The 72,089-nt window shown below is 38.5% G+C and overlaps 1 long non-coding RNA gene across 3 annotated transcripts; it reads right to left on the bottom strand.

The window, feature by feature from the left end:
- Window positions 1-28,337: 28,337 nt before the first annotated feature.
- Window positions 28,338-64,758, bottom strand: LOC112446617 (uncharacterized). 3 transcript variants are annotated; one of them, XR_009494612.1, is made up of 8 exons: window positions 64,431-64,758; window positions 60,429-60,467; window positions 48,938-49,085; window positions 39,744-39,799; window positions 34,026-34,166; window positions 30,396-30,527; window positions 28,872-28,971; window positions 28,338-28,477 (listed from the first exon to the last, which is right to left on the bottom strand). It is a non-coding gene; the product is annotated as an uncharacterized lncRNA (long non-coding RNA). The 3 variants fall into 3 exon arrangements; XR_009494611.1 differs by lacking the exon at window positions 28,872-28,971 and having other exon boundaries at window positions 64,431-64,745; XR_009494613.1 differs by lacking the exons at window positions 28,872-28,971; window positions 48,938-49,085 and having other exon boundaries at window positions 64,431-64,735.
- Window positions 64,759-72,089: the final 7,331 nt, after the last annotated feature.

Below are 72,089 nucleotides of genomic sequence, written 5' to 3'. Positions count from 1 at the left end.
ACTCTTTGGAAAAGACCCTGATGCTGAGAAAAATTCAGGACAAAAGGAGAAAAGAGTGACAGAGGATGAGAAGGTAGGATGGCATCACTGACTCAATGGACATGAGTTTGAGCAAACTCCAGGAGATGGCGAAGGACAGGGATGCCTGTTGTGCTGCAGTCCATGGGGTCACAAAGAGTCGGACACGACTGAGCAGTTGAACAACAACAACAACCCTTCAGATTTTGCAATGGTCTCTGGACTCTGCTCTCTCTCTCTGCCCAGAAGAACCAGTGTCTGCTTGGATTCCAGCTTTCTACATTCCTCTCATAAAATTATATATAGCCACAGGCTGGTATATTCACGGTTCTTGCCTGGTGGTTTTTCTCTCTCTTAAGGCCTTCTGACTTGCACTGTCTATTGTTCAAGGTATGGGCACAGTTGTCTCATATTGAGGACTCATATGTCCATCCTATGGCTGTTTGCAGAGGAAGGTGAGTCGGGGATCAGTTACTCCATCATAACCAGAAGCAGAGGATATTGCTTATTTTTGTATCAAAATTGAATCCCTTTTCTAATCAGCCATTTGCAACTTTTGTATTTATTGGATATGGTGGACTTAATGTTGCTCACAAAATATGTAAGAACATGCACAGAAACAGAACAATATGCCAGAAATGAAGGCTGAAATAGCTCACAGTTTCTATCATCTCTTACTGACAAACACATTGTTAATGCTAGGCTATGCTGTGTAGCTTTGCTTATATTAGCAAAAATTTACTAAAAATAAGTTTTTAAATAGAGAAATTCCTGGATTCAAATTGCTAATTCCTATTTCTGCCAATTAGTGACTTAGTTTAGTAAGCATTGCAATGTGACATCAGAGGGTGTATTGATATTCATAATAACATATGCTCACCTTGAATCACTCACTTTCAATCTTACCTAAATTGGGTAAGAATAACTTCAGTTATAGAACTTCTTTCAGAAGGAAATAAATAATGAGTGAAGGTTTGGAAAGGGGAGGAAGACTCAAGTGAGGAATCTGGAGGCCCAGAACTAAGGCCAAGCGTTACTGGGTAATAACTCTGTCAAATTGCTGAGAAGATTCCGAGGCAGAAGGTTGCAATCAGTCCTAGCCTGTGGTGCACTTTTGTAAAGTGTAGCTTCTGGAAAGTCGAAGGATGGTTTGAGGTTCTGTATTTGTTTTTTTTGGCATGTCCTTTCCTGGCTTTTGTAAGTGCAAGTCTTCTCAGCACTGAGAACTGACTGGATTTTCTAGCCCCTTGAGGAAGCCCTGAGCACTGTTCCTCCTTCTTTAGAAACAGATAAAGTTAGTTGTCAACTCCAATCGGGCAGTGCTGTCCCTCTGTGTGGAGATGATCATTGTGACAATAGTTGACTGTGCTATGGGCTATTTGAAGTCCTTTATGTGTATCAACACATGTAATTATCCCAAGAACCATATGATGTAGGTATTGTTTTTGTCCCAGGTTTGTAGATAAGAAACTGAAAATAAAGCTTAAGTACAATATTCATTGGAAGGACTGATGCTGAAGCTGAAGCTCCAATACTCTGGTCACCTGATGCGAACAGCCAACTCATTGGAAAGGACTCTGATGCTGGGAAAGATTGAAGACAGAGGAGAAGGGGCCAACATATGGTTGAATGGTATCACTGATTCAATGGACATGAGTTTGAACAAAATCCAGGAGAGAGTGAAAGACAGTGAAGCCTGGCATGCTGGACACAAGTGAGTGACTGAACAACAAAATTTTCCCAAGGGCACACAGCTAGGAAATGAAGACTTGGGAGTCAAAGCCAGGCTGATACCAAAGTCTGAGCCATTCCCCACTCTGCTTTCTTGCCTCCTGGTATACTGAAGTGCTTACTAAGTGCTGCAGATTCCTGGAGAGCTAGGAATTTTTGCCCTACAAAGAATTTTCCAGAATATTAAGCTTGTGTTGTAGGTAAAAATATGCTTTCTCCTCTGCCCTGGCTATCACTTTTCAATGGACACCACCTATTTCCTTTTCTCTTCAATGAACATCTGTTTCACAGCATCTAGGTGACCTGGTTATAATATTGCAACTGGAGAGAGGTGGGTGGTGTTGCAGTGAATTCCAGCCAAGGCAAACCTTCAAACCCAGCAGCCTTAATGCTCTCCCACACAGTGCACAATTTTGTTTGGTGCACAAGTTTCAATTTAGCATCCAAGTAACTTGTCACTGCCTGGTTTACTCGTGAGGGTGTACTGTGTGCGAGCATGTGTATGCATAAAACTGAGTTTCTTTCCACCTTTATATCTCAGGCCAAATGGCTCCAGGGATAAAACTTGAAAGCATTGTAAGTGGAAACAATTCTATTTACTTTCCTACCACGCATTTTCTATGAAGAAAGGGATTCTTTTTATTTAAAAAAAATGCTGGAGGACATTATTTTTATTTTATATATTGAATAAAATTTACTTTTCAGCTTGAAAGCAGTCAACTGATGTGAATTGATTTTCACAGCCCTCTCATCTGTAATGTTAGTGTGCCCTGCCCGGCAGATATACAGTAAATGATTTTGTATTGTAAGTCAGGTTGACATTTAACCAGTAAGTACAAAAACTGCTCCCTTCCTTCAAAATGAAACTTCACTTTCATTCCTGTCTCTGGACACACAAGCTTTTGTGTTCTGTCTGTGAAATCCACAATAATGAATGTGTATGTCTTGATTTTTACTTATTCCTCCATTCATTATTCACTCGTATGTTCAAATAAGCATCTGAGAGTTTATGTGAAGGCACTGTGTCAGGCAGGTGCTGTGATGCATTTAGGACACCGCTCTGGAGAAACTTCTTGTCTCGGGGCTGAAACCTACCTGTGTGCAACGGCTACCATGTGTCATCAGCACCATGGTAGAATATGCATCCCTGAGGATCCTTGAAGAGCAGATGATTGACTGGGAAGAGGAGGAAAAAGTGCTTCACAGAGGTGATATATCAACTGCTTCAGAGATGGAAACAAAATTGCCACATGGAGAAAACAGGAAGATATTCTGATCAGAGCATATATTAATAGCATTAGTAGCAAAAGGACCACATGATGCAGGTACCATGGCCTGTTGTGAAAGGTGGCTGGTGTGCCGACAGGATAAAACTAGGGTGTGTGGGACCAGCATGAAGAGAGAAGGTAAGAAAAACAGTCTCCAGCTGGATTGTGATGAATCTTGCAATCTTTGTTGAAGAATTTAGATTTTCTTCTGTGATTTCTAAGGAGCTCTATGTGTGCAAAGAAGAATGAGAGGACAAGAGAAAGCAGAGACTGAATGAGTAGTTTTGGGGGCTTGCTATTTAATAGACTAGAAAGTAGCAGGTAAATTAGAAAATACAGTAGAAATTATTTTTTCTTTCAGCCTGAATTTAATGTTTTTAATTAATGAGCTTTTCCATGAAGCAACATCATTTTCATGCTTGTGTAGACTCAGAAAATGAGGAACCCTTTAATTTCTAAAGAATATTTGCTCTGAACTCTACACTGGGGAATTAGGCAACCTCTTGTGACATCATCACTAGTGTCATTATTTCTTTGTTTAAACTATTTTTTTCCCATGAAAAAATAAGAAGCTAAAGGCAAAGGAGAAAAGGAAAGATATACCCATCTGAATGCAGAATTCTAAAGAATAGCAAGGAAAGATAAGAAAGCTTTCCTCAGTGATCAATACAAAGAAATAAAGGAAAACAATAGAATGGGAAAGACTAGAGATCTCTTCAAGAAAATTAGAGATATCAAGGGAACATTTCATGCAAAGATGGACACAATAAAGAAGAGAAATGGTATGGACCTAACAGAAGTAAGGATATTAAGAAGAGGTGGCAAGAATACACAAAAGAACTGTACTAAAAATATCTTCATAATAGGCTCCAGTTTCATCCACCTCATTAGAACTGATGAAACCAGAGCCTATTATACAGAGCAAAGTAAGCCAGAAAGAAAAACACCAATACAGTATATTAGCCCATATATATGGAATTTAGAAGGATGGTAACGATGACCCTATATATGAGACAGCGAAAGACATAGATGTAAAGAACAGACTTTTGGACTCTGTGGGAGAAGGCAAGGGTGGGATGATTTGAGAGAATAGCACTGAAACATGTATATTATCATATGTGAAATAGATCACCAGTCCAGGTTCGAAGCATGAGACAGGGTGCTCAGGGCTGGTGCACTGGAATGACCCTGAGGGATGGGATGGGGAGGGAGGTGGGAGGGAGGGTCAGGATGAGGAACACATGTACACCCATGGCTGATTCATATGAATGTATGGCAAAAACCACAACAATATTGTAAAGTAATTAGCCTCCAATTAAAATTTTTTAAATGGCAAAAAACAAAGATCTTCATGATCCAGATAACCAAGATGGTGTGATCAAGTCACCTAGAACCAGATATCCTGGAATGTAAAGTCAAGTGGGCCTTAGGAAGCATCAGTATGAACAAATCTAGTGGAGGTGATGGAATTCCAGCTGAGCTATTTCAAATCCTAAAAGATGATGCTGTGAAAGTGCTATACTCAATATGCCAGCAAATTTGGAAAACTCAGCAGTGGCCACAGGACTGGAAAATGTCAGTTTTCATTCCAATCCCAAAGAAAGGCAATGCCAAAGAATGCTCAATCTACTGCACAATTGCACTCATCTCATGCTAGTAAAGTAATGCTCAAAACTCTCCAAGCCAGGATTCAACAGTACATGAAACAATAACTTCCAGAATGTTCAAGCTGGATTTATAAAAAGCAGAGGAACCAGAGATCAAATTGCCAACATCCGTTGGATCATCAAAAAAGCACAAGAGTTCTAGAAGAACATCTACTTCTGCTTTATTGAATACATCAAAGCCTTTGACTGTGTGGATCACAATAAACTGTGGAAAATTCTTCAAGAGATGGAAATACCAGGCCATCTTATGTGCCTCCTGAAAAATCTGTATAAAGGTCAAGAAGCAACTGTTAGAACTGGATATGGAACAACAGACTGGTTCCAAATCAGGAAAGGAGTAGGTCAAGGCTGTATATTGTCACCCTGCTTACGTAATTTATATGCAGAGTACATCATGCGAAATGCCAGGCTGGATCAAGAACAAGCTGAAATCAAGATGGTTGGGAGAAATATCAATAACCTCAGATATGCAGATAACACCACCCTTATGGCAGAAAACAAAGAATTAAAGAGCCTCTGGATGAAAGTGAAAGAGGAGAGTGAAAAATCTGGCTTAAAACTCAACTTTCAAAAAATGAAGGTCATGGCATCCAGTCCCATCACTTCATGGCAAATAGATGGGGAAACAATGGAAACAGTGACAGACTTTATTTTCTTGGGCTACAAAGTCACTGGAGATGGTGACTGTAGCCATGAAATTAAAAGACGCTTACTCCTTGGAAGAAAAGCTATGACCAACCTAGACAGCATATTAAAAAGCAGACTTCACCTTGCCAATAAAGGTCCATCTAGTCAAAGCCATGGTTTTTCCAGTAGTCCTGTATGAATTTGAGAGTTGGACTATAAAGAAAGCTGAGTGCAGAATTGATGCTTTTGAACTGTGGTGTTGGAAAAGACTCTTGAGAGTCCCTTGGACTACAAGGAAATCCAACCAGACCATCCTAAAGGAAATCAGTCCTGAAGGACTGATGCTGAAGCTGAAGCTCCAGTACTTTGGTCACCTGATGCAAAGAACTGATTCATTGGAAAAGACCCTGATACTAGAAAAGATTGAATGCAGAAGGAGAAGGGGACGACAGAGAATGAGATGGTTGGAGAGCATCACTGACTCAATGGACTTGAGTTTGAATAAGCTCCAGGTGTTGGTGATGGACAGGGAAGCCTGGTGTGCTGCAGTCCATGGGGTCACAAAATGTCGGACATGACTGAGCGACTGAACTGTACTGTGCTGTATTTTTTCCCATTGTCCAAAAAACTAGCCAGGGCAAGACAGCTTCTTTATGGAACTAAAATGTAACTAGGCTTCTCTGTTCTAAGGCATTACTGTTAAACAAAATAAAACAGCATCTATGTTCCTTAGGTAATGTGCTTATCACTTGTGTTTGCAACTAAAGTGTTGCTTAAAGTCAAATATAGGCATTGTCAGTATTTTAGACAGGAGAATTGGGGGTAGGCAGCATGGAAAGTTGGAAACAAAAATGGGCTAAAAACCCAGGACTTTCTGAGGGAAAGAACTAAGAATTCTTTTTTTAATTCCTAAAAAGTATTTTACGGTGGTAAAATATACACAATATAAAATTACTCTTATTAAGTGAATGATTCCATGGCATTGAGTGTATTCACATTGTTGTGTGACCAACATCATCTGTCTCCAGAACTTTTTCATCTTCCCCATCTGAAACTCTATGGCCATTAAGCAATAACTCCCCAGTCCTGACTCCCCCAGTAAGTATCATTCTACTTTTGTGTCTATGAATGGCATCTCATATAAATGGAATCATACAATTTTTGTTCTTTTATGCCTGGCTTATTTCCTTGCATCATGTCTTTGAAGTTCATCTGACCTTAGAGCCAATGCCAGAATTTCCTTCTTTCTAAGGCTAGATGATATCCCATTAAATGTATAAGCTTCATTTTGTTTATCTGTTCATCTTTCAGTGGACTTTGGGGTTGCTTCATCTTTTAGATTTTATGAACAACGTTGATATGAATATGAGTGTAAAGTTATCTGAGTGTAAAGATAAAGAACCTAAGAAGTCTTTATGCACATTGTAATGAGAAAGTTGTAATGACAAGCTAGTTAAGGAAAATTTCAGTTCAGTTCAGTTCATTTCAGTCGCTTAGTCGTATCTGACTCTTTGCAACCCCATGAACCGCAGCACGCCAGGCCCCCCTGTCCATCACCAACTCCCAGAGTTCACCAAACCCATGTCCATTGAGTCGGTGATGCCATCCAACCATCTCATCCTCTGTCGTCCCCTTCTCCTCCTGCCTTCAATCTTTCCCAGCGTCAAGGTCTTTTCAAATGAGTCAGCTCTTCGCATCAGGTGGCCAAAGTATTGGAGTGTCAGCTTCAGCATCAATGCTTCCAGTGAATATTCAGGACTGATTTCCTTTAGGATGGACTGGTTGGATCTCCTTGCAGTCCAAGGGAATCTCAACTGTCTCGGGCAACATTAAACAAAATATAATAATATGATGCTATTGCCATCCTTGAAACACCTCAGTTTTTATCAAAAAGGCAAATGAAAATGGTTTAACCAAAATGGTTAAAGGGGGACAATATCATTTATTTGAATATGTAGGTAAAAACGGATATGAACAAAGCATATTGAATTAAAGTAGAAGAAAAAAGTAATTATGCATTGGATAATCAGGAAATGCTTCATCAACATAGAGGTTTTTAACAACACTTGGCCTTTCCCTGCCAAGACTGCCCTTGTATAGAAATGGTTTTAGTACAATGGCTTTCAGAAGGTCAGAAGTAGATGCTTCCCAGTGTGTGTGTTCAGTAAACTCAGCTTGTTTCATGAAATTTAACCTCTAGAGAGCATCAGTATTTCACATATGGCAATATACATGTTTCAAAGCTATTCTCTCAAATCATTCTACCCTTGTCTTCTCCCACAGAGTCCAAAAGTCTGTTTTTTATATCTGTGTCTCTTTCGCTGTCTTGCATATAGGGTCATTGTTACCATCTTTCTAAATTCCATATATATGCATTAATATACTGTACTGGTGCTTTTCCTTCTGACTTACTTCACTCTGTATAATATTTCATTATGCAACTTTGGCTACACATGACGAGATGGCTCAGAGACCTGATCTCCATTTTCTCCTGCCCACCCGCTCAGCTTTCTGAATTTCTAGTAAATGTATGATTCCGTGGAACAGTTCTTCTAGAGAATACCAGACACAGGTGTGAGTGCAAAAACTTCTACCCCAACATCCTATGCCCACTTGCCAGTAAAATAAACTTTAAGACACAACTTTTCCTCCATTTAAAGATGGTAAGTGAGAACTGTCAAATGCCTATAAAGGGCACAGGGGACTTTTTGGTAATTAAAAGTTCTAAATGCGTAATTTAAATAGGCTCCATGAAGAAATGGAACCTCCCAGTAGTGTTTGAAATGGCAACTCTCTCATGCAATAGCAGCAGGCAGTAATGGAAAATCCTGGTTTGGCGGAAAAAAAAAAAAAGAAATGGGTTTCATAGTTAAAGGTGTGGCCAAAAGGTTTTGTAAATTAACGCATAAATCAGTCCACTTTTATTTTCATTGACTTAGCCAAAAACACTATGAGAAAAAAAAAAAAAAACTTTGTTGGAATTTAGAATGAACTATAAATCACTTGGTAATTTAATGATGTATAGTGCACATGCAGAAATCTTAAGTGTACAGATCAATGAATATTCACTGGTGAACACACCCAGTAACTTCTGTCCAAATCCAGAAAGTAAACATTATTAGCACTCCAGAAGGCCCTGTCTTGATGCTCCCTCCTAATTACTACCTGCCCCATCCCCAGAGGAGACCATTTTCTGACTTCTAACCACATTGGTTAATTTTGCCTGTTTATGAACTTTACATGAATGGAATAAACATAGATGGACTAACATAGTACTTTCTTATGTCTGGCTCCCTTTGCTCACCATGACTTTTGTGGGATAGATACATATTGTGTGAGGTTCTAGATTTTTCCTTCCCATTCCTATTTGCTATTCCACTGTGTAAATATACCACAATTTCATTATTCATTCTTTTATTGATGGGCATTTGGATATTTTCCAGATTTGGGCTATTACTAATAGAGCAGCTATAAGAATTCTAGCATATTTTAGTTTTTAGTGTATGTACATTACTCCTGGGTACATGCCTAAGAGTAGAATTGCCGAGTCATTGATTACGCATGCATTCCACTTTAGCAGATACTGCAGTTTCCCAAATAATATGCCAATTAAAATTTCTATCTGCAGTGCACAAAAATTTGAATTGCTCCACATCCTTGCCAACACATGATATTTCTCATGTTTTTAATTTTAGCCATGCTAGTGCTGATTTATGTTTCTGCCATGATTAATAAATTTGGCCAGTTGGATATCCTTTCTTGTGAAGTACTTGTTTAAATCTTTTGCCTGTTTTTTATTGGGTTATCTGTCTTACTGATTTGTGACAGTCTTTACACGTTCATATATATCTTCTTAAAATGTGTATGTGTTTAAGTGTCCTTCATCAGATAGAGGTATTGAAATTATCTTCACCCACTCTATAGGCTACCTTTTTACTGTCTTAATGATGTATTTTGGTGAATTAAAATTTTCAACTTTAAAGCAATAATATACTTTATAATTTTTCTTTATGATGGGCACATGTGGAATCGTGTTTATATCTTTTTCTAAAGGCTGTTTTGCCCTATTTTTATCTTTAGGTCTGGAGTCCATTTGGAATTAATTTATGTTTTCATGTAAGCGGTTAAGATATAAACATTCATATGTGTGTGAGAGTGTATCTTTTGCTTGCTATCGTTTATTGATTAAAAATTTTTCCTTTCTCCATCACACTATATTGTCACCTTTGCCATTAATTTAGTATATGGATCTGTTTCTAGACTGTCGATCCTTTGGTCATATATTTGGGCTTCCCTGATGGCTCAGATGGTAAAGAATCTACCTGCAACCCTGGAGACCTGGATTTGATCATATATTTATCCTTAAGTTAATCCCACACTGTCTTAGTTACTCTGGCTCTCAAATAGGTCTAGATAGCTAGTAGTGTACCTCCTCTAAAAGACCCACACAATTATAATAATCTTGGTGGCTTAGGTGATAAATATCTGCCTGCAATGAGGGAAAGTTGGGTTTGATCCTTGGGTCAGGAAGATCCCTTGGAGAAGGGAATGGCAACCCATTCCAGTATTCTTGCCTGAAGAATCCCATGGACATTGGAGCCTGGTGGGCTACGGTCCATGGGGTCACAAAAAGCCGGACATGGCTGAGCAACTAAGCATGAATAGCATGCATTTTAGTAACAGTGTTTTTTGTAAAAGCAAAAATTCTCTTCTTTTGGTTAGTGAAAACAAATAATATTGCAGGTCTTTTCTAAAAATGAAATGGTATAAAATTAACTTTCAAAAACTGGGGGATACTCTTCACTTTATGTCATTTCAGTTTATAAAAAACTTCATAGGAAGCTCTACTTTCTGATAACAGGGAAACCTATTTTAATATCTATCAAAACGTTGAATCTTGCAATTTCTTAACACTATATAGCTCTCCATTTACTTTGGTCTTCTCTAATTTTTCTCAATATTGTTTCTATTTTTTTTTCAATATAAAGGTCTCACATTTGTCTTCTACATATTACTGGTCTATGTTGAAGTCCAATTGATTTTTGTAAATGTACTTGTATCCAAAAACTTTGCCTGTTTTGAATTTTCTATATACATAATTGTCATCTCTGAATAAGTTTATTTCTTCTTTTCCTATTCATATATATTTTAACATTTTGCCCTTACCTACTGAACTTTCTAGGACTTATATTAAGTGCAATGCTAGTGGACGTTCATATTTCATTCCCAATCTCATGGCCAGTTTTCCTATTTCACCATAAATATGTGTTTGCTATATGTATATGATCTTCTAACTTCCCTTTATTAGAGTAGAAAGTTTCTGTTTATTTCTCTGACCTACTGTTGAATAATATACCAAATGTACTTTCTGCATTTGTGAGTTTACATGATTTTTCTCTTTTATTCTCTTAGGGCATTAAAATATATTGACTGGCTTTCAATGTTAAACAACTTTGTGCCTCTGGATTAAATATTGCCAGGTTATAACGTATTATCCTTTCTATATTTCACTGCTCACAGTTTGTTTAGAATTTTTGTATTTTTGTTTCTGAGAGATTGAACTACAATGTTTCTTTCTTGTCAAGTCTTTGTCATGTTTTGGACTAAGCTTATGTGAATCTCATAAAAGGAAACAGGAAGTGATCCTACATTTTTAATTCTCTGGAAATATTGGTGTTTGTTCTGTCTTAAATATTTGGTCAAATTCACTAAAGGGGCCATCTGAGTGATTCTGAGATTACGTTTTGGAGTGGTTTTTAATTACGCACTCAATTTAATAGTTATACAGCTAGTCAGATTTTCTGTTACTCCTTTTTATTTTTGTAACAGAGTTTTGCTAAGACTATGTGCCATGTTTGTACCTTGTCACAGTATTTGGCATGAATTCATAGTAATGTCTTATTATTGTCTTTGTAATGTGTATTGGATTTGCTTTAATGACTACTTTTTCCATTCCTGATTATTAGTAAATTTTCTCCCTCACCTCACTGTTTCTCCTTACCCCTTGTCAATCTTACTGGTCTTTTTAAAAAATCAAATTTTGTGGTTTTTTACATTGTTTATATTTATATTTTAATTTATATCTATTTATTTCTTCATTATTTTTTGCTGCTGTCTTTATTGTTCGTGTCTACATCACTGTATTTAGTTCTTTCTTTAGAAAGGATACATCGATTTTAGTCTTCCTTCTTTTTTAATGTATACACTGCAGGCTATACACTTCCTTGTAATCACTGCCTATCCCACAAGATTTGATGTGTTACATTTTTATTATCACTCAGCATAAAATGCTTTCTACTTTCCACATATGAACTCCATATGTGAGTTCATATATTTTCAGTTTCCAAAAGCATGAGAATTTTCTTATTATCTTCTGTTTTCCATTTTTAGCTTTATTGTCTTGTAGTACCATGCTGAAAAGAAATAGTACCGTGTGTGTGTTTGTGTGTGTATGTGTTAGTCACTCAGTCGTGTCCCACTCTTGGAGACCCCATGGACTGTAGCCCGCCAGGCTCCTCTTTCCATGGCATTTTCCAGACAAGAAAACTGGAGTGGGTTGTCATTTCCTTCTCCAGGGGATCTTCCAGACTCAGGGATCGAGCCCAGTTCTCCTGCATTGCAGAAGTAAAAGTCACTCAGTCACGTCCAACTCTTTGTGATCCTATGGACTACACAGTCCAGAATATTCTCCAGGCCAGAATACTGGAGTAGGTAGCCTAGCCCTTCTACAGTGTATCTTCCCGACCCAGGAATTGAACTGGGGTTTCCTGCATTGCAGGCAGATTCTTAACCAATTGAGCTATCAGAGAAGCTGTAAATAGCACCTTATCTCTTTCTATACTGTGAATAACCTTTCAGTATTCCTCCATTAAGTAAGATATTTGTTATAAGATTTTTGTAGATATGCATTATCATGCTAAAGAAACATAACATGTAGTCTTAGACAATGTAATATATGTCTCATTAACTAATTAATATTCAGAATATTTTCCTTTACCCTACTTGTTCCCTAAACTTGCCCTGAGTTAAGAAAGACCTGTATGGTTATTGTCCATCATTGCTCTTTTTGGAGGCAGGGCTTGAAAATAAATGTCCCAACATTTTAATTTTCTGCACCTCAAATGGATTTCTCAATAAAATAATTCAGTAGAAAAACAGTAACTTCTTTTGCAGCTGCCAGACTCACAGAAGCAGGTTTCTGGGACAGTTTAGATACAAAAGATTACAACTGATCAAAGAGTAAATTTCAGGGCATTGTAGTCTGCATCTCTCTTACCCTGTAACTGGGCATCTAGTGCTTTGACCCCTCTTCACTCCTCTCTCCTTCTCCATATATACACTCCCACTATCAATAAAAGAAGTTCTGATTTCAATCACCACCTCCATACATGGAACATGAGCTTTTTCCTTATTCCAAGACATTTTCACTGCAACTTCTTTTGTGTTTATAGGCTAAAGAGACCTAGTCAATCCCCTTCCACTTCCTCAAATGATTTTCCATTCTTAGCAAGCAGTTAATGAAATATTTATGAATAACACCTGTTATAGGTGCCTCAAGAACCATATTATTTCATCCAAAGACAGTAAACATAACATTTGTGCTACCCCATCATCCTCAAGCACTGCAGTAGATTTTATTCATCTTCCACAGAATATAAAACTTACTATCCTTGCCAACACTGCACCCTGGGCTTCTTCTAAGAGCATTTATTTTTCATGCCTGGGACAGATATTTACTCTTGTCCTCTGTAAAACATTTTACTTCACTGTGGATTCTGAAGTTGGGCAGCCCTTTGGTGGAGGATGTGATCTCTAAGTTGCTGCTTACAAGCAAGTATGGGTGCCCTTTCAGCCCCTTGAAGAGTGGAAGACAACACTGCCCTGAATATATCATCTTTAAGTGGATTTCACTTTTTATGCATTGAGAAAATCAGTGCTTTTGGAAATGAAACTAGTTGCTAAAAAAGTCATTAAAAAAAAAAAAAATGAGACAAAGGTTGAAATTCACTTATATCCTGATGTTTTTAAATGGAAAAAAGAATCAAAGTCAGATGACTCTGATTCTTATTTAAATTATTTAAATTTATTATTCTTATTTAAATTATTATTGTGATAATTTTCCATTTAATTTCATCCTCTTCAGTTTCCAATATTCATCTATTCTCTTTAATCTCATATCTTGGAAGTTATTAAAAGTCTCTTTCCTTTTCCATCTCCTTTCCTTATACATTAAACCCCCAGGACTTCTCTTATTAGGTAAGTGATGAGCCTTCTCATGACTAGTGCAGCTAAGTGGAGATTCTTTCTCCAGGTTCCCACACATACTTCCAGAGCAGAGCAAAACCTGGTCAGTCTTGGTTACTCCAGAAGAGGAAAAGGAACCACATGACAGCTTCAAGTTTGTTCCCTCTTATACCAATTTCCTGCTTCTGACTTTCTCTTAAAGAAGCAGTCCCTTAGGTACATTGTTCTCTTCTGAGGAATTATTGACAGCTTCCTGAGTTGTGAAATGCTTTAAATATACAGAATGGGTTGAGTGACCCATTAAATAGGAATTCTGTGTAGAAGTGAGTGCCAACCTCTTTCAACAAATGTGATAACAAATCATCTTTTTGTTCTCCTTGACCTCTGTGGATACATTAGTGAAAAGGCAATTCCCAAACACATTAAGGTCCACATTGGTGTTCTAAAGATATTTTTCACTGTAAACACAGAAAAGAATTGGTGTTATACTATAGCAACTATTTTCCATGAAATACAGTGCCATATATCTATTGTTCTGACCTCCCATGACCTTGAACATGAACTACTGTGTTGCCAGGGGAGAGGTCGTAGTTACTAAGATAATTACAGTTGCTTTACCATGTCTCGATCTGCAAGTGCTCTCTCTGCCCCTCAGGTCTCCCTCTCTTCCCTCTTGCCATCTTTCTTTGCTGGCATTTGAGAGCAGCCACATAACGAATAGACACATGAGAGATCCCCCCTGCCCCTGCCCCCCACACACATATTTAAGAAAACATGAAGACTTTGGAATGGAGTGGGGAGGCCAGTGTGTAAGAGCCAGCTTCTGTTCTATTTACTTCATGTGTATTTCTCAAGAGAAAGATGTTCCTTTTCACGAGCCTGGGACCACCCAGGACAGCGAAACAACCTTCAGACAGATGGCCTCATCAAGTGGGCCTCTTCAGGCACAAGTCGTCTTACTTCTCAAGAGATTGGCTGAAAAATTCAGTCACGTTGCATAACAGATCCTGGGGCTTCAAACTGTAATATATGCAAATTTTGGAGGGAGGAAGAGTGGGTTTACAGCAGTCCCTAGCATAGCTTACTTTCCAAGCTTCACACCCCCCACTGCTCTGCGTGATTCCCCCCTTCTTATTTATTCCTTGATTCCCCCACTCCCAGCAAATCCCTGTAACAGTGCACTGACCTACTTGAAAGTCTGCTTGCAGATCTGAGAATCCAAGTTCTTTCCAAGTCTCTGTGGTTGCCACATTCATTACTCATAAAAGAGACAGGGAGCCCCAACTCTCCACGGAGCCTCTGGTCTTTACTTTACTTTATTTATTTGTTTATTGATTTTGCCACAGCTCACACTGGAGTCCAGGGAGGGCCAGTCTACTCCACCAAGTCTGTGAGCACTCAAACTTTGCTAGAAAGAGCCATCAGATTTAGCGTCTCAATCAGGTGAGAGGGTGGTGTTTTTTTAAAATTAGCTCAACCAAAGTGTTATGCTTTCATGATTGTTCCCTACATGTGTAATTTGAAAAAAGTGACTGTTCATGGAGGCAAAGAAAAAATGTCTTCCTGCATGTGCAATACTTAAAAATAACAATACCAAATGTAAATAAAAAAGGAAGGCACTTCCTGTAAGTTTGCGAAGGATTCTGAAAATAGCTTCCAGTCTCTGCCAATGCTAATATAGTTACACAGCCAGCATTTCCATGAAAGCATTGGTACCTTGGGTGTTTGCACTAGTAAAATTGTGCAAATATCTGCAGCCTGGATGCTCTGCTCGCCACAGCCTGACTGTCTTGCATACAGTGTCTTGAGGTTCCTTGGTTCTTCTGCCCACTTTTTAACCCCCAATTAGAAAGATGGCAGTTATGTACCCTCTGATGTCCAAAGAGTTTCAAGCCTGTGCTGTATTTTGTAAAACAGCATGAAACCCGGCTGTGTCATTAAATCAACACACTGAAGGGATTTTCGTCCTTCTGAGAGTATGCATGTGTGCGGCTGCGTGAGAGCGGCCCGGGAACTTTCCTTTCATTCGCCACAAAAATGAAAAGGCTTTCTCGGGGTTGATGAAAACAATCATGGTTTTTCAAAATATTTTCACTTAATTAGCCCATTTAATCTTCACAAAAATTCAGTGCAGTTCAGAGGACAGAAAGGACGATTTTCACCTAAGAGATGAGGAAACAGAGTCAGAAAAGCCACAAAATTGAATAATTTCTGGCTTTTCCATTTTACGATCTGTTTAAAAATTTAAAACTAACTCTGTAGGCCATTTAGCATGATTAGAATTTTGACAAATAAGGACATTAGAAAACATTTTCATCAATCACAGAAGATCAATGCCACAGCCCTTACCGTGAGCTGTGGAATCGTGGGCGGTAAAGTCCCTGTTCCCCTATTGGTGCGTCACTTTCCTCACCTTTAAGATAAAATAATAGCAGTTATCTCATGAGCTTGTTGTTAGCATTATGTAAGTTAACACTGGCAAATACTCAGAGCCATGTCTGGCTCAGGAAGCACTATAGGTATTAAATGAACAAATAATCTCATTTACTGCAGTACTGTGGCCACGTGATGCAAAGAGCAGACTCTGGAAAAAAACCCCAAAGCTGGGAGAGATTGAAGGCAAAAGGAGAAGAGAGTGATACAGGATGAGATGGTTGTATGGCATGAATGACTCTATGGACATGAGTTTGAACAAATTCTGGGAGATACTGAAGGACAGAGAAGCCTGGCATGCTGCAGTCCATGAGGTCACAAAGAATTGGACATGTTTAGTGACTGAATGAAAAACAATCTCATTTAATCCTCACAACAGCCCAAAAAACGAGTAGCAAGGTTAACTAGGTTGCCAAAGGCCACACAGCTCACAGGTGGTAAAAAATAATGCTCTACCTGAAAACGTGAGTCCAGAAGTCACTCACTGAAGGGACCATGCAATACTGAGCATTAGCCTTTAGACTGTATTTTTTAAGGGGACATTTTAACCCAAAGTTAAGTAAAATTTAGTGTTAGAAGAAAGGACAATTCTCCGCAGAAAACATAAATTTTACAAAGTCATAAATGTATATTTATATATTTTGATTTATTTAATATATGTATTGTTGCTATTGTTTAGTCTTTAGGTCACATCCAACTCTTTGCAATCCCATGGACTATAGCCTGCCAGGCTCCTCTTCCATAGCATTTCCCATGCAAGAATACTGGAGTGGCTTGCCATTTCCTTCTCCAGGGGCTCTTCCTGATCCAAGGGTTGAACCCATGCTCCTGCATTGACAGGAGGATTCTTTAGCACTGAATCACCAGGGAAGCCCCAGTATATGTATACATATAATTGTATATGCTTGTATGTACTGTATTGTGCTGCTTCTAACATTTGTATTATTTAACAGTAAAAACTTGGCAGTGGGTGGCACTGACACTTGGGATGCATTGGAACGGTTGATTTGCCATTCTGTTCCAGGAGATTCTTGGCCAAATTCTCTTGTATATGTCTGAAACCCATCCCGTTGCCACCTGGCAAGCAAGGCCTCTGTGTGCTGTTTTCCCAGAAAGAAGATTCCAGATGTTGTAATAAATAAAAGCTAGAATGCTTCTTCCATTTTTTTAATGTTGTTGTCAGAGAAGAAAGAAGAAAGTCAGAGAAGAAAGGCATGGAACTTGCCTTGCATAATAATAGAATCATGGGTGGATGTTACCACAGCCGTCCGTTGCCTTCAAGGTAGGTATGAAGAATTCAGGACACGCTCAAACTCCTAGCACCACTTTGAAGAGGTCATCTGGACATCTCTGTCTGCCACCCACTGGCAAAAAAGGAGTGAAGTCTAGAACTATTCAGACTTTAGATGAAAGAATTCTTAACAGCAGAAGGATGAAACTGTGTGAATAATATCTGAATGGGGTTTAATGATGGATTGGGTAGACAATAAAAGGTCAAAGAAATACCTTTGATTATCTTTTATTAAGTTTATTATTGAATTTTTAAATCAAAATATCATTGATGTACAATATTATGTTAGTTTCAGGTGTACAATGTAATAATTTTACATATGCAGACATTACAAAATACTTACCACAGGTCTAATACAAACCGTCCATCCTCATGCAAAATGATTATAATATTATTTACCATACTCATTTTGCTGTATATTACATCCCCATGATTTAATTTATTGACTAGTGTCTTGGTACCCTGAAACTTCTGTCTCATAGCTTGTTAAAGTGACTCCCGATTTGGGTAAAGTCCTGAACGATTCCTTAAGATTTCATGGCTAATATACTCAAAAAAATTTCCTGAGCCTTGAATCCTAGTCTAGGGAGATTATCACCTCAAAATACTAGATCTTGGTGATGTTGACTATCAGGACTTTGACACCCAGTTTGGTGTTCTGTCAAGTTTATTGAAGGTCTTTGTTCAACCTGATCTGACCCAGTAAAAGTAATCATTACTATGTTCCCCATGGATATCAGAAAGGATCTAGTTTCAGAAGTGTTTCATCTAATCATATTGTAATTGTGTGTGTTGGGGGAGGTTAAAATAATCACAATGTAAAATTTACCATCTTACGCAGTTTAAACATCTTACGCAGTTCAGTGGTATTAAATACATTCATAAAGTTGTGTAACCACCACCACTATTCATCTCCATTAACTCTTTTCATCTTGTTTTAATAAAACTGAAATTCTATACCTATTAAACAATGACCTTCCCTGGCCACCTCCCAAGTCCCAGGCAGCCACCTTTCTACTTTCTGTCACTATGATTTTGCCTATTCTAAGTACCTCATATAAGTGGAATCATACAGTATCTATCTTTCTGTGACTGGCTTAATTTGCTTAACATAATATCCTCAACAGAGAAGGCAATGGTACCCCACTCCAGTACTCTTGCCTGGAAAATCCCATGGACGGAGGAGCCTGGTAGGCTGCAGTCCATGGGGTCGTGAAGAGTCGGACACGACTGAGCGACTTCACTTTCACTTTTCACTTTCCTGCATTGGAGAAGGAAATGGCAACACACTCCAGTGTTCTTGCCTGGAGAATCCCAGGGACGGCGGAGCCTGCTGGGCTGCCGTCTATGGGGTCGCACAGAGTTGGACACGACTGAAGCGACTTAGCAGCAGCAATATCCTCAAGGTTAATCCATGTGGTAGCATATGTCAGAATTTACACACTGAAATCCTCTTAGGAATCCGCCTGCCAAAACAGGGAACACAGGTTTGATACTTGGTCTAGGAAGATCCCACCTGCTATGGAGCAACTAGGCCGTATGCCACAGGTACTGAGTCCGTGCTACAGAGCCCGAGTTCTGTAACTACTGAAACCCACACTTCGTACAGCCTGGGATCTGCAACTAGAGAGTAGGCCCTGCTCACCACAAGAGAAGGACCATGCACAGCAACAAGAGCTTGAGTGCAGCAGCAAAATACCCAGCACAGCCCCAAATTAGAATATAATAATAATAATAATAATAATAATAAAACATATTTAACTATTTTCTCACTCTTAGTTTTATGTTATTTAATGCACTTCGATAATTAAAATCATAATCTGTGTGTATCCTAACATATATTTATTTTAAAATTTTGACCTCTTACTTGGGTTCTTTTTCTTTGTGATTATTGTTAGCAGTGTGCATCCACTTAATCAATCATCACTGCAAATCAGCAGTCCCTAAAGGGACTCAGTATCCTAGTCCCTTCCTGTCTCTCCTTTACCCTCTTATCAGTGATAAAATTCTTCCAGAGACCAAGACTAAAGTATTAGGATGATTTTTAAAAATTTCTTTTGTCATTACTACTTTTTAAATGTACCCTTAATACATTCTTTCCTATTTATCCCAGTGGTGCCTTTAACCAGGCTTTAGGCTTCTGTTACCATGGCAGGTACTTTTCTTGGTAGTAAGTCATTCTTATCCACCTCTGTCCTACCTTACAGTCTGGTGTAATTTAGAAATCCCGAAAAAAGGATTTCCTTCTTTCCTGTCATCTACTAGTGTAAGAGAATACATGGTTCCTTCAATCATGTGAAAGAAAAGGAAAGTCCAGTTGCTCAGTCGTGTCTGACATTTTGTGGCCCCATGGACTGCAGTATTCCAGACCTCCCTGCCTATCACCAACTCCCAGAGACTGCTTAGACTCATGACCATCAAGTCGGTGATACCATCCAACCACCTCATCCTCTGTCATCCCCTCCTCCTCCTCCCTTCAATCCTTCCCAACATCAGGGTCTTTTCCAACAAATCAGTTCTTCACATCAGGTAGCCAAAGTATTGGAGTTTCAGCTTCAACATCAGTCATTCCAAGGAATATTCAGGACTGATTTCCTTTAGGATTGACTGGTTGGATCTCCTTGCAATCCAAGGGACTCTCAAGAGTCTTCTCTAACACCACAGTTCAAAAACATCAATTCTTTGGCACTCAGCCTTCTTGTGGGTCCAACTTTCACATCCATACATAACTACTGGGAAAACCATAGCTTTGACTAGATTGACCTTTGTCAGCAAACAGAGATGTCTCTGGTTTTTAATATGCCGTCTAGATTGGGCATAGCTTTTCTTCCAAGGAACAAGCATCTATTAATTTCATGGCTGTAGTCACCATATGCAATGATTTAGGAGCCCAAGAAAATAAAGTATCTCTCTATTTCCTTTGTTATCCATTTATTTGCCATGAAGTGATGGGACTACATGCCATTATCTTCAATTTTGAATGTTGAGTTTTAAGCCAGCTTTTTCACTCTCCTCTTTCACTTTCATCAAGAGGCTCTTTAGTTCTTCTTTGCTTTCTGCCATAAGGATGATGTCATCTGTGTATCTGAGGTTATTGATATTTCTCCCAACTATCTTGATTCCAGCTTGTGCTTCATCCAGCCCAGCATTTCACATGATGTACTCTACATGTAAGTTAAATAAGCAGGGTGACAGTATATACAGCCTTGATGTACTGCTTTCCCAATTTGGAATCAGCCTGTTGTTCCATGTCTGGTTCTAACTGTAGTTTCTTGACCTGCTTACAGATTTCTCAGAAGGCAGGTTAGGTGGACGGGTATTCCATCTCTTTAAGAATTTTCCACAATTTGTTGGGATTCACACAGTCAAAGGATTTGGTGTAGTCAATAAAGCAGAAGTAGATGTTTTTCTCGGAGAAGGCAATGGCAACCCACTCCAGTACTCTTGCCTGGAAAATCCCATGGACAGAGGAGCCTGGTAGGCTGCAGTCCATGGGGTCGCACAGAGTCAGACATGACTGAAGCGACTTAGCAGCAGCAGCAGATGTTTTTCTGGAATGCTCTTGTTTTTTCTATGATCCAACGGATGTTGGCAATTTGATTTCTGTTTCCTCTGCCTTTTCTAAATCCATCTTGAACATCTATAAGTTCTCAGTTCACATACTGTTGAAGCCTGAGAGTGAAAGTGTTAGTTGCTCAGTCGTGTCTGACTCTTTATGAGCCCACAGACTGTAGCCCACCAGGCTCCTCTGTCCATGGAGTTGTCTAGCTTGGAGAATTTTGAGCATTACTTTGCTAGCGTGTGAAATGAGTGCAATTGTGTGGTAGTTTGAGCATTCCTTGGCATTGTCTTTCTTTAGGATTGGAATGAAAATTGACCTTTTCCAGTCCTGTGGCCACTGCTGAGTTTTCCAAATTTGTTGACATATTGAGTTTCATACTTTCATAGCATCATCTTTTAGGATTTGAAATAGCTCAGCTGGAATTCCATCACCTCCACTAGCTTTGTTCATAGTGATGCTTCCTAAGGTCCACTTGACTTTGCACTCCAAGATGTCTGGCTCTAGGTGAGTGATCACACCATCATGGTTATCTGGGTCATGAAGATCTTGTTCGTATAGTTTTTCTGTGTATTCTTGCCACCTCTTCCAAATATCTTCAATCGTGTGAACCCATTTCTAATCTATGGCCTGCCATCATCTGCCTGCTCCGCTACACAAACTTACCCAGTCTGACTTTGACAGATAGTGTTATTTTTTCCCAATTTTTCCTCTTTGTCATGACTTCCTTCTGGATTTATTTCCCAACTCTCCTGTTATTCAGTGTAGACATGTCACTTGGTTTTGCCAAAGGGAATGAATGAAAGGGACAAGATGTTAGTTCTGAGCCAAGAATTAAAAAGGCATGGCAAGTTATTGTAACTCTCCTCAGTTTCTGGTATCTTCCCTTAGAAATCATGCTCCAGATCACCCTAGATCCTGCAGCCTGAGTCCTAGGATGAGTAAATACCACTTAAGACTAGAAACAGCTGAACCCAGGTAATGTTAACCAGACACAGCAAAAGTATACTTACCGGGCAGACTCATGAAAAAGAAAGAAATGTTTGTTATTGGAAGCCAATAAGGTCTGGGGCTTGTATGATACACAGCAATACTGCAGCAAAACTGACCAATACACTAACTTCCAACTTTATTTTTTCACCTTAAAATATATCTCCCACTCTAATTAGGTTTTCTGCTCTCTTCACACACAATCTCATTTATTCTTCCAGTTCCCTTCTTCTGTCCCCTCCCAGACTCCCAGATCAAGCTCTCCTTCACAGGCAAAGCTTTCTTTGACTCTTTTTCTACATGGTTTGAACACCCTGCCTCAGGTTTAATATGGACCGTATATTTTAGCTCTGATTCACTTCATTTCTTAATAAAATAGTTGACTCATATTCACTTGATAGTTTATGACCCCTGTTGAAAAAGCTGATTATCAACATAGGAGGAAGAACCCTGGCATTGAATCTAAGGACAGGTGTTCAAATCTTATGTCTGCCATGTTTGCCTTATAAACTCAAGCACATCATATAACCTCTCATTATAAGTCTCTTCAAATTTAAAATGGAGTCTGTAATATCAGATTCAGAGAAAATTAAATAAAATGAAGTATAACATTTGCTCCATATCTCTTCCTCATTCACATTCATTCACTCCCACCCCTTTCCAGATACATTATTTTATTCTATATGTTTTGATGCAGCAGTCATTTCATACAGATTTTTGAAATAACTGGAAAATTTGCATGCATTTTTGCCAGGCAAAGCCAAATCAGTCACCATCCAGTATCTATGTGACATCAGTTTAAGTCCAGAATTGCTAAGATTTGTGTTAGATTGAGTAGAAATTTAAGATGTTTTCTTCTTTAGGGAATTTAATAATATAGCCTAGAAGTCAAGCTATCAAACACACTTGAAAACCATTAGAAAATCATTAATGGATAAATTATACAGAGTAAATTTTTTTATGTTTAATAAAAAATAAGTAATCCAAGTAGTCTAAAAAGCGAAGTTTTCAAGAAGGAATGTGGGCTGAATATGTTTTTTTTTTTTTAATCTGTGAGTCCAGGGTAGGCAGCAGTTTGAAAGAAGGATATTCCAGGTAGGATGTGAACAACATCAATGAAACCCACTGGTAAAAGGATGATTCAGTTTATGCAAAAAGAGTGGAAGCATCAAGAATGAATGTATGTGCCAACCAGAAGGCAAAATGAGACTGGGCCTGATAAAGAAGAACCAAGAAGTATTAGTGGGATTTTATGTGGCTTGCTGGGCTCCCCAGGGGACTCAGTGGTAAAGAATCCACTTGCCAGTGCAGGAGACACAGGACTGAAGTTTGAATTTCCTTGAGGATCATGCACCATCTGTCTAAAATCCCTGGGTTGGGAAGATCCTCTAGAGGAGGAAATGGTGACTAACTCCAGTATTCTTGTCTAAAAAAAAAAAATCCCGTGAACAGAGGACCCTGGCAGGCTACAGTCCAAAGGATCACAAAGAGTCTGACATGACTGAGCACACACACACAAGGCTGCTAAAAGTAAACTATTACATGGATTTGGGCAGAACAATGGTCTAAAGAAGAGATAGATGTGGTTTATTATCTTGATAATTAAATAAAGAATTTTACATTTGTTCATTCTGCTTTCTTTTCCCCTTCTGAGCCTACAGTGCATTCCCCTCAAGTGTAAACCTAGCAGAAGTATAACTTTCTAATCAACCTTTCTAAGTTATTGCTGCTACTGCTAAGTCACTTCAGTCATGTCCGACTCTGTGCAACCCCATAGACGGCAGCCCACCAGGCTCTCCCGTCCCTGGGATTCTCCAGGCAAGAACACTGGAGTGGGTTGCCATTTCCTTCTCTAATGCATGAAAGTGAGAGGTGAAAGTGAAGTCGCTCAGTCATGTCCAACTCTTAGCGACCTCATGGACTGCAGCCTTCCAGGCTCCTCCGTCCATGGGATTTTCCAGGCAAGAGTACTGGAGTGGGGTGCCATTGCCTTCTCCATTGCCTTCTAAGTTATTATGGTACCTTATAATCTTCTGAATAGCTTTTGTAAAAAACATTTTTTTTTAATATTTAGAGTTTATCTGTCCGGATTTCTTTCCTCATCCCTTATGCAGAGAGCCGAGCAGGGAAGATAGAGGAAATTATATAAATCTATCTTGTGATAAAATGTTATGATATTTAATAACTTGAAAAACTTTCTAACATGATGATCCTTCTCATTTGGGACAAATCTTATTTATAAGTTTGAAAAAAAGTGAAAGTGTTAGCATCTCAGTAGTGTCTGACTCTTTTCGACTCCATGGACTATAGCCAGCCAGGCTCCTCTGTCCATGGTATTCTCCAGGCCATAATACTGGAGTGGATAGCTCTTCCCTTCTCCAGATATATAAACTTATTATATGCATATTTTCTATGCTCAAAATACAGATTTTCACCCTTTCATCTAAGTTAAATCTAGATTTTTGCATCCCCTGCTAAATTCTCTTAAATTAGAGGCTGTTTTTTAGTATAACAGTAGAGTCTGGATGATAAAAAGAGTTGAATCTACAAGAATTTATCATAATATTTATAGAAGGACTGACATTTGAACTTCCTTGGGGCTTATGCACTATCTGTCTAAAATGGTTTGGCATGTAAATCACAAAGCCCTGAACAGTGACTTACTCTTCTCTCTATCAACAGTTATAAGGAAAGAGACCAGTATTTCTTTCAAAACTTCTTGATTTTTGAAATATTCTTACTCTGAAAATAAAAGAAAAGTCTGCTTAGTGATTCTGCCAAAATGTGAGTCTGATATCAATGCATTGGCCAGAAGATAAACTCATGGTTTGTTTATTATACAGGAAATGTGAACTTGTGGATGAAAAAAGAGATGACAGATGCCATTTCATTGTCTTTTTCTTTTGCTTAAATCTCTTTTCTCTCTTCTTAGACCTGAGGCATAGTGACATTAAGACTTCCAGTTCTGCTGCCAAAGCGTGTAAATGATCCCATTCATGCCATCCAAATACTATGTGGTGGGGCAGGTTCAGCCTGGAGTTTCCCACTCTGAGGCTGGATTATACTGCTCCCTGTCTCCTGCTATACAGCACATGGGACAACGACCCAAAAACTTTTTAGAAATTTCTCTTCTTGTCAAATCTTTTGAGACTATTCACCCTTGAAGTCAATTAGGCCCAGAGCGAGAAAAAGAGAATGATTACAGAATAATAGGACGTATTTTCATAGCAGATATTTGCATGCTGAGTGAACTAGCTCAGGAGACCCTGTCTGAACAAAAATAGCCAAAAAACAAAGACTGGGAGAGCTCAAGAAATAAGACACTGTAAGCCTGCTCTGTGAAATTTGAATGTGTGTTGTATTAGGAATAACCATATGATGAATCTGAATTTGTGTGGTTTCTGCTCCTAAAATTCTGAAGAAAGAAGAATAAAGATTTCTGAATTTGCCTTAAACCACTCCCAAGAGGACCACAGGACACCACTATTACTGGTTTCAAATACTTCATTATAAAGGAAAGTTATAAAAAGTCTTATAAAAGAGTGGGAAACAATCTGTGTGGCAATGAACATCATACCTATAGGTAAAGATGTTAGATCTAATCTTCAAGAATTCACTCCTTCCCAGTTTAACTTTGTCCTTCTGGCTCATTCCGGCCCAACTTCTTTAGTTCACCTCAGTGTTTTCTTCAATCATCCCTCTGACCACTGCTATCTTTCTTGATGGTGCTGTGTGCTAATTCACTTCATTTGTGCCCAACTCTTTGCAACCCAATGGACTGTAGCCAATCAGGCTCCTCTGTCTATGGGATTCTCCAGGCAAGAATACTGGAGTGGGTTGCCATGCCCTCCTCCAGAGGATTTTCCTGACCCCAGGATCGAACCCACATCTCTTATGTCTCCTGAATTGACAAGTGGGTTCTTTACCACTAGTGACACCTGCTAAGTCCTATCTTTCTCTTTACTATGAGAAATACTTTTCCAAGTCCTGGAATTTTCCTTTTCTTTGGAAATTTTTAGATAGTAAGCCTGCCAGTACCAATTATCCTGTTGTAATCACTTACCTCTGTTTTCAAAGCATTTTCTAGATACATAATACGATGTTATGTGCATAAAAGATACTCATTATTTCCAAAAAGACCATTAGGCTGATTTGTAAAGTGCCTGAATAAATGGAGCTCTTATAAGAACACCAAAGTTCTACAGCAACAGATTCTGGGTAAACACATTGATAATAATTTAAACAGTAGGTACTCAAGGCTGGAGTAGTCCACACACTACTTATTTTGAGTAGCAGGAATCGAGACATAGCCAGCGTCATAGTTTACTGAGGTGGGAGCAAGGCTGGGGAGGAGACTGTGGCTGGAGGAGATGGAATCCCAGGATGAGCCAAGTAAAACTTTAAGCTGAGTCCTTGATTTCTCAGTGGCAGGTATGGTTTAGCAAATAAGGATTACCCTTGGAAATGTTTAATAAAAACAGCCTGTTCTGTACAGCTCGGTGGTGCTAGGAAGCCCTTAGTGTTGAATATAGTCAAGCATTGCATTTTTGGTCCAAAAGCCTGGGCATTCCTTTTCTTTCTTCTTTTTTGATATTCAATGTGTGTTCATTTATTTTACATTTATAAAAGAAATCCCCCACCCTCTACCCCATTACCTCCAAAACAGTCTCTTTCTACAAAATTTAAAAATCGAAACCAAGTGAAGATAGACAAGTGACTTTCAGTACAATTACTTTTCAATGTAGCTGTCCTAATTAGAGTTTGCATTTCTTACAAGTGATTTATAGGGAAATCCTGATTACTGGCCAGAAGGAAAATTCCATATTACAAGTTAGCAAATTCTAGTATAAAAATAGTCTTTATGTATTGGAGTAGCCTTTCCGTTTACATAGGTCTCAGGTCAGTCTACTGACTGCATAGTACACTAATGTCTCAGGGTCCTCTCTTTGAGGACCTCTCTTTGAAAAATGACTCATTCATCACAGTTAAAGTAGCAGGGCAACTAAAATGACAAGGGCTAATGTTCACCTCGAGGTTATCTAGTGTCCGCTCGAACCCAGAGTTTAGCGAAGAGCTGGCAGTCAAAAGGCATTTGTGGAATAAATGATGAATGCTGACGGTTTAACCTGACCACTTTATGTGTGTACTGTGCAAATTATTCAGTACATCCTAACGAAGTCAGGAAAGCAGAAGGAGGTATTTTCCGAGACCTTTCCACATCTTACCTTCATTTTCATGTTTGAATGTTGCTGTTCCTATTCCTTGTGTTTACATATATATTGCAACATAAAAAGCAAAGGCAAATTTCAAATAATTAAATACTATCCCCTTGAGGAGCTAGGGAATCACACCCCATCTTTTTAGGGTGAACTGTGCATAGTGACACCTTTCTATAGGGTGTACCATAAAAAGAGGTAAAGATACTTGACAGTGGGAGAAAGCAGACAAACACTCCCTCAGACCAGAGATGAAGCTCACCACATCAGTAGTGATAAGTCTTGTCGATGGTATGTACCCTTGACAGATGGAGTGAGAATGGCACTTAATACTTTGTCATCTTCCTCTCCAAAACCTGTAACCCCAGTTCAATCATAAGAAAAACATCAGATGCTCTAAATGACAGGATATTCTACCAAACACTTGACCAGCCCACTTCAGAATTTTCCAGGTCATGAAAAATAAGGACAGTCTGAGAAAGTCACAGTATAGAGGAACCTAAGGAGTACATGTAATATATATGACCAGTAAATATAATGTGGTATCCTGAATCTGGGATAGAAAAAGAAAAATAGATAAATAAAACAGAAATCTGAATAAAGCATGGACTTTAGTTAAAATTCACTTAGTTAATAATGTATCAGTATTAACTAATATATCATTAGTTAATAATGTATCAATATTGTGACAAGTTTATCACACTAATGTAAGACCTTAACAAAAGGGTGCACCAGATGCTGGGTGTATGAGAACTGTGCACTGTATTTGCTACTTTTCTGCAAATTTAAACATATTTTAAAATAAAAAGCTCACTTAAAACAATGAAAGACATAATCTCAAGTCAATTTTAAGAGGAATTGAAGAGTCTGCCTTTTCTCTGCCTACTATTTGTAGAATCTGGTCACGTGGACCCTATTTTTAGATGCTGTCTTGAGTTCTGATTCCTGGATTTGTGTGTGTGTGTGTGTGTGTGGATACACTCACTTTGTCTTGTGCAAAGTAGTCACTGTCTAATATTGTTTGGCAGATGCCCATTTAGATATATATACTCTCTTTCTATTTAGTAAATAACATGAATATATTTTGAACAACATTACGTAGAATTTTCCTAGAAAATATTATAACGTATAACTTGAGCATTCAGAATGCTGCCTGAAACATTTTGGACAACGAATAACAGTAAATGAAGTAAAGAACAAAATACCAGATTAGGAACTTGAAACACACCTTACTCTGTGTCTGTCACTATATATTTCTATGTAACTGGGGCAAATCTGACCACATCTCTGAGCTTTAGATATTTAGATATTTTATGTCAAAATGATACATGGGGATTCTGTCATTCAACTGGAGGTGGTGCTCATCAATGCTCATTCTAATTTACTGTCAGTTGATACAGGTCCTGAGTGTATATTTGTCATGATTCCTGGTTCTAAAAAAAAAAGGAGAGTTAGTTACTTAGAGGGAAACAGAAATTATATTCTCAAAGCTGAAGCTATAAGCACAGACAACTAACCCTTTATCAGCACCAGAAATGGAAACACCCATACACACACCATCCACCATCATCACCACTGGCACCACCACCCACGCTGCTTGAGAAAATTGACAGGATCATCAGATTCTTTTTCCATTCCTCCTAACTTGTTGAAAAGTTTGAGGTGCTAGATGCTACAACCTGCTATTTGTCTTTGCCTAAAGAAAACAGGGGTACAGAAATTCTATTCTGCTTTCCTGCAAAAGTCTGTGTATGGAGGCTGTATGCATGTGCTAAAACATATAGTCTAGTCCTTAGATTTACTCTTTGGTGGTGAAAAGTCAACTACCTTCTTTATTAATGAGGCATCAGGAGCTGATACAGTTGCTTTTGGGCTGAACTTTCATTGTCCTAGTTGCGAATTAAGAGTCTGATGCCTTCGTTGATTTCTGTTAGAAGCAGAGAGCATGTTATCTTCCTTAATGTAAATTGCCACTGAAGAAACTGCTGTGGGAACAGTTGTTTAACACAAGTGAAAGCAAAATTTCGTTTAAGAAAAATCAAAGAAGTAATTCACCAATGATTCCCACAACTCTTTGGAGAAGCTTTGGGCAGCCACAGTAAGTTTATCATGTTGTTGATACAGACAGCAATCTAAACCACCCAGGGGTCTGTGGGAAATCAAGCCCCAAGGGGCGGAGCAAATAGGCGCTTTCTGGGAGAAATTCCCAGGCAACTTGTGAGTGTGGTTCTAAATGAGACTGGTGGGAATTTCCACAGTAGACAGCACTTTTAGGGGGGCAGGGCAGAGGAATGGGAAATCTCTCTCTTCTGGAGTGGGGCTAAGAAAGTTTCTTATGAGCAAAAACTGAGCACCCACAAGTTGGACTGGCTTCTTACAGCCAAGTTATAAATGATTGATTTTATCAAGAAAAAGAAACAGTGTCTCTTTGCTAATCTTTGTAATGGGGGAGGGGGGGTTGTATAAATTTGCATAAAATATTATGTGGGATTAGTGTAGCCAGCCAGGAATTGAGCTCCAGGAGCCAAGAGGAGAATCGGAGCTCAGCCAACAGGAGAAGCGGGATATGAAGTGGCTGGAGCTAGCCAAGCCAAGGAGGCCAGCCAAACCTGAGCTACAGTAACATAGAAAGGAGAAGTGAGAGGCTGGCTCATATGAAGGGTGTTGCCATTGTTGTCTGTACACTACATTTTCACCTCCTCTTTTTCCCCAATAATATTCTCATCATTTTCAAGATTAGTAGAATATATGATTACTAATGGAACTCCCCTGGTTTCTCAGTGGTAAAGAATCTGCCTGCCAATGCAGGAGAAGCCAGAGATGAGGGTTCAATCCTTGGGTCAGGAAGATCCCCTGAAGGAAGAAATGGCAACCCAATCCGGTATTCTTGCCTGGAAAATTCCACGGGAAGAGGAGCTACAGTCTGCTGCTGCTGTTAAGTCACTTCAGTCGTGTTCGACTCTGAGCAACCCCATAGACGGCAGCCCACCAGGCTCCCCCATCCCTGGGATTTCCCAGGCAAGAACACTGGAGTGGGGTGCCATTGCCTTCTCCGAGCTACAGTCTATGGGGTCGCAAAGAAGCATACAAGACTGAGTGACTGAACACACAAACACACACACACACAGAGGGCATCAAAAAGTTAATCTGCTTTTCAGGTTCAGTTTGGCCAAGCTGGTCTGAGAAGAGAGGAGGATGGGAATACCAGTGGCCCTCCAGCCCCATAACTGCTGGAAGGCAGTAGGAAGGGCTGAGTGTAGAAGAGGGAGTCTGCATTATTTACTGCAGAATCCCATGTTAGAACCAAAATACTTGCTCCCAGAGAGTCCATAAGTTTTCACTTTGGCTTACCCTTTCCATGACATCATCCTTGGTCTACTTTCCCTAGAGTTGGAAATGGAAGCTCCCAACACTCACATCAGGACAGGCCTGATTCTGTCTTCTCAGCTCCACTCTTGATAATTGGGTTGCTCAGTCATATTCCTATTGGGATAAAAGCACAAGGAATTGATTGAAATGAACACATTGGGACCACACACAAGAGGTCACTTTGCCTAATCTGGTCAGATTCTGAACTCGCACCTATGGCGCCCCTCCAAGCCCCCAGGATGGTCCTGGACTCCTGGTGAAGACTCCAGGCAGGAGCCAGTACCCCACGCCTCAAGACAGAGTGCCCCTTCTCACAGTCAAATAGCTTTATTTTCTCCTCCCTGGGCTTCCCCACGCGTTCTCAACACGGAGGTCTAAACTGAAAGGACCCCAACCATCTGTCAACAGCAGCTCCTCCAGGACAGAAGAAGGGAGCCACCCCCTGACCGAGCCAGTAGGAACTGCCTTGCTCCATCTCAAGAGGGATAATTTCTGGCTTGACTTCCAACCCTTTCTGCACAACACACACAGTGTACTAGTGCGAGAGGCGAATCCCAGCTCAGAGGACCTTATTCTAACCCGTCCCCTTCCTGGTGTGCCCCCCTCGCACACACACAAACATGCAGGCACCCCAAGCAGAAGCAGCCCCCCACACATTTAGCAAATGCTGTGGGGGCTTTGCTCTGCTGAGAGGAGGGTGACATTCTTTTCACTTCCAGCTGGAGTGAGACTGACTATCTTCTCGTAAACACAAACTGAGAGATTCTTGTTTTTTGGAAAGAGGGTGACGTCTGGACTTTCTCCCTAAGCCATGGTGGTGGGAATTTCCCTCGTGGAAAAGGGAGTCTTGCCAGTCAGGGCTGGCATTACAAATGCCTAGAAATGGATATTTCCAACCAAGGTCCCTTTGTCTGAGACTTTTTTTTTCTTCTAGCGCTACTCTGGGGAAGCCTACCTATGATTTGCTAAAGTCCATTTTCCTGATTGGGGTGCTTTCTGGTGACCTAGGACACAAGAAACTCATGAGTTGCCTATGAAACTGCCATACACCCATCTTAATAGCCTGTGTGCTAGCCCAAGGGTGTGTTTGAAGGGAGGGTGGGCTACACAACCATGTATTGAGAACTAGGACATTTGTTGATTTGTTTTTCTTGTAATTCTTGTGACCATTTTATGAAGTACAATACTATTTTCATTTTACAGATGTAGTATAACTTCCCTAAAGCAAGTAGCCTAATGAATTCTAGTAAGTTCTAGCCAAGTGTTCCAAGCCAGGTCCCTCTGACTTTAAAGCACAGGTTTTTGCTACTGGGACATCAGTCTTACAAAGTCTTAGAATCCTGCATCCCAGAAGATGAGCTCTTAGCCTGGATGCACTGCCTGTGTCTCCCACAGAACCAGAGCCTAAATTGCAGACACAAAGTCTAATGCTGCCAGGGAAGCGGACTTATTTTCAGTCCTAGAAGATGACTAATATTTCGACTGCACGTGGCTTTTCCATCCTGTCCCATCACAGATAATAAGAGCTACGGGAAGTGAAAGAAAAGACTTTTTAACGATTTAGAAGGATAAATAATTATCTTCATTAAAACTTCAAATGTAGAAGGAAATTTTCTACATTAGCTTTTGTATTAAATTTCATGCCACCCAAATAATCACTCTAAGAATAATCTTCTATACCTGCTTTTTTATTAAACTTCATCATCTCTAAATAAGCATATAAACTCAAGTTTAGTATTAATTGCCAACATCCGCTGGATCATCGAAAAAGCAAGGGAGTTCCAGAAAAACATCTATTTCTGCTTTATTGACTATGCCAAAGCCTTTGACTGTGTGGATCACAATAAACTGTGGAAAATTCTTCAAGAGATGGGAATACCAGACCACCTGACCTGCCTCTTGAGAAAACTATATGCAGGTCAGGAAGCAGCAGTTAGAACTGTACATGGAACAACGGACTGGTTCCAAATAGGAAAAGGAGTACATCAAGGCTGCATATTGGCACCCTGCTTATTTAACTTCTATGCAGAGTACATCATGAGAAATGCTGGGCCGGAGGAAGCCAAGCTGGAATCAAGATTGCCGGGAGAAATATCAATAACCTCAGATATGCAGATGACACCACCCTTACAAGGAACTCAAAAGCCTCTTGATGAAAGTGAAAGAGGAGAGTGAAAAAGTTGGGTTAAAGCTCAACATTCAGAAAACTAGGATCATGGCATCCAGTCCTATCACTTCATGGCAAATAGATGGGGAAACAGTGGAAACAGTGGCAGACTTTATTTTGGGGGGCTCCAAAATCACTGCAGATGGTGATTGCAGCCATGAAATTAAAAGACGCTTACTCCTTGGAAGGAGTTATGACCAACCTAGACAGCATATTCAAAAGCAGAGACATTACTTTGCCAAAAATGTCCATCTAGTCAAGGCTATGGTTTTTCCAGTGGTCATGTATGGATGTGAGAGTTGGGCTGTGAAGAAAGCTGAGCACTGAAGAATTGATGCTTTTGAAGTGTGGTGTTGGAGAAGACTCTTGAGAGTCCCTTGAACTGCAAGGAGATCCAACCAGTCCATTCTGAAGGAGATGAGCCCTGGGATTTCTTTGGAAGGAATGATGCTAAAGCTGAAACTCCAATACTTTGGCCACCTCATGCAAAGTGTTGACTCATTGGAAAAGACCCTGATGCTGGGAGGGATTGGGGGCAGGAGAAGAAGGGGACGACAGAGGATGAGATGGCTGGATGTCTTCACTGACTCAATGGATGTGAGTCTGAGTGAACTCCAGCAGTTGGTGATGGACAGGTAGGCCTGGAGTGCTGTGATTCATGGGGTCACAAGAGTCAGACACGACTGAGCAACTGAACTGAACTGAATTTATATATTCTCAGAGCTGTGCAAAAGTGATTTATCAAAAATATTTGAAAAATGAAAGATAAATACATAGGACTGGTTGACCCTTAGGTTATCTATTCCCTTCTTCAAGGAAGTTGGGATCTGTAATTGAAAAGCTGGTTGGGATGGTACGGAGAGGGAGTTGGGAGGGGGGTTCAGGATGGGGAGCACGTGTATACCCGTGGCGGATTCATGTTGATGTATGGCAAAACCAATACAATATTGTAAAGTAATTAGCTTCCAATTAAAATAAATAAATATAAATGCTAAAAAAAGCTGGTTGGAGGCAAGACCAGATTCCTTCTTTAAATGTGAAGGAGCCGTAAAGTCATTAATCTTCCACCATTTATCCATCTTATTCACTTGTTGAGGCATCATCTACTCCCCTTCCCGGTACCAAGCACCCGGCTGGATGATCTTAGCATCAAGTTCCATCACAGGAGGCAGAGTAGCAAACATGGACAGGCTCAATGATAAAATAAAGAAGAGAAGCATCGAACCCAGTTCCCAGGACCCAGAACTGTTTTAATCTTAGAGACAGAAAATAACTCCGATGCTTCAAATTGAAAAGGCACAGATAACATTGGTAATCCTTTGTGTAACCACAAAGATAATTTTCCACCGATTACCCCTAAATCAAAGGTAATATAATTATGGCTCTGCCCTTGATTACATCACCTCAATGCCCCTTTTAAGATGTCTTGATTCCTTTCCTCCTACCTTAAATATATTTTTGGCCAGGCAAAGCTCTTATCAGTCTCTCTTGGGTTCTCTCTTCACAGTCACTTCTCCAGTTGACCTCTGTTTTCTCTATGCTTGCTCTTTGGCCTTGTTATATGAAAATCTACTGTTGGCAGGCTTCTGTAATAAATAATGGGCATATAAAAATATGAGTGTCACTCACACAAAAAATTGGGAGTTTACCAAAGTTTTACGTTTGGTTTCCCTGGAAAGCTGCAATTAATTAAATGAGTCTGTCATTAAGTGGTAGTACTAGTTGGAACTAGAGAAGGAAATGGCAACCCACTCCTGTATTCTTGCCTGGAGAATCTGATAGAAGAGCATGGTGGGCTATAGTCCATGGGGTTGCAAAAGAGTTGGATATGTCAGTGACCGAGCACACACCCACTATTTGGGACATACTGTGAATTTTACATGAATTTTTTTAAAATCAGTGGTTAGAATGAAATAATAATTAAATAAAAATGTAAAATGAGCTTTTCATGAATTGATTATACAGTAGGACATAGGGAACCACTGCTGTCTAGATCCATGAAATTTCAGACAATTTTAGAAAGACAAAAGGATTTTTCTAAGATTCATCCAACATTTAGCCCTTGTTCTTAATATCTTATAATTCCAAGAAAATGTATAAAGTATTTTGATACCATTTCAACATAAAAGATCTCTGAACAAAGTTTTACAGAAGTTTACAGAAGTCACAGAATAAATTGATCTGTGCATACTTGTCCTGTGGTACAATGCTAATATGCTAGAGAGTTCAATGGCAGTAGTGAGGAAGTGCGTATCAGACAGGGAGGGTAGAAGTGCTATTTTTCTGCTGATGAAAATAGGAGTAATAAGCAGTTATGTGTCTTTGAATACTGGTGCACATGCATGTAAAAGTACACACGTGGGTGTGGAGACTAAGTCCCTGTCTGTAGAATTACTCATTCTATAGAAGAGCAAAAGATTGCAAGAATGAGGATTAAAATAAACATGATTATATTTTTACACTTGATTTTTTGAAAAACATGCTTTATTCTGAAGAGTTTATGTAAGTTAATTTCATTATATTTCTGACACATGGGGATTTGGTTATTTGTGTTGTTCATTGTTTCTGGAGCAATTTTCCTGTCTTTATTAGGTTGGTGCAAAAGTAATTACAGTTTTGGACCCTGAATTTTAAATCATTGTAACTAGGCTCAAACATGTTTGCCAATGAGAAATAAGTTTATTTATCCCAGTAGCATAAAAATCTGTGCTTCAGGATTCAACAAACTCTTAGAAAGCATTTCCTTTGACCTGCTGGTTGTGGAGGCACTTTCCTTGCAAAAAGTTGTTGAGGTGCTTGAAGAAGTGGTATTCAGTAGGTGAGAGGTCAGGTGAGTATGACAGATGAGGCAAAACTTTGTAGCCCAATTCATTCGACTTTTGAAAGATTGGTTGTACAGCAGGTAGTTGGACATTGTCATGGAGAAGAATTGGGGCCTTTCTTTGACCAATGCTCACTGCAGGCATTGCAGTTTGCAGTGCACCCCATCAAATTGCTGAGCATATTTCTGAGATGTAATGGTTTTGCCAGAATTCAGAAATCTGTAGTAAATCAGATCAGCAGCAGACCACTAAACAGTGACCATGACCGTTTTACTTGGTGCAAGTTTGGCTCTGGGAAGAGCTTTGGAGCTTCTTCTCAGTCCAACCACTGAACTGGTAAATCTTGCACTTTTCATCACACATCACAGTCTGATTGAGAAATGGTTGGTCGCTGTTTCATAGAATTTACATAAAATAAGAGAACATGACAGTTCAAAATGACAATTTTTGGATTTGCAGTTGACTCATGAAGCACCCACTTATCGAGTTTTTTCACCTTTCCAATTTTCCAAATTTTCCAATTTTTTCAAATTTCCAAATTTGAAGCATCTGCTTCAAATGCTGAAGAATTGTAGAATGGTGGGGGTTGAGCTCTTGGACAATTTCTCATGTAGTTGTAAGAGGATCAGCTTCGATGATCATCTCAGTTGGTCATCAACTTCCAATGGCTAGTCACTGCACTCTTCGTCTTTAAGGTTTTATGCATCAACTTCACTGGTGCCTTGATTAAACATTATTTCTGGGTGTTTCAGTATAAGATTAGCATTTGAATTGGCGGACTCAGTAAAGTATATTGCCCTCTTCAATGTAGGTATATGTACACACTCATTTATTTATATTTATATATATATATATATATATATATATATATATATATATATATTTAAGTACATATCTCACTGGTTCTGTTTCTTTGGAGAACACTTACTAATACAGTGGGCTCAGAAAAGTCTTTGACCATCTTTCCAACTCCATCATTTTACCAATAAAGGAAATAGGTACTAGAAAAGAAAAAGTTAACTCTCTAAGTTTACTGGTGAACACAAGATTATCATTCCATCTATCTATTGCTTAATCATTTTATTTTACTGCTACATCCGTGTTCTGCCATTAATATAATTGCTGAAATGATAGCACACTGATTGGCTGATGCTTTCAAAGAAGACCCCAGAGAGATGAAGGAAAAGCAGAGAACACCTTATCTAGTAGGCAACGGACAGAAAAATTTTTTTCAACCAGTGAGCATCCATGGACAATAAACAGCTGGAGAAGAAGGATGAGGAGGAAAGCAAAACTATAGGGTAGAGATAATCACTGCATCCCCCAGGGATCTGGTTAAGAGGTTGAAAAGGGCAGTGACAGGATTAACAAAGGTTGGGATGACTGAGTCTGGCTTTCTTTGGGGATTTCCAGTGCATCTATTCTGAACCTTCACAGTTGGAGGGAAGTAAACGCCCAAACCCAACAAATGTTCTAAAAGAAAGTATTCTTAGATAAAGAGTTGAAATGTCTGTTACCTTGACAGAAACTGGAATTGGTTGGATTTCTTTTTTCTCTTCAAGATTGAATGTTATACAAGAAATCTAAAATGATGTATAGTTTTTTTTTTTAGGTGAAAAACCTGGGGTCTTCAGGTTTTTATTTCAACAGTCAATAGAGATTGCCATGGGACTCCAAAATAGCATAACTGTGAGTAATGGTCTAGGACATTGAAATGTTTTGACTTGATGCTTTTTTGCTTTTCTACAATATGCAAGCAAAGTGTTTTGTTGGTAAATTGGATTTTAATTTATGTTTATTCTTTGCCACTAACATATTATAAGACCAGTAGTTTTCATAATTTGAGAGAGTCAGGACACCAGATATTTGCTATGTAATTTTTTTTACATACTCAAATGCCTTTAGACAAAACAAGAACCTAATTTAGCCACCCACTAGCCATGAAAGCATCTGGGGCACATATTTTTTCCATGGGGCCTGGATGACTGCTTTTTGGTACTTGTTTATTTGATCTGGGAAAACACAGCTCACAAACAGCATCTGGATTTCAGAGAAGGTTCCTATATTTGCCCCCAAATTCTCCCTTTCAGTCAATACTATCCAAGTGACTCATCTGCAAGGTCAGAAAGTTGAGTTGCTCAGCAGAGACTGAAATGCAAGATTCTCTGGCCAGTTCCTGTAACCACCAAACCCCACAATCTCCTCCGTGGGTGTGCGGCCTGGGAACCTGCTCGGGGTTTTGCCAAGACCACCAGGAGTTGGGAAGAAAAGCCAGATCTTAGAGCCAAAAGCGGGCAACACAGACCTGACAAGGGTAAGAGGGACCCTGGAGAGGTTCACGAACTTGTTTATTTTATTTAAAGAGTTCCCTGTTAACTAGGCCGAAACTAAGGTGGGATAGAATGGGGAACTTTTTTTTTTTTTTTTCATTGAAAGGTGTGACTGAGAACTTGCAATTTTTGATGACATGTTTCTCCCTGAGAGATCTTCACCATTTGAGACACTGATGAAAAGCTGTGGAGCACTGTTTTCTGAGGTCTCCAAGAGAAACCCAACAGTTTTAACTTATTTCAGCTCCAGTGGGGCAAGTAGCTCAGAGTAAATGAAGAAATAAACTGCAAGTGGTGTTTCTTGAACAGTTGAGCAAAGGTGAGACAAGGCGAGGCTCTGAGTGTGTTAGCTTGACCTGTAGCCTCTGAGAAGCTGGAGAATTATAGCGTCTCTGGTTTTTGCACAGTCTCTTCATTTCCTTTATTGAATAACTTCTGGAAACAGGCCATCTGCCTAACTTGAAGTACCTGCCACTGTGATTTTTAGCAACACCAGATTGAATTCCCTAGCTGATTTATTATATTGCTATTGCGTCATCAAGACATATCTCTGCAGAAAAGGAAGGCTCCAAGAACATGGAGACTTTGAACTGTCACTTTAATGAATGCATAGATAAGGCTACACAAAGTTAAAAAAAAAGTCAACTCGTTTTTCAAACAAGCACAGTATTTTGTGACCCCATTGAACACTTAGGCTTCTCTTACATTTTTAAATCTTTTTTATTTGTTTCTTTTTAATTTAATTCTTGATATAAGGAAGAAAAACTCTAGTTATTCTGCAATGTGTGAAGTCAAGGTCTAGTTATATCTACAAAATATTAGGTATAAACATTGTAAATCTGCTAAGAATTGAAAAGTATTATTAGGGATTGCACGCCCGCACATGTGTGGCCTTGGAGCCGTATGCATAGCTGGTGTGCCCTGGTGTGTGTCTGCTTCTGCAGCCAAGAGTGTCCTGAGCAGGAGCCCGCTTTTGTAGACATCTCTGTGGTTTCAGAGGGCTTCCCAGGTGGCACTACTGGTGAACAGCCCGCCTGCCAATGCAGGCGATATAAGAGATGCAGGTTCGATCCCAGGGTCAGGAAGATCCCTTGGAGGAGGAAATGGCAACCCTCTCAAGTGTTCTTGCCTGGAGAATCTTGTGGACAGAAGAGCCTGGCAAGTGATAGTCCATAGGGTTGCCAAGAGTTGGACATGGCTGAAGCGACTTAACACACATTATGTTAAGAGAATACATAAAACAAAATCTAATACTTATACAGTGACAATTTCATAGGGACATATTTTCAAAACAGAAAAGTAAAAAGAAAACCTTTCCTTATATCTTATAAGTAATATCTAAATGCTGCTAACTTTCAACAAAAAGACTCAATATTTCAACCTCTGGACTCTTTCTTCCATACATTAGATGAATCCCATATGCTAGATTAGATCCCTTTGTTCTTTTCTTTTTTGCTTCTCTGACTTTTTCTCCATCTTTTCTTTCCTTTTTCCTTTTTTCTTTGTCTCAGTAATTTCTCCCCTGTTGACTCTAGGGCATTGTTTAATTTATTTATTTTACCCTAAATAATAGTGCTTCTTTTGTCTTTATATAACATTGTATTTTTGAGACTCACAGCTTTCTTTGTCATCTTAAAATAAATTCATAGTTATAGACAAGATCTATGCTTGATGTAAGTATCCTCCAGTTTTGAAGAAATGTGCATATCATTCAGAAACCTAGTTCAAATTTCTCTCAAATCTCCCCAGTGCTTTTATAATGAAATCCTATCTATCCCAAAGCTAGGTATCTTTTGTAACAGCCATGGTCCAGCTCTGAATGAAAATGCTGCTGGAGAAAAATTAGAGATGAATTTAGCCAATTTAGCCTATAAAGAAATTCCATACCACAACATTTCCTTCCTAGCATGTTCATATTAATAAATTCTCAGGATTAAGGAAGGCAGTGTTGCAGGTTGGAACAAACATCGCTTTTGGAATAAACACATCAAACATTGGCTCTGCTACTCACCAGCTCTGTAATCGTGGTTGAGTTCATCTCTGTCTGCCTCAGTTTCTTTATAATGCCTACAGTGGTGAAGATCAATGAGAAATTGTATATGCGGTATTAATATCACTTAGTATGTCACATAGTATGCTTAATGGAGTTTTAACATGATGGGGAAATATTTTTAATTGATGGTGAAAGCAATATGCCACCACCTTAAATAAGTCACATTAGCTTAAATAGCGTAACAAGAAGGCATACTTTTTACAGATTATATTCAACACAGGTAAAATTTTTCATTTCATTGAATTTTTCATGGAGACAGTGTCTTAATTTGAATTTCAGCTGAATTAACTCGATTTTTTAACTCTGGCTTTGAGAGGTCTGGTACTTTGTTCTGGATACTAGCTTTTTTATGAATAAAGTCCACTTCCTATAGTGGTCACTAGCTGGTTGATGCTGACAACATTAGCCATTATATTGCACCATTATATTGCACTAAGCCCATTGGCATTGCAATAGTGAGTCTCTGGGGACTCTATTCCATTATTTCTCTAACTCCTCAGGAAAACCTACCTGAGCCCATTCACAAGCCTGATCTAGTAAATCCGAATGTTGTAAATAGAGCCCCCAAATCTGCCTTTCTCCTGTTTCCAGATGTTATGGATGCATTAGAGAACCATAATGAAAGTTATAATGTGACATTCATCAGTTTTATTATCAGCTCCAGATCCTTCATGAGTCTATATTTTTGAAGCCTATACAATGTATACAATCATGTGCTGAGTACAACTTAACTAGTTGTCAACATCTTCATGGAAATGTTCCCATCCCCATAATATAGGCATGTATCTGCTAACCATGATCAGACGTGTCTGAATTCCAATGAGAAAGTTGACAAAACTTAATATTGGACACTGTGATGACCTTGCCTTGTTTTATTCTTGCTCAAGTGTTTAAGAAGCACCACTTGCTGTTTATTTCTTCATTTTCTCTGAGATGCTTAACCACCGATAATGGATTAAGTTAAAAGAGTGGGTTTTCCTGGAACCTGAGAAAACTGTGCTCCACAGCTTTTCATCAGTGTCTCAAATGGAATAACCAATAATGAAGAGTGTATATAACTTCTAAGGCAAGAGAAGAAAATATTCAACCCTTATAAAATCAAGAAGAGAGAAACAAGGAACTCAGAATAGACAGAACAAATACTTCTCTTTGAATGAGATGACAAATTTAAAACTGAATGTAAAAGCAATTTCCTTGAATTTAAGTGAATTAATGCAAATTAATTAAACTTTCAAGTGGGATTTTTTAAATTAAAAGAATGAACAGAAGCCATACAGCATATAATTCTTCACTATATTCCTTACTACAGTTATGCTAGGAACCAATAATAAAAAGATAACTGGAAAATCCTCTTATGATTGGAAATTAAGAAATGTACTACTAAATACCCTATGGGTCAAAAGAAATCCCGGTGACTATTAAAAAATGTTTTGATCCAACTGAAAATGAAAATACAATTCAAACTTTGAATTAAAAATTACAATAAAAATTTGGAAAAAAAAAATTTTTTTTGGAAATTTTTTGACCCAACTGAAAATAAAATTGCATTTCAAATTTGTGAAACGCCACCAAAATACTCTACTTAGAAGTGTACAAGATTGGGTACATTTATTAGAAAAGAAGAAAGGTTGATGTATGAGCTGGCATACGTCTGAAAAAATTAGAATATCCAACTGAACAAAAAGAAAGTAGAAGAAAGAAAATAATAAAGATAAGAGAAATTAATGAAACCACAAACAAAATGTAGAGAAGGCCACTAAAGAGATACATGTATACCTGTGGCAGATTCATGTTGATGTATGGCAAAACCAATACAATGTTGTAATTAACCTCCAATTAAAATAAATAAATTTATATTAAAAAATATTAAAAAAGAAAATGAAAAAAAAAGAGAGATTTCTTTGAAAAGCCTAACAAAATCAATAAATGCTGGACGAGACTATCAAGAAAATAGGAGAGAACACACAAACAAGCAATATAAAAAATAGAAAACAGGCAGCAACTGTTAAATGTCCTGAAAATATCTGAAAAACAATCATCAGATGCAAAGAAAGGGTGTCTGAGGTTTGCTTTAAAGTAATGCAGGGGAAGTGAATAATGAGAGGACTGAAGAGGAAACAAATTGATCATGTGTTGAAAACTGTTGAAGCTGTGAGAAAGTACATTGGTGTTCATCATATTATTCCCTCTAATTTGCTATAAGGGTAGGATTTTTCAGAGAGAAAGCAAAGAGTTGGAGGGAAAAGGAGAGAAAGAAAGAGAGAAATGAGAAAGAGGAGAGAGAGGGTGGCAGAGAAGGAGGAAGGAAGGAAAGGGAATTGCCAGAGTATTATTTGTAGAATGTTCCAGTTTACATCATTTTCACTGGTATCCTAACTCTTTTTTTCACCTGAGCTTTCCTTTTGTAATAAATTATCAGTTTTAATACTTGCAGTAAAATAATTTCTGATGAATTCAGTAGAATTTCTTTTTTGTACTTTGACTCAATGCCATTGCTTTATCTAGTTGTATGTGTAATATATGTTCAGTGAACCAAGTTCTGACTATAAACCTGATGATGATAAATGGCAACCTGCCACTCCTTTTGCTAACCCTGACGAGCCTAGCTAACACCTTCCTCCACAGGAAACAAGGCAGGCACTCGCTGATAAAGTGAGGTGCACTTTTCAGGAAAGGCACCTATGGGCTGACTCTGGGCTCTGGTGAAAGTAGGGGACTATTCAACACCACTGCCCTATCAGCTTCTTGGTGTTCTAATGAGCTGTAATATGACTCAGGTGTGACCTATGAGATGCATGAAATGGACAGGCTACCAGTGGTAGAGTCTGTGAGGCAAGTGAGAAATTACAGGTTAAATGAGGAATTTATGTGGGAAAACAGCTGTGTAGCCCTGCCATAAAGTGTATAGACTAGAGAAACCTAAACTATCTTGCTACAATGGTTTTCATTTATTGAATGGAGTAAATCTGTAACTGTATGCTTCCTTTATTGTTAGGTAATGCTTTCTTATTTTCTAATCTTTTGAATTTTGAACTTTAAAATATTTAGTAAAGATTAAGTATGAAATTTCAGTTCCTCAAGAATATTGCTGATAAACGTGTTACTTACACAAAATGTTAATTTACATTTACCAGTCTTTATAGGAGTCATGGCATTATTCCTGATGACACACACACACACAAAGACAGAAGACACTTATACTTCTAAATTAATAGTTATTTTAAGAAGGCTATTCTTGCATACAAAAACTAGCCAAAGCAGTTGTAGATATATTTACATGCTTCGTGCTTCCCTGATAGCTCAGTTGGTAAAGAATCCACCTGCAATGCTGGAGACCCCAGTTTGATTTCTGGATGGAGAAGATCCCTTGGAGAACAGATAGGCTACGCACTCCAGTATTCTTGGGCTTACCTTGTGGCTCAGCTGATAAAGACTCTGCCTGTAATGTGGGAAACCTGGGTTTGATCCCTGGGTTGGGAAGATCCCCTGGAGAAGGGAAAGGCTACCCACTACAGTATTCCAGCCTGGAGAATTCCATGGACTCTATAGTCCATTGATTGAGTCACAAAGAGTCAGACACGACTGAGTGACTTTCACTCACTCATTTTGTGAAGCAGCGCTTTTCATTTAGATCAAATGACTGCTATAATTACTTCCATTCATTTTGTTAAGATAAAGTTTCTTGTGCACATATGAAAATGAAGTGACAGCCATGAATATATTGTCTCCCTTATTTCAATGAATACCCAGATATGTAAGCACTCTCTTTATATTAGTGCCATCAGATGCTTCAAATAGAACATCAGTTGATTTCATAATGCTTTTGTTGCTTACACAGAATCAAGTGCTTGGGAATTCATTTATACAGAAGCAAATGCTTGGATTTTCCTTCTGTTGAAAGTCAAAATGGGACATTTTTGTGAATGCTGTTGTAACTTTCATTTGAAAAGCCAATATTAAAGACAAAAGTATTTGCTTTTGTGATAAATATACAAATTTTGATGAAGCATGATGCCAACATAAGGCAATAGCCTTACTAAATTTCAAACGTGTTAATCCTTGATTTGGTCTACACATAATTCATAATTACATCCCAAGAAGCTGCTGTTCATGTGTGCTACGTTGCTTCAGTTGTGTCTGGCTCTGTGTGACACAATGGACTGTAACACTCCAGGCTCCTTTGTCCATCGGGATTCTCCAGACAAGAATACTGGAGTGGGTTGCCATGCCCTCCTCCAGGGGATCTTCCCAACCCAGGGATCGAACTCATGTCTCTTATGTCTTCTGCTTTGTCAGGTAGGTTCTTTACCACTAGTGCCACCTGGAAATTCATAATTACATCCAAAGAAGCTGCTATATTCTACCAATTGAAATGAAAACTCTAGTTGTCAGTACTCAGGATGTATGCAAATTTCAACAATAAACTTAAAATTTTGAGATAAAATTAACACTGAATATTTATATGCTTACACATATGTAAACTTAATAATAATTTAACCTCAATGGCCTACAATGCTTTTTAAGTTCTTGATAAATAAGACTCCAAAATTTGGTTTTATTTTTATCAGAATCAGTTGGAAACCTCTAATGAAAATATTCACCAAATGGAATAGCATAAAACTTCAACTCTCAGAGTTACTAATTGTAATTAAGTGACAAACATTCAGACAAATATAAATATATTCCTTTAAAAAGAAGGAAGACTTGGAGAAATAATTTATTAGGAACTCAAATAGTGTATAAGATTTAGCATTAAAATATTGCAATTGAAATTTGTAAATTTTAACTTGTCATAAGAATCTTTTGATGGAGTTTCTACTTCTAATTGGGTAAATTTATGTTCTGAATTGGAGTGGAATGAAATTGAAAAGGTCCGAAATTTTACAGCATGTGAATTTAGTGAATGCTCAAAAGAGTCAAAACCATAGACAACTTGTTTGATGAATTCTTCCTTGCAAAAATATTTTTCAAAGACGTGTACTCTGAATTGAAGAAAAAAGACAGAACTTGTGAAAATATTTAGACTGAAATATTTATGTATTTCATTATGAAAAAATAATAAAATTTATTCCAGGAAACTACTATGAGCTTTGAGGTACCTCAACACCTGTAGAAAGAGTATGTTCTTAATTTAAAATATTTTGTTTTACAAAAAATATCAACTGAAATTGTCAACAGTTTCAAATTTAGAAAGATAAAATCTATTTTGAAAACACTGCAGGCAATTATATGAAAAAATTAAGGATAATAAGAAAATATTGTAAAAATTATATTCTTCAGAAAAATATCAGTAATACAATAATGTCAGTGATAAATACAGCCAAGAAACTAATTAAATGATATGAATATTTACTAAGAACAAACATTTTGTTCATTTTATAATGCTTAGGAATTGAATATAAAGATTTTTTTTGCATTAATGAAAATAGATAATGCTATTTATATTTTGTAGAAAGACTTTTATTTTAAAATAGACTTTCAGTCATTTTATAATTACACCAAAATAATGAAATCATTTTATAAGTACACCACAATAATGAAATCAATATAGGTAAATAAATATAGAAATTCTATCAAAAATAAAGAATTTCAATAATTTGTAGTACTCTTCTCACTCTCAAGTGTTCCAGTGGGATTATGAATCATATGGTTGCTATAATCATAAACAACTTAAAGAAACAGAGGTTGGAAACTTAACATTACACACTTTTACAAGTTTCCAAATATAGCTGACTTACCTAAAAACATAGTTACCAAAGATGAAGGAAGGAATTGAAAATGTAAGCAATACTATCACTGTTCCCTGTAGTCAAAGCTATGATTTTTCCAGTAGTCACGTACAGATGTGAGATTTGGACCATAAAGAAGGCTGAGCATGGAAGAATTGATGTTTTGGAATTGTGCTGGAGGACTTTTGAGAGTTCCTTGGACTGCAAGGAAATCAAACCAGTCAATGCCAAAGAAAATCAACCCTGAATATTCATTGGAAGGACTGATGATGAAGCTGAAGCTCCAATACTTAGGCCACCTGATGGGAAGAGCCGACTCATTGGAAAAATTCCTGATGTTGGGAAACATTGAAGGCAAAGGGAGAAGGGGGAAGAGTATGACATGGTTAGATAGCAAACTCTGGGAGAGAGTGAAGAACTGGGAAGCCTGGCATGCTGCAGTTCATGGGGTCGCAGAGTCAGACACAACAGTGATTGAACAGCAACAATACTCTGTAACAGCAAAAACTACTCTGTAAATAAATACCTTCCTCCAAAGAAAATCCTGGAGCAAGAACAATTACCTGTGAATTTTAGCAAATATTCAGAAGGAATGATGTCATTTTTACACAAACGCAGAGAAAAGATGGAAAAGCTTCCAATTTTTATTTATAATGCCAGTATAATATTTATGACAAAACCTGATAAAGGCAATATGGGGAAAAGAATTACAGACAAATCTAACCGTGGTAGCTGAGCTGGTAAAGAATTTGCCTGCAATGTGGGAGACCTGGGTTCGATCCCTGGGTTAGGAAGATCTCCTGGAGAAGGGAAAGGCTACTCATTTCAGCATTCTGGCCTAGAGAATTCCATGGACTGTATAGACCATGGGGTCACACAGATTCAGACAAGACTGAGTGACTTTCACTTTCACTAACTCCTGAATATACAAGCAAAATTCTTAAACACTATATTAGCAAAGCCATACCAGGATCACCAATTTGTATTGTATCAGGAGAGTAAAACTGGTTTAACAGTAGAAAATCAACTAGTATACTTTACCACATTAATAGAATTATGGAGAAAAAAATCTCGATATTAACAGAAACACATTTGAAAAGATTTAACATATGTATGATTTTTTTTAATTCCTAATGAACTTTGAATATTAAGAAGCTTTCTTAATCTGATAAAGAGTATCTTTAAAACCTTCAGCAGACATCTTACTTTATGATAATAAATTTTGAAAAATTTTCCTTTGAGATCAGAAATAAGAATAATATGGCCACCATCACCATTTCTACTCAAAATCATAATGTTCTATGAGAAAAATAAATAAGAAGTATAAAGACAAAAAAGGAAGAAATCAAATTCTTATTATTCACAGATGATGTGATTATATAAAAATTTTACAGTAATGCCTTTTTTGTTATTGTAAAAGCTATTTTACAATAATAGCTTTTAAAAATTGCTGGGTAAAAATTAATGTAAAAAAAACTGTTGAGTCGTGTTCAATTGCAATTGACAGAAAGGGAAGTTGAATTCTTTGAAAGATATCCTTACTATAGTATCAAATTGTCAGATTTCTAGGGGTAAATCTAAAGAAAGTTTTATGAGACTTCTACATAGAAATGTACAAAGTATATAGCAGAAAAATCAAAGAAAATGGAATTCAATAAAAGGATATATTATACTTATAGAATGCTAAAATTAATATTCAGTATGTCAGTACTCCCCAAATTGATTTTGATGATTTAATGCAATCCCCTCTCCAAAAACTTCTAAAGTTTTGTGGGTTTTTTTTTTTTTTGGAAAATTTTGGTGAGTCTTAAAAAGCTGATTCTAAAATTTCTATTAAAAGATTAAGAAAATCAAGACTGTCCAAGAATCATCTGATGGAAAAGCATATAAGTATTTGCTCTCCCAAATATCAGATTATATCAGACTCAGTTATAAAGCATCAGTAACTAAGACAATGTAATACTGGCTCAAGGACCAACAGTTAGATCTATGAGAAAAAGTAAGGAATCTATATAACTAAGGAATCTGTATCAATCTCACCCAGATGTGGATTCTATATTGAAGACAAAGGTGGCACTGTACAACTAAGCAAAAAGTGATATCTCTTTAATAAGTAGTTCACATAGTAGGATATACATAAAGACGAAACATCCTCTACCTTAAATTGCCTCCAAATATCTACTTCAGGTAGATTGTAGACCTAAATGTGAAAGGCAAAACAGCAAAGTTCTAAAATATAAGAGACAAGGGAAAGAAGGATTTAATCAGCAAGTAAAAAGCACTATCCTTAAAGGAAAGAATTAATACAATGGAATATATTAAATTAAAAATGTATATTCCTCAAAAGATATCAAGAGAATAGAAAAAATAAGCCAGGGAGATGAAGAAGATATTTACAGTCCTAAAACTCACAAAGGGTTCATATCCAGAAAATAAAGAGAAATCAGTAAGAAGATGGTCCATTCGATACAAAAATACCAAAATAATACTTCATAAAAGAGGATATACAAATGGCCAATAAACAGAGTGAAAAGGCTCAGTGTCATTGTCATCAGGGAATTGCAAATGTAAACCACAAGCGCAGTATCATTACACACTTGCCAGAATGAATAAAATGAAAAAAACAAATAACAAATGTTGATGGGCATGTAATAATTGGAATTCATTGCTGGTAGAAGTGTAAAGCATATAACTACTTCCCAAAACTGGCAGCACTTATTAAAACTGAAATCTCACATATCTTATAGTCCAACAATTCTACTCCGACAGAAATGCAAACACATTTGCACCAAAAGACAGGTACAAGAAAATTCACAGCAGCACTCTTCATCATAGCTTCTAACTGGAAACTCTCCACATGGCCAGTTATGGTATATTCCCCCCAGGGATATCTATTCACAGTTGAAAATAAACAAACTACAGTTACATGCACAACTTAAATGAACTTTCCAAATATATTGTTGAGTGAAAAATGTTAGATACAAAACAATATATGTTTTATTAATGTAATACAATGTTAACAATCAGGACTCTCACAAAGAAAATAACTAGATGTTTTCTAGATTACCAAGATATATCAAAGTTTTTAAAAATAACTCAGAAAAATACAATCTTCTTGATTATTGAGTAAAAATGACTCTTTCACTTTGATAAAATCAAAAGTAGAGCTAAAAGCAAGGGATAAATTGGAGTTTGATATTGACATGTACACAGTGCTTTATTTAAAATAGGTAATCAACAAGGAACTACTACATAGGACAGGAACATTGCTCAATATTCTGTAATAACTTAAATTGGAAAAGAATAGATACATGTATATGTATAACTGAATCATTTTGCTATACACCAAAAACTAACACAACATTATTAATTAACTATGCTCCAATATAGGCTTCCCTGCTGGTTCAGTGGTAAAGAATTCACCTGCAATGCAGGAGATACAGATTCCACCCCTGGGGTCAGGAATATTCCCTGGAAGAGGAAATGGGAACCCACTCCAATACTTGTGCCTGGGAAATCTCATGGATGGAGTAGCTTGGCAGATTTCAGTTCATGGAGTCACAAAGAGTCGCTGCAAAATAAAAAGAAAATTTGTAAAACACCTAGTACTTAATAGTGAGCAATGACACTCAATAAGTGGGTGATATAATTGTTGTGCTATCCTTATATGTTTTAACAGTTAAGTTCATAAAAAGGAAGAGAACTAGTATTCTCTAAGTCTACTATGCTTCAGTTACTATGTCAGCCAACTTCTATATTTTAATTCAGTCCACAAAATAATACTGAGAAAAGATAATTTCTAGTTAATGGTATTAGGGAAGCATATTATGGGAGAGATTAAATACTTGTCAAAGATCAGACAACTTGTTTTGCAATAAAGATCTCTTTGGGATAAGTAACTGGAGTGTCACTTCAGCTCAGTTCAGTTCAGTCAGTCATGTCAGACTCTGCGACACCATGGACTGCAGCACGCCAGGCCTCCCTATCCATCACCAACTCCCGAAGCTTGCACAAACTCATGTGCATCAAGTCCATGATGCAATCCAACCATCTCATCCTCTGTCATCCCCTTTTCTTCCTGCCTTCACTCTTTCCCAGCATCAGGGTCTTTTCAATGAGTCAGTTCTGCACATCAGGTGGCCAAAGTATTGGAGTTTCAGCTTCAACATCAGTCCTTCCAGTCAATATTCCGGACTTATTTCCTTTAGGATTGACTGGTTGGATCTCCTTGCAGTCCAAGGGACTCTCAAGAGTCTTCTCCAACACCACAGTTCAAAACCATCAATTCTTTGGCACTCAGTTTTCTTTATGGTCCAACTCTCACATCCATACATGACCACTGGAAAAACCATAGCCTTGACTAGATGGACCTTTGTTGGCAAAATAATGTCTCTGCTCTTTAATATGCTGTCTAGGTTGGTCATAGCTTTTCTTCCAAGGAGCAAACATCTTTTAATTTCATGGCTGCAGTCACCATCTACAATGATTTTGGATCCCAAGAAAATAAAATCTGTCACTGTTTCCATTGTTTCCCCATCTGTTTGCCATGAAGTGATGGGACCAGATGACATGATCTTCAAAGGCTTTGGTATAGTCAATAAAACAGAAGTAGATGTTTTTCTGGAACTCTCTTGCTTTTTTGATGATCCAACAGATGTTGGCATTTTTATCTCTGGTTCCTCTGCCTTTTCTAAATGCAGCTTGAACATCTGGAAGTTCACAGTTTGCATACTGTTGAAGCCTGGCTTGGAGAATTTGGGGCATTATTTTGCTAGTGTGTGAGATAAGTGCAATTGTGCAGTAGTCTGAACATTCTTTGACATTGCCCTTCTTTGGGATTGGAATGAAAACTGATCTTTTCCAGCCCTGTGGCCACTGCTGAGTTTTCCAAATTTGCTGGCATATTGAGTGCAGCATTTTCATAGCATCATCTTTTATGATTTGAAATAGCTCAGCTGGAATTCCATCACCTCCTTTAGCTTTGCTAGTAGTGATGCTTCTTAAGGCCCACTTGACTTCACATTCCAGGATGTCTGGCTCTAGGTGAGTGATCACACCATCGTAGTTATCTGGGTCATGATGATCTTTTTTGTATAGTTATGTGTATTCTTGCCAGCTCTTCTTAATATCTTCTGCTTCTGCTAGGTCCATACCATTTCTGTGTTTTATTGTGCCCATCTTTACATGAAATGTTCCCTTGATATCACTAATTTTCTTGAAAAGACCTCTAGTCTTGAAGAGAAGCTCTACAGGGTCAGCAAAAACAAGACCAGGAGCTGACTGTGGCGCAGATCATGAACTCCTTATTGCCAAATTCACACTTAAATTGAAGAAAGTGGGGAAAACCACTAGACCATTCAGATATGACCTAAACCAAATTCCTTACAATTATACTGTGGAAGTGACAGAGAGATTCAAGGAATTAGAGTACCTGAAGAGGTACCTGGTACAGTGCCTGAAGAACTATGGACAGAGGTTCATGACATTGCACAGGAGGCAGTGATCAAGACCATCCCCAAGAAAAAGGAATGCAAAAAGGCAAAATGGTTGTCCGAGGAGGCTTACAAATAGCTGAGAAAAGAAGAGAAGTGAAAGGCAAAGGAGAAAAGGAAATATATACCCATTTGAACGTGGATTTCCAAAGAATAGCAAGGAGAGATAGGAAAGCCATCCTCTGTGATCAATGCAAAGAAATAGAGGAAAACAATAAAATGGAATGTCACTTATCTGGCAATAAAATTTGATATCTTCTCCATGTGTTTCTGACCTTTTGTTTTATAAAACAGTCCCCGTTTTTCAGGGTCAGCAAAATTCTCAGGTTCCACTTCTTCACTTTGGTTTACAGTTCTTGCCTTATCTGTGTCTGAGCAACCAATCCCTTCCCAAATCCCAATCATGTCCTTTTGAATCCAAACCCACAATTAAACTAGTCACTTTTGGGGACTGGTATGGGTTGGTTCCAGAATCTTCTACTGATACCAAAATCCGTGGATGCTAAAGTCTCTAGAAGTCAAAGAGTCAACTGTAATAAGTAGAAGTGAAATGAATAGAAGTAGACATTCTATTAGGAGCTTTTTATGTGTCCTGCTCTAGGAGGTCAGGGTAATTGGCTTCACACCTTTGGAAGAGAAGTTGCACCTAGCCATTCCTAATTCAACATCACCACCCACTCCTAACACATACCCTTTGCTATTGTGTGGAGACTGATTTTAATTTAGCCTCTAAGTATATCTCAAATCTTAAAGAATGATGAGGTCTCCATATTCCCAGGATCCCACCAAGTAGTCAAATTAAAAAAAAAAAAAACCCAGAAACTATGAACAATAAACTATGGCTTGGAAGGTCCTTCTTATAGTTGCTCAGAAAAAAAAAAAAAAAGCTATATTTGCTTCCATGTGAACAAGGGACACAAGCTTGAGGTATCAAGATTATAAATTATTAAGAACCTTCCCAGTGGTCAAGTAAAAGAAAGTCAGAAGTGGTATCTATTCCTTGGCTAAGGCTGCTCTCCAATAAGGCTGCCCAGTCTTTCTGTGGTCTAATAGGAGGAGCTAGCACAGATACTGTAGGAGCAACACCTACAGACTGTTTTGCACAGAGTGCAAAACTGAAGGGGCCAATAAATGGGCAACATTCTTGTTTGAAGTTCCTAAATTTTCTAAGTATGGAAAGTCTAAGGATGTCAATTTTCCAGACTTCTCTCTCTGTAAAGGAGACTAAGCATGCCATTTATCACCCTAATTGCATAATTAATTTTAATATAAAATAATCAGCAAAGTTGTCTTGTTGATTCAATTATAGGCATGGGACTCAAAGTGGTGTTGTTATATCTACTTTGACCACATCAATATAATCAAAACTTCTAGATAACTAGATAGTTCAAGCAAATCAGACCCCCATATCAACATTTGCAAAACAAATAGATCCGTGTCTTTTTTTTTCCTAAGCATTCACCATAGAATTTCTTTTTGAAATAGAAAGGCTCTCTGCTGCTGCTACTGCTGCTAAGTCACTTCAGTCGTGTCCGACTCTGTGCGACCCCACAGACGGCAGCCCACTAGGCTCCCCCATCCCTGGGATTCTCCAGGCAAGAATACTGGAGTGGGTTGCCATTTCCTTCTCCAGTGCAGGAAAGTGAAAAGTGAAAGTGAAGTCGCTCAGTCGTGTCCGACTCTTAGCGACCCCATGGACTGCAGCCTCCCAGGCTCCTCCGTCCATGGGATTTTCCAGGCAAGAGTACTGGGGTGGGGTGCCATTGCCTTCTCCAGAAAGGCTCTCTAGAGCATTTAAAGCTTTTTTTCTTTTTTAATACCAGGGATTCAAACCAAGGGAAATATCAGGTTGGGTCAGGTTGGGTTTGGAGAGCATTTTGATGTTCTGGTTTTGTTCCATTTCAATCACTTTAGAAAAATTTATATGTCAGTCACAGCACGAACTGACTCACAGAGGCTTTTGGAGGAAGTGGGGTATGAAGTGGGGGACCTGTGGTCTGTTCGCAGTGCCATAGAAAAGAATAACTCAGGGTTTTCACTTCTTTCAGACTTGAATCTATTAATGAAATTCCTCGGCTCTTTTCTCTCATAGTTTTATTTTGGTGAAAACTCTTGATTTACATACAATTTTTCATAAAAGAAAATTTCTTTGCCTAAAATGACATAAATCTGAAACACAATCTGATCCTTCCCCTCCATGTAAAAGTAGAAGCCAATGAAAAAATTCAGCTTTTACAACAATTTTAGGTGTACAGTGAGTGTTAACTTTGATTTCTCTCTAAACTGAACAACTCAAATGCTATTAACATTTACCTATAATTCTCAGCTTCAATGTCTTCCATCTTTTGGTAGTTTTTCCCTAAATAATCTTTGATTTCTCTACTTTTCTTTAAGGGTAAATCGAATTTAAGTCAATATGTTAGTAAAGGCATTATCTTTCTGAGTATATGAGAAAAGTGCATTTTCCTAGTCTCTCTTTTTTCAATTCTAAGTCATAGGCTACCTTAACTTTTTTTTTTTTTAAAGTTAATACAATACATGTTTTGGTACCCAAATAATTTTTAGATTAGCTTGTGTCAACTAGTTATTCCTATTCTGTATTTTATTACTTTGATTAAATCTTTGCACTTGTCTATCAACCAACATTCCATTCTTAATATTATATATTTCTCTTTTTGAAAAACAATCTTCCAAGATAATATGATCTGTGTCTTCATAGCTTCATCCAGAAGAATTTTTACTAATTTCTAAGTTTATCATTCAGGTATTGGTTCAGCTGGTAAAGAAGCCACCTGCAATGTGTGAAACCTGGGTTTGATCCCTGGGTTGAGAAGATCCCCTGGAGAGGGAAATGCTACCTACTCCAGTATTCTGGCCTGGAGAATTCCAAGGACTGTATAGTCCATGGGGTAGCAAAGAGTTGGACATGACTGAGTGACTTTCACTTCACTTCACTATTGCAAAAAAAAAAAAAAAAGATGAAATAACAGCAAACCCAAGGTCCACAGTAATAACCCCAAATCCTGTCCTCCCCTGTCACAGATTAGCCTTGTTTGTGTTTGAATGATGAAGACTGAGAGTTCCCACTGAAAAGCACAGGTTTTAGTGCCATCAGACCTGGATTTCAGCCCTAGCCCCGCTACATTCTCACCATGTGACCTTGGAATGTTTACTTATTCTGTCTAAAGTCTTAGTTTCTGCATCTTTAATATGGAGATCATTGAGTTACAGGGAAGAGTAAGCGTCATCTCTATGGAAATTGTTTAGTACAGACCCAAATACACAGTATGTTTTCAACACTATTTTTATCATCTTTTTGTCCTGTGTTTGTGAAAATGTAAAAAAAGTCTTGTTAAAAGGACAAAGAGAAATTTTCTGGGGGTACATGAGCAGAGAAATCTATCTCTGAAATTTCTAAGAAGTTTTCAAACCCTCTGCTGCTCTAAAGAATGCATTTTTAGACCCTGACTTACCAAAATTGATGATGTGGTGCGTAAGACAGCAACATGATTACATCACATAAAAACATTAACTCACAGTCAACTCCCAAATAGTTCCCTGGTCCCTACCCTCTCAGAGCTTATCATTTAATCCAGAGCACAACTGATATTATATATACCTACTAGTGAGAGGAAAAAAACCAACCAGAAAAGCATTGCTGGAGCAGCTGGAGGAAAGTATAACTCAACATATCTGTTGCTACTGAGTGGTTTAGGGAGGTGGGGAGGATGGTAGTATAAACCAAACAACTCATAGGAAGCTGTGGTTCAAAGAGGAAACAATCTTTTTTATACAAAACGATAGCCTTCAAGTTGTCCTAGTATAGTGGTTGATGATGCCAGGAAATCACATTGATTTACATAGAGTAAAGACTATGTGGATACAGAACCATGGGTCTCAACGCAACTTTTTATGCCTTAGAATAAAACCTGAGTGCCTTCTGCATGTTTAATCGGAAACTTCCATCGAAACTACTCAGTTTCTGAAAACAAGTGGTTGTATTTAGGATCCAATTTAACTGATGTACTAATTACTACATTAGACACTCATGAGTCAAGGTAAAGAGACCTTTTTAAATTAAGTTATTTATTTTAATTGAAAGATAATTACTTTGCAATATTGTGATTGTTTTTGCCATACATCAACATGAACCACCCACAGGGGCACATGTGTCCCCCCCATCCTGAACCCACCTCCCACTTCTATCCCCACACCACCCCTCTGAGTTGTTCCAGAGCACCAGCTTTGAGTGCCCTGCTTCATGCATCAAACTTGCACCAGTCATCTATTTTATATATGGTGATATACATGTTTCAATGCTGTTCTCTCAAAACATCCCACCCTCACCTTCTCTCACAGAGTCCAAAAGTCTGTGTCTCTTTTGCTGCCTTGCATATAGCATCATCGTTACCATCTTTCTAAATTTTATACATATGTGTTAATATACAGTATTCGTGTTTCTCTTTCTGACTTACTTCACTCTGTATAATAAGCTCCAGTTTCATCCACCTCATTAGAACTGACTCACGTGTCCTCCTTTTTATAGCTGAGCAGTACTTTGACCACCTGATGCGAAGAGTTGACTCATTGGAAAAGACTCTGCTGCTGGGAGGGATTGGGGGCAGGAGGAGAAGGGGACGACAGAGGATAAGATGGCTGGATGGCATCACCGACTCGATAGACGTGAGTCTGAGTGAACTCCGGGAGATGGTGATGGACAGGGAGGCTGCGATTCATGGGGTCGCAAAGAGTTGGATACGACCGAGTGACTGAACTGAACTGAACTGAATATTCCATTGTGTATATGTACCACAACTTCCTTATCCATTCGTCTGCTGATGGACATCTAGGTTGCTTCCATGTCCTAGCTAATGTAAACAGTGCTATAATGAACGCTGGGGTACATGTGTCTCAGTAAAAAGACTTTAAAGTCTCAGACACTCAGCTTAGTTTATATTTGCTACCACCAAATGGACAACTTGCTGGTTATAGTTATGGTTTCTAAGCCCTTAGTGGTTAGGTCTCCAGGCATTTCAGTAATATGCTTCATTACTCTTTGAACTCACCACAGCTCTTCTCCACCTCAGAACTTCACTTAGAGGAATTTTAATTCAAATTGTTTTATTGTTTAATGAGAAAAGAAATGCTATTAACTCTACTTCTTATGCTACCATAGGAAGGTAGAATGGTGGCGGAGTAAAACTAGACATTCCATCTTTTATAGACATGGTTGGCCTTTGTTCTAATGTGCTTTTGTTACCTAAGTACTTTATTATACTGCCTTTGAGAAAAGGCTTTACTTTTTTTTTCTTAACTAGATGGTATAAACTCTTACATGTCTCTGCTTTTGTCCATGAAAGTGAAAGTGAAAGTCACTCAGTCGTGTCCAACTCTTTGTGACCCCATGGACTATATAGTTCATGGAATTCTCCAGGCCAGAATACTGGCATGCATAGTCTTTCCCTTCTCCAGGGGGTCTTCCCAACCAGTCTCCCACATTGCAGGTAGATTCTTTACCAGCTGACCCACAAGGGAAGCCCAAGAATACTGGAGTGGGTAGCCTATCTCTTCTCCAACGGAGCTTCCCGACCCATGAATTGAACTGGGGTCTCCTGTATTGCAGGTGGATTCTTTACCAAGTGAGCTATGAAGGAAGCCCATATACTTCCATAATCCTTGGATGTCTTTTCTCTCCTCTCTGTCAACACATTTAGTTTTGTATTTTAAAAATAAATGTGTTCTTTCAGGAACAGCATTCGATGAACCCACCACATTCCCCTAGCTAAGTAGAATCAATAGATTCCTACTAGGCATTTCTACTGCAGTTTGTTTATACACCTGTCTGATCTATTTATTTAATGTTCCTTGTGCTGTACTAATGCCAGAAGAGGCACTTATGGGCCACAGAGGCAGCTCAAACAGGGACCAGTAGAGAGGCATCCCTGAGGGTCAACAGTAATAGGGGCTTCACTGAAATTTAACAAAGCCAAGAGGGATTACTACATGAACAGGAATAGGAAAGGACAAAAATAGTGTTTACAAAATGATGGCCAATGATTTAGTGGGTGGATCACTCATAAGACAACTCCTAGATACCAATGAGTAATTTGAGAAGAAGTAGAACCAAATAAAACCCTTTTGTAAGAATCATTTTGATCCTATCTTAATCCCTAGAACCAGATATCCTGGAATGTGAAGTCAAGTGGCCTTAGAAAGCATCACTATGAACAAAGCTAGTAGAAGTGATAGAATTCCCAAATCCTGAAAGATGATGCTGTGAAAGTGCTGCACTCAATATGCCAGCAAATTTGGAAAACTCAGCAGTGGCCACAGGACTGGAAAAGATCAGTTTTCATTCCAATCCCAAAGAAAGGCAATGCCAAAGAATGCTCAAACTACTGCACAATTGCACTCATCTCACACGGTAGTAAAGTAATGCTCAAAATCCTCCAAGCCAGGCTTCAGCAATATGTGAAAAGTGAACTTCCAGATGTTCAAGCTGGTTTTAGAAAAGGCAGAGGAACCAGAGATCAAATTGCCAACATCCGCTGGATCATGGAAAAAGCAAGAGAGTTCCAGAAAAACATCTATTTCTGCTTTATTGCCTATGCCAAAGCCTTTGACTGTGTGGATCACAATAAACTGTGGAAAATTCTGAAAGAGATGGGAATACCAGTCCACCTGATCTGCCTCTTGAGAAGTCTGTATGCAGGACAGGAAGCAACAGTTAGAACTGGACATGGAACAACAGACTGGTTCCAAATAGGAAAAGGAGTGCGTCAAGGCTGTATATTGTCACCCTGTTTATTTAACTTCTATGCAGAGTACATCATGAGAAACGCTGGACTGGAAGAAACACAAGCTGGAATCAAGATTGCCGGGAGAAATATCAATAACCTCAGATATGCAGATGACACCTCCCTTATGGCAGAAAGTGAAGAGGAACTCAAAAGCCTCTTGATGAAAGTAAAAGTGGAGAGCGAAAAAGTTGGCTTAAAGCTCAACATTCAGAAAATGAAGATCATGGCATCCGGTCCCATCACTTCATGGGAAATAGATAGGGAAACAGTGGAAACAGTGTCAGACTTTATTTTTCTGGGCTCCAAAATCAGTGCAGATGGTGACTGCAGCCATGAAATTAAAAGACGCTTACTCCTTGGAAGGAAAGTTTTGACCAACCAGATAGCATATTCAAAAGCAGAGACATTACTTTGCCAACAAAGGTTCGTCTAGTCAAGGCTATGGTTTTTCCAGTGGTCATGTATGGATGTGAGAGTTGGACTGTGAAGAAGGCTGAGTGCTGAAGAATTGATGCTGTGTTGTTGGAGAAGACTCTTGAGAATCCCTTGGACTGCAAGGAGATCCAACCAGTCCATTCTGAAGGAGATCAGCCCTGGGATTTCTTTGGAAGGACTGATGCTAAAGCTGAAACTCCAGGACTTTGGCCACCTCATGCGAAGAGTTGACTCATTGGAAAAACTGATGCTGGGAGGGATTGGGGGCAAGAGGAGAAGGGGTGACAGAGGATGAGATGGCTGGATGGCATCACTGACTCGATGGACGTGAGTTTGAGTGAACTCCGGGAGTTGGTGATGGACAGGGAGGCCTGGCGTGCTGCGATTCATGGGGTCTCAAAGAGTCGGACAGGACTGAGCGACTGATCTGATCTGATCTGATCTAACCCCTAAAAAACATTGAATGTATTCGTTAATTCACTAATTCATTTTCCCCCTTTAAACTGTGCTTCTTAAAGGCAGGGAATATTTTTTTCCTTCTAAATTTGGGTCATAGTCTTGCTGAGAAAAATATATATTGAATTACATTCTTTCAGTCAGCTTCTTTGAATATTAAACCATTTAGATTGTTACTTTTAAAATGCCTAGGAGTCGTTCATCATAAGAAAAAGATCAATAGTGATTTTCAATTTCTCTGACTTTGAAAAGTGCTTTGGTTAACATGCTAAGCAAACCATAAGATGGGAACATTTGAGGTTTCATTTCTCCTTCTTCCTGTGCACTGATTAAACTTAATTTCCCCATTGTTAATTTCTTGTACTTTCTCCCAAAATTACTTTCAGAAAATAAAGCTGTTTTTGGCATAGATTTTTGTACACAGAAGTACTCTATTCAGCTCTGAGCATAAGAATCATTTCATTAAATATTGATAATATCACTAATTTATATATCTCTTTACTCTTGTAATACACAGACACATAGTCTCTCAGATGATTCTTAAACCAACCCTCTTGAAATAAGCAGGTAACTATTATTGAATCCATAATCTATGTGGAAGCTGAAGTCATTAGAAGCCAGTAAGTCAGAGTTCAAACTAGGTCTTCTGTCTCCGTATTTATATTCTTTCCACTGTAGCAGAAGACGTTACATCTTGGTGCTTTTCCTCAAACTTTGTTCCAGGAACATGCATAAAGCACTTGTGAGCTCAGATTTCCTATGTACCATCTCTCTCTTTCTTGACCACATCCCTTCAAACTCTGCCCTTTGTAGATTTTGACCTCTGAGTGCCTCTGGACTTACATAAAGTATTTATTCTTCCCAGGGTAACCAAGTAAAATATAACAAATAAAAGGAACATCAGGATGGGCAAACACAAATGTGTATTAGCCTATTAAATCATCTATTCCCAAGAACAATGGTTCACAGAAATTGGAGATGAAAAAGACCTATGAGGTCATCTTATCCACCCCCATGCCAAAGCAGGTTCAAGCCCAGAATACTGACAGCCAAGTTGTCGTTTAGTTTCCAGCCCTGCCTTTTGAGGCTCTAGATTGTATCTCCTGCTGGAATCTGCTGGAGGGAGAATAGCAAAGTGATCTCAAAGTTGGAGCACCAACTGGGGTCCCAAGGGTCTTATTGCTCCTTGCAGAGGACAGTGTGCTTGTAATTGATCAGTTCTCCCCTAATGGATGTGGTCATAATCAGGAGTGATTCCCACAGAAACTTGCATGAATGAAAGTCCAAACTAATAAAAAACACACAAGCTCAAATTCTTTCTGAAGTGAGAAATGCGTGATGGGGATGGCATAATACACACACACAAGCAGTTTGTGTGACTGGGAAACACGCCAAAGCCAATGCTTTGATTCTTTCCCTATCATTTCCTAATTAATCTCTGAGACAAATCAGTCAGCCTCAAAGCTGGAGTGCTGAAAGTTTCTAGAGGTCCCTAAGTAGCCCCTTTAAAAAACAATATTTGAAGAGCAACAGTCACATATATAATCATTCTTTATATAGGCCTTCTTTTTTTAACTCTACCCTTATATGAGAGAATACTTCATTCTATATTTTAAAAAAAAAATATTGCTGAAAGAAAGTAAATACATGTTCTTAAGTCTAAGGAAAAGAATACCATGCTGAGAGTTTTAAAAAATGGAATAATAACCAGGTTCTTATTTAATCACTCACCAACCATGTGACCAGGAGAAAGGTACTTCCTTTTCTTTCCTATGAAATAAGAGCACAAAACAACATATTACCTCTAAACTATTTCCTATTTCTAAAGCCAAAGAGCCCCTAAAATCTATTTATTTCCAGAAAAAGCAATGGAAAAGTGACTCCCCTATTTTTCTGGTTTGCCAGGATGCCCTCAACCAGACAGATCTAGGAGAACTTGAAATGTTAAGAGAATGAACTTCCATTTTATGCTTCCGTTTTCAGAGATGTTACATTAGTATCTTCTAGGAGAGAGATATTGGAAAACAAACTGTAAGTTTAGACACAAATGTTTCCCTGTGTAAGTCTGAATTCCTACTACAGAAGTTTTGGGCAGGAATGAGCTTCAAAGGCAGTACCCTGCCTCAGTCACTGTTTCCTCCCCTGTCTCTACCACTTAGCTCCCTGCCACTTCCTTCCCTGCCCACGCTATCTCACTTCCAGCCTCCCTCCATCTCTTCCCTCCCTCCCTCGATCCCCCTTCCTCCCTTTCTTTCCAGGCCCCAGCCAGTCTCTGTACCATTTCCAGGAAGCACATTTCTCTTTAATATCCCAGACGTTCTTAAAGAACTCCTAATCTAAGCTCCTTTCCCACTGTTGTTCCTCAGTCACTAAAGTGTCTGACTCTTTGGGACCCCATGGACCGCAGCACACTAGGCTTCCCTGTCCTTCACTATCTCTAGGAGTTTGTTCAAACTCATGTCAATTGAGTCAGTGATGCCATCCAATCATCTCATCCTCTGTCACCCCCTTTTCCTGACCTCAATCTTTTCCAGCATGAGGGTCTTTTCCAATGAGTCTCTTTGCTGTTTGCATCAAGTGGCCAAAGTATTGGAGCTTCAGCTTCAGTTGATTGATTTTTGCCTCAGTAGCAATTTTTATCTTATCTTTATCCCAATCTCTATCTTACCTCTTTAAATAACTATCTTTGGCCAACACTGTGGGTTTAAATTTGGCTTCCTTCCAGTTCGGTTCAGTTCAGTCACATAGTCGTGTCTGCCTCTTTGCGACACCATGGACGGCAGCATGCCAGGCCTCCCTGTCCTTCACCAAGTCCCAGAGTTTACTCAAACTCATGTCCATTGTGTCAGTGATGCCATTCAACCATCTCATCCTCTGTTGTCCCCTTCTCCTCCCACCTTCAATTTTTCCCAGCATCAGGGTCTTTTCAAATGAGTCAGTTCTTTGCATCAGGTGGCCAAAGTATTGCAGCATCAGCTTCAGTATCAGTCCTTTCAATGAACACTCAGGACTGATTTCCTTTAGGACTGACTAGTTCAATTTCCTTGCAGTCCAAGGGACTCTCAAGAGTCTTCTCCAATACCAAAGTTCAAAACATCAATTCGTTGATGCTTAGATTTCTTTATAGTCCAACTCTCACATCCATACATGACAACTGGAAAAACCATAACTTTGACTAGAGGGACCTTTGTTGGCAAAGTGATGTCCCTGCTTTTTAATAATCTGTCTAAGTTGGCGATAACTTTCCTTCCAAGGAGCAAGTGTGTTTTAATTTTATGGCTATAATCACCATCTGCAGTGATTTTGGAGCCCCCAAAAATAAAGTCTGTCATTGTTTCAACTGTTTCACCATCTATTTGTCATGAAGTGATGGGACCAAGCCAGGTTTTTCACTCTCCTCTTTCACTTTCATCAAGAGGCTCTTTAGTTCTTCTTTGCTTTCTGCCATAAGGGTGGTGTCATCTGCATATCTGAGTTTATTGATATTTCTCCTGGCAATCTTGATTCCAGCTTGTGTTTCATCCAGTCCAGCATTTCTCATGATGTACTCTGCTTGTAAGTTAAACAAGCAGGGTGACAATACACAGCCTTGATGTACTCCTTTCCCGATTTGGAACCAGTCTGCTGTTCCATGTCCATTTCTAACTGTTGCTTCTTCACCTGCATGCAGATTCCTCAGGAGGTAGGTAAGGTGGTCTGGTATTCCCATCTCTTGAAGAATTCTCTACACTTTGTCATTATCCACGCAGTCAAAGGCTTTTGCATAGTCAATAAAGCAGAAGTAAATGTTTTTCTAGAACTCTCTTGCTTTTTCGATGATCCAATAGACATTGGCAATTTGATCTCTGGTTCCTCTTCCTTTTCCAAATCCAGCTTGAACATCTGGAAGTTCATGGTTCACATACTGTTGTAGCCGGGCTTGGAGAATTTTGAGCATTATTTTGCTAGTATGTGAGATGAGTGCAATTGTACGGTAGATTGAACATTCTACATCATTGCCTTTCTTTAGGATTGGAATGAAAACTGACCTTTTCCAGTCCTGTGGCCACTGCTGAGTTTTCCAAATTTGCTGGCATATTGAGTGTAGCACTTTCATAGCATCACCTTTTACAATTTGAAATAGCTCAGCTGGAATTCCATCACCCCTACTAACTTTGTTCATAGTGATGCTTTCTAAGGCCCACTTGACTTCTCATTCCAGGACGTCTGGCTACAGGTGAGTGATCACTCACCTGTAGCTCAATCACCATCATGATTATCTGAGTCATGATGATCTTTTTTGTATAGTTCTTCCTTTGAGAGCTAAGGTGTAAATTTTCCTTCTTACTTGTTTCTCTTTCCTTTCCTTGTCACTTTCAAGGTAATTTTCTAAATCATACAAACCATCTTTATTTCTCTCTCTGAGAATTGTATAGTTCTCCCAGGTGGCTCAGTGGTAAAGAATTGCAGGAGATACAGATTCCATCCCTGGGTCAAGAAGATCTCCTGGAGAAGGCAATGGCAACCCACTTACCAGTATTCTTGACTGGACAGAGGAGCCTGGTGAGCTACAATCCATGGGGTTGCAAAGAGTCAGACACGACTGAGCAACTAAGCACAGCACAACAAGGTGTTAAATAAACTCTCATTGTACCTCATAGCCCTAAGAATTTTAGGGAAAATTCACATCTGACCTTTCAGGCCCCAGTTACAGAATACAGTCTGCCTGTCTTTTCCGTGATCAACAGTTGCTAAAATAATATATTCAATTATATAAATTATCTGTTATGTATGGTTATTTTTATTAACAGAAAAAATAAGTGGATATAGAAAATAAGAGAAAGAAGATGAGAATAGAAAAGATGAGTACATATTTTTTCAATTCATCTTTGAACAAATTAAGAGAAGATGAGTCAAAGTATAATTTGCCCTTTACTTGAACCATTGAGTTTAGCTAGGGATAAAAAGGACTGACATAATTGTATCAGAGTGAACTCATAAATGTTCATCAGGCAGAACTAAGTTATTTTAACTCTAATGTGAGGACAGAGTTGGGGTGTGATAGCTCTGAGTACAAAGAGGATTATCTATCCCAAGCACCTATTTTACTGAGATACATGTTTGGAAGGCTTCAGGATATGAAAGCTGACACCATTAATTATGATGTAGAAGGAGAAATATCAGGACAGCATCTGGTTTCTGTGCTGCAAACTCCCTCAGTAATTTTGAGGGCTCTATTACCTTCTAACACCATTTATTAAACAAGCATAAAAGCCCGATAATGCATTGGTCAGCAGTGAGAATGAACTTTGGTTCTCTTAGGATCCTCTTCCTTGACTTAAGTTCAGATTGACTGTTTTAATCCAGTGGCTATATGTAGATTAGAACCGAGGTAAATAGATTTTGATTTCAACTTTTAGATTTGAATATTTTAAAAGAAGAGGAAAAATAAAGGAAGCATTATAATCACTAATCACTCACACACAGACACACACACACACACACATCACTTTTTTATTTCACCAAATTATGCTCACAGACAAGGGTTATCTTTGCCAGGAATATATTTAACTCCTGTTCACTGTGGAATTATACTTAATAACAGTATTTCACAAACCAATAGTATACAGGATAATGCCTTTGAATAAACCAATAAAGAAATAGGATACTCCAAACTAATGACAGATCAATTACACTATTGTTCCAAGTGAAGGAGAGAGAAAAGAAATAAAGTCAAGTTTAGTACAGATGTACCTTTCTCTGAGTTGCTTCTCAAAAGAGTCAGCTGACACAAGCAACAGCTGACATCTAGCTGCTAGCGCAAATCAAAAGTTCCTTTTCTCTAGAGCACAATGCTAACAGAACAGAGGCCCCAGTGTTGATGAAAAAGATCCCTTCATGGATCCAATATATAGTTTTCACCAGTGTTGACCAAGAGTAGCCTTCCCATGACAAGAACTGATGCCCTAAGGTCTTCAGAGAGCTATTTAAATCAGCAAAGAGTAGCCTTGCACATATTTAATGCTTTCAGAAAATCTTCATATATTCTTGGTATTTAAAGTTTAAATGCCCATGACATCATAGTTGCTCCTCTATGACTTCATGTCAATAAGCACACAGTAGCACAATCCCAGGGACGGGGGAGCCTGATGGGCTGCTGTCTATGGGGTCACACAGAGTTGGACACGACTGAAGCGACTTAGCAGCAGCAGCAGCACAATTTGATGACACCATCCTGACTTGGCCTCCCCTATATGAGCAAATTCATCCTTAGACCAAAACAACTTCACTTAAACTAGGAACAAGTGGATTTGAAATCATAAACAAATCAATACATAACAATGCATCCTGTGACCCACCACTCATAGACTAATTAATCCTAAGGGCCCAAAATCCCAAACAAATCTAAGTTCACAAAAATATCAGTCCACCCTGTGAGTCTATATCACTTAAAATCTAATTTCCCCTTAATTTCTGTTTTTGCTACTGCAAAACTTTTAAAATAAATATTTTATATTATCAGCAAAAATATAACAAATAATTCTTTAATATGGTGTCACATCCAATCACCAAAAAATCAAAATTTAAGTTTATTAACCCACTTAGTTAAGCTTCCTTGACTATTGTATTTCCCTGTAAATGGCATTTTTATAAAACTCTAGGAGTTACCACATTGCATAGCACTAGCTGCAACAGCAACATTCAAGGCTGTCATTATTTTAGGAAATGCATGTTTTTGTTTTCTTTGAAATTCTTGCAGTTATCTATAGGGTTTCTGTAGTAGTTCAGACAGTAAAGAATCTGCCCTCCATGGGGGAGACCCAAGTTCGACCCCTAGATTGGTTAAGTCCCCTGGAGAAGGGAGTGGCAACCCACTCCAGTATTCTTGCCTTGGAGAATCCCCATGGACAGAGGAGCCTGGTGGGTTGCAGTCCATATGGTCACAAAGAGTCGGACACAACTGAAGCGACTTAGCACCCATGCAGCTTCTATTGTTATATTCATTACCTATTCTAGTTTACACACCCTATCATGTTGTGTTCCTTATTTTCCCCTTGGCTCCATTAGATTAGGGCAAAATTCGTCTTCAAGCATGTCATCATGATCCAGTTTCCCATATTATATGTACCTGGTTGAGGAGGCATCATGGTCATGGGTACTTGTATCACAGGTATATTGAAAAGTCTAGCAGTAGTAACGGTATTTTGGTTCCAGTCCATCAATACATCTATAGGAACATGGTTTCCTTCTATCATAAGGTGACTTTCTGTGGTCTATTATAATTGATCATCAATCTTGAAAAAAAAAAATCTTTATCTTTTTGAGATCTAATTCCTTTCAGAATTATCCCCAATTGCTTTCTTCAGAATATCCAGTGCCCAGTCTGTTTCCCTCTGAAAATCATTTATATTTTGTAAAATGCTGCTATTTGTATCCATCTGTGGTCTAATAATGATAATGTCCCCATTGTAAATATTAAATTAGGCTTGTCTGTTTTCAAAATTTTTGCAGTCCAAATTAATTAAATCAAAGTGAAATTTTTAAAATGCTGCTGCCATCATGACTCTAATTAGTTTTCCAACAAGTCCAATAGGAATGGTAGGGGTTTTCTTACCTTTAATGAATCAATCTTTACTATTGGTTACAAATTAGGCATACAACTGGGTGGATCAAATTGACCACAAATAGGGAGCCTATATCTGGCTTTAAGATCCTGTGTGTTGAATTTTAGAGTGTATGCTACTATAGAGGGCTCTTCTTTACAATAAAAAGTTTAATAAGCATAGTTTCCCATATTTGGGGAGTCAAGACAGGAAGTCCCAGAGTGGACCACCATGGATAATGATAAGCATTATATATTAAATTTCCAATGTATCATCTACATATATTACATGGTATTCTCATTTACTTGAAGTCAAGGCACAGTTTCCATGGGCTATAGTTCACTTTCTAATGGGTCAATATGGGTTGTATAATGTAAGTAGTGGGTATTGTAAGTGATCTAATGTGGGCTTATGAATGTTTAGTGTTAAGAGTATCCCATGAATTATCATGAGGATATGCTGTAACTATATCTATTCTTAAGATTAAGTCATCATTGCTCATGACTGCAGTATGATACTTAGAATTTCATTGGTAAATTCTTGTTGGTGTGATCTTTAAGTTGCTAACAGGTCCCACATGTTTGATCTCAACTTTTTCACTTTTAGCTCTAAGTTCCCACCAGTCATCTATAGATTCCTTGTGCTTTCTATTTTTTTTTTTTAAGGTTGGTATTATTATTTTTTAATTAATTTATTTTAATTGGAGGCTAATTATTTTACAATAATAGTAAATTTGTAGTGGTTTTTGCCATACATTAACATGAATCAGCCATAGGTGTACATGTGTCCTCCATACTGAATCCCCCCTCCCACCTCCATCCCCATCCCATCCCTCATCCCAGTGCACCAGCCCTGAGTGCTCTGTTTCATTCATTGAACCTGGACTGGCGATCTATTTCACATATGGTAATATACATGTTCCAATGCTATTCTCTCAAATCTTCCCACCCTCACCTTCTCCCACAGAGTCCAAAAGTCTGTTCTTTACATCTGTGTTTCTTCTGCTGTCTTGCATATAGGGTCTTCATTACCATCTTTCTAAATTCCATATATATGAGTTAATATACTGCATTGGTGTTTTTCTTTCTAACTTACTTCACTTTGTATAATAGGCTCCAGTTTCATCCACCTGATTAGAACTGATTCAAATGCATTATTTTTAATAGCTGAGTAAGGAGATCCAACCAGTCCATTCTGAAGGAGATCAGCCCTGGGATTTCTTTGGAAGGAATGATGCTAAAGCTGAAACTCCAGTGCTTTGGCCACCTCATGAGAAGAGTTGACTCACTGGAAAAGACTCTGATGCTGGGAGGGATTGGGGGCAGGAAGGGAAGGGGACGACAGAGGATGAGATGGCTGGATGGCATCACTGACTCGATGGATGTGAGTCTGAGTGAACTCTGGGAGTTGGTGATGGACAGGGAGGCCTGGTGTGCTGCAATTCATGGGGTCGCAAAGAGTCAGACATGACTGAGCGACTGAACTGAACTGAATATTCCATTGTGTATATGTACCACAGTTTTCTTATCCATTCATCTGCCTATGGACACCTAGTTTGCTTCCATGTCCTAGCTATTGTAAACAATGCTGCAATGAATATTGGGGTACACGTGTCTCTTTCAACTCTGGTTTCCTCGGTGTGTGTGCCCAGCAATGGGATTGCTGGGTCATATGGCAGTTCTGTTTCCTGTTTTTTAAGATTCCTTGTGCTTTCTGTTCCACAAATCATTATTTTAGACCAGTTTGAAATCTTTAAGGTGTCATTAGTATAATATAGATTTTCTGCACTGAAAACTCAAGGCTCCTGCTTTCCAAGTGGTTGTATTTACATCTGAGTTGGATTTTGTGCATCCTAGTACCTGTACTGGTTCTGCAAAACTTGTTTCACCACTACTAGAATCATCAGCCTGTAGCCTATATTCACAATATGTGTACACCAAAGTAGAGTAAGAAATGTGGGGCACTGTTGTTGCTGTTCAGTCGCTCAGTCATGTTCAACTCTTTGCTATCCCTTGGACTGCATCATGCCAGGCTTCTCTGTCCTTCACTGTCTCCCAAAGTTTGTTCAAACTCATGTCCATTGAGTCGGTGATGCTATCCAACTATCTCACCCTCTGTCACCCCCTTCTCCTCCTGCCCTCAACCTTACCCAGCATCAGGGTCTTTTCTGTTCACATCAAGTGGCCAATGTATTGGAGTTTCAGTTTCAGCATCAGTCTTTCCAATGAATATTCATGGTTGATTTCCTTTAGAATTGATTGGTTTGATCTTCCTGCTGTCCAAGGGACTTGGGCCATGGGCCACCATAATTTGGGGCATAGGTCATCATAATGTTCGGTTCATGGTTTTGTTACTTAGTGCTTCATTACATGGAGATTTAGTATAATTTAATAAACCAAAGCTTAGATTATAATTTGTTGATGGCACTGTTATATTGATCTGTTTTGTTATAGTGCCAAACTGAGAGTTTGTATCTCTTTACTGTGGGTGTGAATGGTCTTATACACTCAGGCCCAGAGTAAACAATAAATATAGATTCTGTTCACATTGACTTTTGGCAGCACATTGATGATAGACATACTTACTAAATTTTACCTGACTATGCCTCATTCCTTATTATTGTACCACTGTTGTTTTGTTTAAGAAACAAATCTTGGTCTTCTTCCAAGATTATCTATATTCTTTGATGTAGTCATACTGCCAGGTTTGGAGGCATCTCTGTAATGTTTATTGCTTAAAAAGTTCCTTTCAGATACACATTGTGACATAACCTTACCATTTGGGTAACCTATAGAATACTTATATATATAAGACAGGCCAAGTTCATTTGTTTCATAATTCAGATTTGGAAGTACCAAATAAAAAACTTCTGTGTTGCCAGTTGAGTTCAGAGTATAAAAGAGAATTAGTGTAGGGCTTCAAAAATGCATCTCATTATAAAATTCTGTAGTGAATGTGGCAATTGTTGTCTCAGGTATAGCTCAACTACCCTAATGGAACAGGTGAATCCATTCTGTGGCATGAATTCTAACCTCTGTGCTGCCAGTGCTATCATGTCCCTGTGGAATTCCTAAGTATAGAGGTTATTTTATATGGAAGTAGAGATAGTTTGTACAATGGCAACCCACTCCAGTACTCTTGCCTGGAAAATCCCATGGACGGAGGAGCCTGGTAGGCTGCAGTCCATGGGGTCCCTAAGAGTCGGACATGACTGAGAGATTTCACTTTGGTGAGATCAGTAAGTATTTCATTAAATACATCATTGGTAAGTTGAGTGTACTTTGTATGGTCTGTGTAGTGTTTTCTATTTCCTCTACTGTGTGCTTTATTTCTTTTTCCCCACAGTCATAATATTGTTATTGTCAGTCACTAAGTCCTGTCTGACTGTTTTAGAGCCCATGGCTTCCCTGTCTTTCACTGTCTCTCAAAGAGTCCTGGGAGAGATTTCTCAGATGAGATAGTCCTTTAGATGAGTACTTTAAGTGCCAACGACATGACCCATTGTCTCAAGTAGTGGTTCTACATGTGTCATGAGATTTGTCATCTTTTGCCCTGACAGTTGGTAAAATGAATTCAAAGAGCATCCTACAAGGGTGACGCACTGTTGCATTTCTACAAATGCATTTGTGGCGCTTGTGTTTAGAAAGCATATGTAACCTGTCATTTTTTGGGTATTTAAAGAATCTGGAATAGTCCCACCAGTATGGTAAATAGAATTTTCCTTCCACTGTATGTTCAATTCTTTCACAGAGTGTGTGTGCTCAGTTGCTCAGTTGTGTCCAACTCTTTGGGATCCCATGGACTGTAGCCTGTCAGGCTCCTCTGTCCATTGGATTTTCCGAGCAACAATACTGGAATGGGTTGCGTTTCCTCTTCCAAGAGATCTCCTTGACCCAGGGATCGAGCTCACATCTCTTGCCTCTCCTGCAATGGCAAGTTTACCACGGCAACACCTTTCATAGCATGAGATATTAAACTGAATGTTTCACATTTCCATGCAAAAGGGGTTTAAATATTTTCTAACAAAGCTTTATTAATGTGAGTATATGTGGAAACTTGCGTGATAGTTTGTAGTCCTGCTTGACTTTGCTAAAGCCAAATACTTGTCTTTATATCGTGTAGGATTTTGATCTACTAGGTAAGGATCAGTGTTAGTACTAATTGGGCTAACAAGGTGTTTCACTAACAAACAAAGTATGCATAGGAGAGATAGCTACACTAGAACTTGGTGCTGAGGTTGCAGAGGATGCTACTGACAGAAGATAATAAACAATTTAAGCAGCACACGATACCTGGGGCTACCAAATGGTGGATAACTAGTCTCCAGATTTTGAATGAGAAGAACAGCAAGTTGGCCTAGTACAGAGCTTCTTCAACTTATGATAGGGTTACATTGTCCAGCAAAAAATCTCCAGCCGCTTTTAACATGTTCAATCAGTCACAGTACCTTCTCCGTACACTGCACGATTTTTTTTTTTTTTTGCATTTCAGTTGCATTTTTACCTTTCTTGAAATAATAAAGCATAATATGCTGAAATGTGGCTTTTTTCTTCCATTTTCAATATTAAAATGGCCACACAAATATTCACCAATTTTGATGTTTTTTAAATGCATGCTGATGTGACAGCTGTCATAATACAATCAAACAAAATTGTTTTGAATAAAGCTAACGACAACTAACCACTACTAGAACCATCTTATGGATAAAGTCAACTCCTGTGGAGGTGCAAGTGGAGGTTTCCTCTGCTTGTCAGCTTCCCTCAGTTCTTGGCCTCTCCATTGATGGAAGGTGAGTAAATGAAGTCAATGACAAGGAGTAGAAAGGAGAGTTCAGGCTTCATGATGCTGGCGATGTTGGTAGTCCTCAGTTGCAATAATGTGAACAGGATGGTGATATGTAGAGAGAACAGAGAGTGTCACAAATAGTACAGCAGTATCTTGACCAGAGGGTGGCATTCTAGTTGGGAATAGTTGCACAACTACTATTGTTGGTAATACCTATGGAATACACATAGCTACAATGAATATAGTATCCAATAGTGAGTAATAAGCAAAACAGTGAGGCCGGTAGGCAGCATGCAGCACTGACCCACTTAGAAATGCTTATAAACTTTATAGGTTATCTTTATTTCACAGATGCTAACAAAAGAAAAATAATCTGTAATTTTCCAATTCATTCTTGCTATTGTTCTTATCACTCAAGGAAATCTATAACCATTGTGGCTATTTCTGTCAATAATGCCCCCAACTATAGAATAGGAAAGGCTAGAGATCTCTTCAGGAAAATTAAAGATACCAAAGGAACATTTCATGCAAAGATGGGCACAATAAAGGACAGAAATGGTATGGACCTAACAGAAATGGAAGATGTTAAGAAATAGCAAGAATACACAGAAGAACTATACAAAAAAGATCTTAAGGATCCAGATAACCAAACAGTATGATCACTCGCCTAGGGCCAGACATCCTGGAATGGAAAGTCAAGAGGGCCTTGCAACATGCATGCATCCATGTCAAGTCACTTCAGTCATGTGCGACTCTTTGTGACCCTAGGGACTGTAGCCAACTAGGCTCCACTCTTTATGGGAATAGCCAGGCAAGAATACTGGAGTGGGTTGTCATGCCCTCCTCCAGGGGATCTTCCCTACGCAAGTATCGAAACCAGTCTCCTGAAGCTCCTGCATTGCAGGCAGATTCTTTATTGCTGAACCACCAGGGAAGCCCCAGCCCTGCAACATGCTGGGCTAAATATCAGGTATCCAGTAGATGCCAATTGACTGATTGATTACATTCTTTGCAGCCCACCATG

Source organism: Bos taurus, chromosome 5 (genome assembly GCF_002263795.3).
Source record: "Bos taurus isolate L1 Dominette 01449 registration number 42190680 breed Hereford chromosome 5, ARS-UCD2.0, whole genome shotgun sequence".
Lineage (NCBI taxonomy): Eukaryota > Metazoa > Chordata > Mammalia > Artiodactyla > Bovidae > Bos > Bos taurus.
This window is presented reverse-complemented; position numbering and strand designations above follow the sequence as displayed.